General features: G+C 36.8%; 2 protein-coding genes across 2 annotated transcripts; one reads left to right on the top strand and one right to left on the bottom strand.

Annotated features, from left to right (window-relative positions):
* Positions 1-26,162: 26,162 nt before the first annotated feature.
* Positions 26,163-27,770, bottom strand: LOC143602852 (putative UPF0481 protein At3g02645). The gene has a single exon (XM_077079831.1). It carries the CDS (start codon positions 27,768-27,770, stop codon positions 26,184-26,186), a length of 1,587 nt encoding a protein of 528 aa, XP_076935946.1. The 3' UTR covers positions 26,163-26,183.
* A 24,786-nt stretch (positions 27,771-52,556) lies between these two features.
* Positions 52,557-55,173, top strand: LOC143602853 (protein CHLORORESPIRATORY REDUCTION 6, chloroplastic-like). The gene is made up of 4 exons (XM_077079832.1): positions 52,557-52,816; positions 53,621-53,752; positions 53,852-54,060; positions 54,888-55,173. Exons 1-4 carry the CDS (start codon positions 52,615-52,617, stop codon positions 55,092-55,094), a joined length of 750 nt encoding a protein of 249 aa, XP_076935947.1. The 5' UTR covers positions 52,557-52,614; the 3' UTR covers positions 55,095-55,173.
* Positions 55,174-66,301: the final 11,128 nt, after the last annotated feature.

Genomic DNA, 66,301 nt, shown 5'->3' with positions numbered 1-66,301 from the left:
CCGGAATCTGAGAAATGGCAAGATACCATGAACGCCGAGATGCAATCTATGCGTGACAAACAAGTCTGGAACTTGGTTGAGCTACCCCCTAAGTGTCAGGCAGTAGGGAGCAAGTGGATTTCCAAGAAGAAAAACTGACATGCATGGAAATGTGAAGACTTATAAAGCACAGCTAGTCGCGAAAGGTTTTACTCAAACTCAGGGTATTGACTATGATGAAACCTTCTCGCCCGTTGCTATAACTAAGTCGATAAGGATATTACTTGCCATAGTCGCGTAGTATGACTACAAGATATGGCAAATGGATGTCAAAACTGCTTTTCTTAATGGGCATCTTACTAAAGATGTCTATATGGTTCAGCCTGAAGGTTTTGTCTATCCTAAATATCCTAACAGGGTGTGCAAACTGAATAAGTCCATTTATGGACTTAAACAGGCATCTAGCAGCTGGAATCTTCATTTTGATCAGAAAATCAAAGAGTTTGGTTTTATCAAAAATGAAGATGAGCCTTGTGTTTAAAAAACGGCAAGTGGGAGCACTATATCATTCCTCATCTTGTATGTGGATGATATGCTGATCATTGGAAACAACATCCCTATGCTTAAGGAAGTTAATAACTGGTTGGGCTCTTGTTTCGCAATGAAAGATCTTGGTGAAGCTGCTTATATTCTAGGAATTAAGATCTACCGAGATTGGTCTAAGCGGGTTCTAGGGCTGAGTCAAAGTACATAAATAGACAAAGTAATGGCACGACTCTCTATAACTCCAAGAAAGGATCTCTCCTCATGGCTAAAGGAACCGTGTTGAACAAATCGCAATCTCCGGCAACGGACATTGAAACTAAGCACATGCAAGCAATTCCTTATGCTTCAGCGATTGGTTCTATCATGTATGCAATGTTATGTACTAGACCTGACGTCTTGTATGCACCGAGCATAACTAGTCATTTTCAGCAGAACCCTGGCATTGCCCACTGGACTACTGTGAAGAACATTCTGAGGTACCTGAAAAGAACGAAAGACATGTTCTTAGTGTTTGGAGGAGTGGAAGAAGAACTCACTGTAAGGTGTTACACTGATGCTAGCTTCCATACTGACTAAGATTATTCTCGCTCACAATTTGCTTGGATGAAGAAATTCATACCCCCTCGATATGGTTCCATGTTTTCTGAAACCGATCGACGTAATCTGTGATAACAAGGGGAGCCATTGCTCAAGCCAAAGAGCTCAGATCTCATCACAGAGCCAAGCACATTCTAAGTTTCACTATATACAGAATGTACTGGAACAAGGAAACATCATAATAAGCGAAGTAGACACAGATTAAAACCTAGCTGACCCGTTCACTAAACTGATGACTCAGAACAAGCATGATCATCACATAAATGCTTTCGGTCTTAGATTAGCTAGTAGTTTGTTTTGATTTAGTATTTGGATGTGTGAACATTTAAACAGTTATACTTTAAGTTCTCTTTTGATTTAATGGTTAAATGCAAATGTTGAATAATATAACTGTGTTCGATTTTAATACTTTTAATCCATGAATATTGTATTCTTAATTATCCGTAGTCAGTCAGACTCATGGGAACCACTCTGAATTAAGACTATTCTGACTTTGGACTCAAGGAGTTGACTTCCAAACTCACAGACCTCATTATGAATGAAGTTGGATGTAACTCGCATCAAATCATATTCATGGATCTTAGTTATAAGATGTTTTGATACCGGTATACTCATTTAGTATCCTTAGACCTGAGATACATATTGGAACTTTCGTTTACTAAAGATTCTTTGATCAGTGTCGACCGATGTCGCGTAACTGCCAGCTACAAAGGCATTGGTTGGGAATAATCTAAAGTTCAGTGGGAATTGTATGTAATCAAGATGGGATTCTGTACTCTTACATGATATGTAACAGTTAGACATCTTGGGGCCCTCGTTGATTCAAACTGGTAAAGTGTGAGGCCTCACCCAAACTAACTGTGTGTTTGATTGGACCACTTCGATTCTTGATCGAGAACTATAATGATTGAACGCCATATGAGATTGAACCTGATCCATGTCTCATTGTTCAATTGATGTCTTATACAGAAAGGATAGATGACAACGATTACCATAAATTCGTTATCTTGCAATAATGTATTCCAAGATTATTTTGGTTAATGAATTTAAAATGTTATAACCAGTTGGGGGCAGCTATGTGTAGCTAGAGCACCGCTGGCTGTCAGTATTAAGTGACTTAACTAGAAACCATCCAAGTGGGAGACTGTTGGAATTGTGGACCGGTTCGGGTAAGTCAATACGACCAACCGGGTTATGACCCGTGAGAGTTACACCGTGAGATAACGAACCATTAACCCGCTTAAGTTAGTTAACCAGGTTAGATACTTTAACGAGATATAATTACATGGAACGTGCTTTGGAGCAAGAGGTGGACTTATTGGCCCCTTAGGTTTATAACTAATTAGATTAGTTATACCTAATTAAAGGTTATATAAATACATGATGTTGACATAACCTTAACCCTAAGCCAATTAACAAGTTCATCTTCTCTCTTCCTCCATCCTAGTAGTAGGCCACCTGCTTCACCGTCACCATCACCGCCGGCGCCTGACCAGCCACTGTCGCCTGTTCCCCACCGCCTGTCGCTGCCACCCGCCGCCTGCCGCCGCTGACCAGCCGCTGCTGACCGCTCCTACAGTCGCTGCCGTATACCACCACCGCTTCCGTTGCCGTCGTGCACCGCCACCGTTGGTCGTTAATCTTGTTGTGTCACCTAGCTCAATTCGTTAGCCTTCAGTGTCTCAACCGGTTAATTATTAACCGAGGTAAACTTAAATATATCGTTAGTTTAATTATATATTTATTGTTTGACTTGTACTCGTATGTCTATAACCGGATCCTGTCGGGTTTAGTTTTTGTGCTGATTAATTGTATACTTTCCGCTGCATATAACTATAATTAATAAGATTAATTATTATTAACAACGTTTATTGAACCGGTTTTAATAAACAAAATTTTTAATTGATCACCACTAAAACCCAACACTCATATCACTTAAAGTTCTTACATACCTTGAACCGTTAGGATGGGATCGCGGGGAAATTTAAGTAGTACTGCTGGGTTTGACAAGCCCTACCTGCTATAACTCGACAGGAGGTCGGACGGGTGTAAATTATCCTAACATACATCGTCAGTGTTTTGTGATAGACCTGGTAAGAAGGCATACAGACAGTAAGCTTGGGTTCAAACGTCTAGTAGCTTGTGAATGGGTTAGCTACCCCGACATATTTGAAAAGTGCTAAATCCACTTACCCTACTTATGCTACGTATACTATCTATACTATATATACTACTTTTTTTCTACAACTTATGAACTCACCAACCTCATGTTGACCCTTGAGTATTTATACTTGCCTAGGTTGCTAGATGTGCTAAGGAGTGGATTGCGTTGCATGCGTCTGGAGTCACACTTCTCGCATGAACTTTTTATTGCACATTATTTACATTTGATGGGCTGTGAATATTTGAACAGATGGTTTATTGTTTTTAAATCATTTACTTTTACGCTTCCACAAAACTTTAAATTGTTTGGATTGGATTTTTTGTTCTCATGTTTGAATGAGACTTAATTAAATGTTTTGAATATTTTAATTTGGTTGTTTGGTATAACGAATGAGCTAGATCCTGGTATGTCACATGCCTCGCGGTAAAACTCCGTTAGCCGAAATTTGGGGGTGTGACATGTCGCCGGCGATGACCAACTGGCTGATGCCCTCACCAAACCACTGTTACGACCGAGATTCCAACATCTCATAAACAATATTGGACTTGTCTCACGACCGTCCATCTTGCGGGACCATATTAAAGATGATACATAACTTTCTCTTAATCCAAATTAATTTGAATAATTTCCCAATCATCTCATTATAGTATGATTGTGAGCATCTTTTAACTATGGAATGTATAGCTGTATGTAATTATGTTGATTATTATTGTTTGTATATTTAAACCAATGTAAATGCAAATGAAAAACAATTTGCAGTTGATATTTTAATATTCTCATAACTTAAAACTTTAAACAAACAAGATTGAATATTGTCTTCAATTGCCATATGTAGACCTTCCATAGCCAAAATGAAAAGGAGAGGAGGCAATGAATCTGTTTGTCGTAAACCTCTATGGGGGCCAATGTCTTCTGAAGGTCTGCCATTAACTAAGACCGGGGCCCTAACCCAATAAGGACAAGCTGGAATCCAACCTATCCACTGGACTAAAAAACCTAGGATATCCATTATCCTTTTCAAATAATTCCAACTAGGGGTGCGTTTGTTTCACAGAATGGAATAGAATTGGAATTAGAATTTGCATAGGATTGGAATTGGAAGGAATTCGATTTGGAATCTGAACATTAAAATAGGAATTAGAATTTGAAGGAATTGAATCCAATTCCATTCTTGGTGTGTTCGTTTGACAAATAAATTGGAATCAAGTTTTTTTTCTTTAACAAGTATAACGGCGGAAACATAATAGTTTTTTTAGAGTTTTTGTTTTTTTATTTATATTTTGTGTTATAATTTTTTTTATTTTTTTTTTTTTGAATTTTTTAAGGGGTTTTATATTAAGATCAAAAACCCCTCAAAAATACATTTAAAAATAAAAATAAAAAATTTATAACTCAAAATATAGATCGAAAACAAAAAAAAAATATAAAAACCAAAATATTTTATTTGTTGTCTTCGTTAAAAAAAATATACTCGACAAATATTCTAACGAATTCACTTGAAATCCTCCACATATTGAAAGAATTTAGAATCCCTTTATTTAAAGGAATTTGAAGGAATTGGATTCCAATTCCTTGATACCCGAACGCATCAAAAGGAAATTAAGATTCCAATTCCAACGAAACGAACACGCCATGTCACTGAATTTTAATTCCAATTTCCTTTGAATTCCCACAAATTCTATGAAACGAACACGCCCTAAAGAAATTAAAAGCCTTTTAAATAAGTTTTAGTAGCATTAATATTTCTTTTATTTCCGCTTATACCAATCCACAATTTCGTTCAAATAAGAGAGATATGTGCCCCAACAACATTGGCGTGCAGGGAGTTGGATGTTTTAATTATTTTTATCTTTTATTTGTTTTTACTTAATTTAATGTTGTGGGCATGTTAGGTACTAAGTAGTGGGTTCGTTAGTATGGTCATGGCAGTTGTTCTCTTTCGTTTGTAAGCCTTTATAAGACAATTTAGTTCTTTGAATTAGATATGTAGAATTCTGAATTGATCTAAGTTTTCTCCCTAGATTCTATCAAACTTCCATCTATTTTCTTTGGCCAACGAATTAATCAATGGAACCACATCAAAGAGGCCATCCATAATTTGTCAACCTAACCGAACTAACAAGAATTGAACACTCGGGCAAATCTATTTGCAAGAAGTTTTGCAATGATCTTTTAAGGTTGATCAAATTAATGGGTCTATTGTTAGTGACAACCATAGAACTATCGACTTTAGAAATAAGACTAATAAACGAGTATTACATTCTGTCGGAATCTTTCCTTTCGCGAAAATTCCTATACCACATTAAAATGTGTATGACTTACACCTATAAATGTTAAAGAAAAGATTTTGAGCCTTGGTTTAAAAGTTCTACTACTGCTTCATGTAATAAATATACAAAGTTTTATATAAGGTTATGCGGTAAACATCACGTACCACATTCAACACCGCCAACACGAAAACGAATCATGCTCCCTCACCCCTCGCCGCTCACCACTTACCCTTGATGCAATCTTCATCTTCCTATCTAACCTTCACTCGTTATTGAAATTTCCACACATCCCTTTTCGCCCCCACTGTGATTCCGCCGTCGTGATAGACACCTGTTTCATCTTGACGGTGAATCCCATACCACTTAGACTAATGAATGCCATAATCGGACTTGGATCTTATTATTCATACCAACGCTTTTGGTTTAGAGCTTTTTTTCATCGGGATTTGGGTTTTTTCCCTCTAATCACCTTGATCAACCACCAATGTAAGGCCCCGAACCGGGTGCCCTATATGACAATGGATTTACTTATAAACACAGTTCGATAAGTTAACTAAAATTTTTCGCGTAATATTAAAACTTCAACCATCCGTTAAAGAGACATTCAATTCACTACTAGAAAACTGGTCAATTTGCGACAGCAGTTTTTGTAGCAAAATTGTGGTAAATAGCTCATAGCCACATTTTTCCGATAAATCTGATCTAAGAGAAAAAAAGCCATGGCAAATTCTGTTACTAGGAAATTTTCGATAAATTTTGCTTCAAATTTACTACAAATGCTAGTTGTCACTATAATTGTGACAATTTTGTCACAATAGTTTTGTTTACCTTTTCTTACAATTTTACTAGAATTTTGTCAACATATTATTTAAAATATTTTAAATTATTGATAACGTTAGTAAAACTAATTAATCAGTAAAGATATTTAATTAAGTTCTTATGGACTTTGTCACAACTTTGCTACTCTGTAAAAATTTTACTACAAACTTCCTGCAAATTCTTGCTACAAACTTGCCACAAAATTCTAAAAACGTTTACCACAAACTTGCTATAAAAATTTTGTAAAATTTTTCACAAACTTCCTACAAATTCTTGCTACAAACCTACCACAAAATCTTAAAAATTTTTACTACAAACTTTCTACAAAAATTTTATAAAATTTTCCACAAACTTGCTACAAAATCTGGAAAAATATCTAAAACAAATGAAGAAATTTTGCCGCAAAATTTCTGCAATTAATAAAAAATCTTATATTTTTTATGATTTGTAAACCAAAATTTTGCTGTAGGAACATGCATAAATATATAAAAGTTTCCAAAAAAAAGCCATTAAGAATCACGGAATAATAAAAACAAACATTTGACGTGATCACATGTTCTTTAATACAAAACTAACACATAACAAGACAAAAATTTTTTACTTGCCCACAAATTTTTGCAACTGTTCTTCCATCCTTTTTTGCCATTCCTCACGTTCTACACGCTCCTTTTCACGTTCGACACATTCTTTTTCCCGCTCTTGTTCATGTTCGGCCGTTCTTTTTTCCGCTCTTCTTGTTGTTCTAAGAGAACTTGTATTTCTTTTCAGGACTCTAGCACTTTTTCTAGTTCCGCTTGAACCTTTTGGAGCTAGAAATTGCAAAAAGATATATAATTAATACATAATTAACCAAATGTTTTTTACTAACACATGCACATAACAAAATGGACTATCATGATTAAACTTCTAGGAATGTTACTTTTGTTTAACATTCTAACGCATATACATAACAAAATGGCCTCTTATGATTAACTTCAAAGAATGTTAAGAGCTATATTTGTGCATATTAATCCAAACGGTTTAACTAACGGGTTAATCTAACAAAATCATCTCGATGTCTAAAAAATATATAAAAAAAAGCTAACAATGTATAATACTACCTAACATTTTACATGCCCAACCCGTTGACTCCCGGACAAAAATACATGAATAACCCGATATCTCTATTTACATACCCGTTTGACACTTCTAGTAATATATGTGTGTGTGTTTATATGTGTGTGTATGTATGTATGGATGTATGTACTAAAGTCTAATATATGCTACCTAACATATCACTAAAGTCTTTTTTTAATATCCATTAATATATTTTCTAGATATTAACTATTCAATATATATACAAAACTGGTCCGACTAGCCTGGCAACAAAAATGCCAAAAAAAATACTAAGTAATAATTATAACAATAATAACTACAATAACGATATCTCTTGTGATTGCCGAGCATCACCATATGACCCGCAAGCTGTGGAGGATGGTGTCCCCATCAACACAAAAAGTGGATCAGCTGATCCTACCCCGAACAACGGGTGACCCTGACACTCGGGATGCAAACTCTCCCAAGCGTTAAGATCATCACAATCCATGTTCCCGTGCAACTTTTGAAGTTGTTTCATGTACGAGACCTACAAGTATCAAAACCGAATGTATGACCTAAATTTAGCCTTATCACCCGATTCTTTTTCCTACAAAAAAATGAGTATGTACTTCATAAGTTTTAAATGTAAAAATAGTTAGCAAAACTATTAGTTATTATTAGTTTACCATGCGGATACGGTGCTCATCAATTCCTATTGACCCGCGTGTATGAAGACATAAGTCATTCTTACTGTTGGCTCTCCCGACATCGGTCCTTTTTTTCCATTGTTCGGTATTCCATTGCTGTAATTGTCCGGTATTCCATTGCACATAAGAAACGCACATGCTCTATTTGACACATTTTTATCGATCTGAAAGTACTAAAGTATGCTTGGTTTAGCATATATATATATATATATATATATATATATATATAAAAGTGTAATTTCTTTAAAACTAGTGGTACTGTTCTCATTTCTTACCGGCATACAGACAAGAAAACTAGTAAAAAGAGTAATTTGGCTAAAACTTGGTTTGGCATTATGATGAATTTTAATTTTTGTCCATTTCTATGTAAAAAAAGTTTGTTGTATAGTTGAATACATGATTCCGGTTTATTTTCTAGATTATAAGGCATGTATAATTGTAAACTCCTCTAAGTTGTGTTTTGAGGATTTATTATGCGTACAGACAACTTTTTACTATTTTTATACATTATATAGTTTATATAAAGCTTCAACAAATCTCAAACCGTGAAACCAAACCATTAGTAACGTCAAGGGCGGATCTATGGTACAAATGGGTGGTTCCGAGGAACCACCCGAGTTTTGAAATAATAGTGTATTTATGTATAAAAAATATTAAAGGAACCACATTATAAATTGGAAAGGACCCACCTCATTCTTATTTGACGCGCTTGTACAGCTGGTAAGTTGTTGATTTTGCAACCTAGAGGTCACATGTTCGATTCCGTTTTTTCACTTATTTTTTTTAACTCACTCTTATACCAATTAGGGTTTTATAATAATAATACACAAACACCACAAAACACACTGCAGCGTCTCTCCCCTGATCCCTCTTCAAGACTACCAGCCGTCCCCGTCCGTTCTCCGACCACCGCGTTACCGCTGCCGCTTTTCCGGCCGTCCTTCTACACTCCTCCCGCCGCTGCATAACCTTCCACTCTTCCTCGAAGCTCGATTGTTCGAATCCTTCCACTTTGAAGGAAAAGTTACATTCATTGTTAGATGTTAATTGTTCTTTTTCTTCTTCTTCAATGTTAATTGTTCTTAACTGTTATTGTTGGTTTCAATTTGTTAGGTTGTTAGAAAGATAAGCTGCAGAAGGTTATCTTTAAGTTGTTTATTTGTCCCCAGCCCCTGACCCTCTTCAGCCCCTGACTGCCGGCAGCCTCACTCCGTCAGCCACTCGTCCTCGTCACTCCGACCATCGTGGAACGTCGGCAACCTCACTCTGTCAGCCACTCAGCCGTCCCCGTCCTCTTGCCACTGCCTACTCTTACTCGAATCCTCTAATCCTCCCACTTTGAAGGTAAGTTTACATTCACAATCCATTGTTAAATGTTAATTGTTCTTGACTTCTTGTAAAATGTTAATTGCTCTTGATTGTTAAGTTATTTGTTAAATTTAGTTTTAGTTTGTTAGATTGTTGGTTTTAATTTGTTAGTTTTTAATTTCTAATGACGGTGTCTCTTTTATTATTTTATCGTATTTTTATTATGTAATGAACTTTCTCGAACCATCGAACCGACCCGAACCTTAAACCGACCCGGATTTTTTTATACCCGACTCCATGAAATAGAAACGTCTAAAAGTAGTGCACCACCCGGAAAAAAATCCTGGATCCGCCACTGAGTAACGTTTCGGTTTCAAGTTTAAACAGTTCGGTTTCAGTTCAGTTTTAAGATTAAACAGATCAGTTTCGGTTTTCGATAATTAAAAACCGTAAACGGTTTGGCTTACAGTTTGACCGTGAACAATCAAAACCGGACCGTAAACACCCCTAAGGAAAGCATACTTTTACAGAAAAAAAATCATGTATGTTCTTGACATAATTCTAACAGATACACAAACCATAAATTAGGGCAAAACGAAAACACAAACTTACAAATCAAATCGAAGCTTTGAGTAGGGAAAAGTACCACTTCTTGATCAACAAATGACCACTTGTTGTTCAAAGGCTGCACAAATAATCAATTTTCTTTCAAATGTTTCACAAATTACTACTTGTTTTTTCTAACAAACGAAAAAAAGATATATTACCAATTCATTCGGCGCCATTAAACTTCTCCAGCAGCTGCTACCACCAAACGATGTTGTTTTTCTTCGATTGAGGAGTAAATTGGTTGGGTAATTAGATTAATAGTTCAATTAGGGAAGCAGTGCAACAAATAACGATGGTAATGGAATATGATGAGGAGAGGATGAGAGTAGAAGAGAAACGGCTGTGGTGTGGTGGGAGTCCATTAGGGTTTGGCCCCAGGTAGAGAGAAGAGAATGCTTACAGCGGGAACTTGTGGGTTTTAGTTTTAAGTCTTTTTCAATTTTGAAGACTGGCGAAATGGATTTGGAAAGCAAATTTACTCATGTCTTAACACATTTTTAAGATATAATATTTTTTTCAATATACTTATATATATAATTTACTCATGTCTTAATATGTATTTTTTTTCAATATACCTACAAGATATATCATATTTTGAGCTTGAGTAGGGCCGGCTCTGAGAATTGGAAAAAAAAATTAGGCCGAATGCAAAAAAAAATATTTTGGGCCTTAAGTAAAAAGAGTATTTTTTTAGGTTTAAATAATTTAAATTTTAAATTGACTTGCTTGGGTTGTGTAAAAAACTAATGTATAAAGATAGGCTTGAACATGTCTCAAATGATACTATAACCCACAACCTTTTGCTTGTGAGTCATACCCCTTTACCAATAGGCCAAGTTAGTTATTATGTAATTAAGTTTAAACATTAAGTATACATATAGTTTTTCATAAAAATACATATATTTAACATATATATATACACACACACACATTTTCGGGTCTAACGGGTAGTCGGGCCTATGGCCGTCGACCACCCTGCCATAGGCCATGGCCGTTCCTGAGCTTGAGTAGCTCGCAAACACCTTACCTTTGAATATTCTTCCATCTAGAGGTGCATAAATTGGTTTTAAACTCAAAACCAGTTCGGGTTGAAACTGGTTTGGTTTGGTCAACAAAAGTCAAAAACGGTTTATTGGTTTCGATTCGGGTTGAAACCGATTTTTTGACCAGGTTACGATCGGTCCAGTTCGGGTTTTGATCGGTTTCGGTTTAGGTTTTGATCGGTTTTTGCCCGGCGCAGTAGCTGGTAAAACCCGAGTGTTGAAACTCGGGCGTTGGTAAAACCTGGGCACTACGACGGTGAGACAATGTGAATTTAGTTGTTATTGGTTTCGTTCGTTACGATATAGACACCGCTGATAAAAATTGAGCGTTAAAACCAAAAACTATTTTGTCAAAATATCATATAAAAAGATAACATATTAAAAAACAAAATATTTAAAATGATGTTTACTTGATCTGCAAACCTGGGTGGTGGTAAAATTCGAGCGATGTCAATCATGGCATTGAGGCGGTAACACGACACGAATTCGGTTGGTTTCGATTACATTCGTTACGGTACTGGAGCTAAAAAAATGAATATATATATATATATATATATATATATATATATATATATATATATAAATTAAGGGGGACCAATAGCCAATTAAGGTGGACCACCACCGTCCCCCACCCACCACTATCCATCACCACCGCCAGCCACAACCATTGTCACTACCACCACCCACCACCCACCGTCAGCCACCAATACCCACCACCACCACCCACCCATTAGCCACCACCACCACCCACTGTTGGTCATAACCACCGTCCACTACCACCCCCACCCATAGTCCGCCACCACCACCGTCTATCACCACCACCACACACCGTCGGCCACAACCACCGTCCACTACCACCACCACTGTCACACCCCGGCCTAGGGCCTAGGCGTATGACCAATAGTTGGTATTTGTTTTGCAAATATATCAGAGTTACGTTCTTTTAGCGGAAGTCATAAAATATTATTATAATGAAATTTCGGGAATTTAATGCCCGTTTTGATATTTCAAATACCTGCCCTTTTAAAATATGATTCTTCACAATATTTTAATTAAAACATATGAGCCATCAGATCACCTCTAATGACTATGTCCCCAATCTTTTAATCTGGTTTGCTTGTCTGTTCTACCTTTACTGTTTTCCTGAGATGTGGGGGAAAAATACGTCAGCTATATGCTGGAGAATAACGCTAACTCAATAAAAAGATTTTCATAATTCATCATAATATAATCATATACAAAATCACCTTCGTTATGATACAACACCAATAGTGTTCAACAACTCAGTGGGCCTCATCCCATCTCATCGGAACTAAAAAAACCAATAGACCACATAATCGGACTTCACTCGCCCTAGAGACAGTCACTTGCCTTAGTATGTTTGTAGTGGCCCACTACAAATCATATATGAATGGATCCAGACACATGTATTTTAGCCTGAGTGTTTAGTACTACCTTGTATCAAAACGTGTTTTGAGGATTTGAACCAACCTTCATGCAAATACTTTCATAACTCTTTACATATGGATAACAGTCCATAGTTTATAAGAGTAAACATTTCTTAAATATAGAGGATTTGTACCAATCCTCATATAAAATCTTTTCCGACTCTTTATCTATGGATAACCCTCCATAGTAAATAGATATCTTTAAGATAGTACATAGACGTATTCACGTCATAAAACATTCATAAAAAGGTTGGACGTATTCACGTCATAAAACATTCATAAAAGGTTGGATGTATTTACGTCATAAAACATTCATAAAAGGTTGGACGTATTCACCTTTTGATATATCAATGTATCTCACTGACAAATGTCTGCTCTTTATCTCGGACCTATAGTACGAGAATAATATCTCATAAATAACTAGATCTACAAATCTAGCTTTATACCTTTAGTCTATTTACATAACCTTTACCTTGATGTTCTTTTCTTTTAGAAAACCCATATGTATACTACATTTCTTCATCATGAAGAAACGTATATATATATATCTAATTTCTTCTTTCATAAGAAATATATTTACACGATAATAAAGAATAATATTTTATCCGTAATCTTATCTTATGAAATCTTATTACAATTACTTATCTGATCAAGGTATAGACTATATACCCGACTAAGGTCTAATAATAATAAAATAATAGCTTAAGCAGAACCCCTACCTTATGCTGGTATTTTATTTGCCTAAGCTTTGTGTGGGCAGCATTTCTATTTCCTTATCACGTACTGAAGCTTAAATCGTCAGAACCTTGTTTCAAACTTGCTTAACACATCTATGGGTCGTTAAAACTTCAGTTCTTGCACGAATTACGAGAAATTGGAACCACAAAACCTCACACGAGTCGGGCACGTCTCCCAAGGTTGTGTGTGTGTAAGTGAGTGTGAAAATGGGATGGGAATGCTTCAAACCCGTAGCCCCATTTTATAGGCAAAGTTTTGACCACCATTGCGTAGCGCGATGGGGTTTTCCCTGGCCATCGCGTAGCGCGACGCCGCAATACACCAGAGGTTGCCATGTGTTGACACGTGGTTGATCCGGTTACTTAACAGGGTCATCGCGTAGCGCGATACCCCCTTTCTTCTGGACCATCGCGTAGCGCGACGCCCCTTTTTCTAAACTCATGGGAAACTGCATCGCGTAACGCGATGATTTAATCATACCCATCGCGTAGCGCGATGGGTCTAGAAATCAGAATTTTTATTTTTAGTCCTTGTACTTTAGTATTTTGTCACTTCTTGGTCTATCTTCCACAATTCAAAAATACTAAAGCGGCCCTTATGTGGCTCGCGGAGATGCGAGCGTGCAAAGTGTCAAGCGCGCCATCAAAACGCCACATTACGCCCATCGCCCGAGTCCGTGTCCGTGTGCGTCGGGTGCTTCGCACCCTCCGCTAGGACTAGTGAGAGTGGTTAGCCCCATAAGAATATTACCATGGAAAAGTTATTCCTTATAAAGTGCTTTCATTTCTTTTCCACTTTTCATGTGGGATGGAGTTTCCTTACTTATTCCCTTAACCTAATAGGCTTTCTTTTCTTTATCATATTTTTCCCATTACCTTTCTCATTATTATTTTTGGTCCTTTATCTTTATAAACTTGTCAAATTTGGACCTAAAATTTATGGGTGTTACAACCATCATCCACCGTCAGCCACAACCACCGTCCACTACCACCACCACCATCTGCCATCCGTCACCACCACCCACAGTCCGCCACCCACCCAACCGTCCATCACCACCACCCACCGTTCACCGCCTCCTGTGCCTATTGATCGCTTTTTGTCCCCGCTTTGTAAGGCCCCGAACCCGGTAGCCCTACTTTAGCGTCGGATTTACTCATAAACACAGTCCTTCAAATCAGAGTTTATTAAAACTTTTCGCGGAATATAAAACATCAATCATTTGTTACAAAACATTAAATCTTTTCTTTGATACCATAACACAAAACTTTATATTCAAAACATCTTTACTTCTTTCTTCAAATGCCAGCCGTTCAATCCATGCCGTGTGTCATCCTCATGCTAACTCTATAATCAGCTCACCTGCGTGCATACTAAAAGTCAGCTACGCTGAGTGAGTTCTAGTTAATCAGGTATCATACAATTTATTCCCATATATTACTTCCCGTATCCGAAGACACATATTACTACTTTAACCTTGTATAAATATCCATAGGAGGATCGCCACGTGATATTTATTAAAAGAACCATTACCATTACCCTACCATGTATAATTTCCATAGGAGGAACACTATACTATCCATAGAAGGAACTCTTTACTATCCATAAAAGGAACACTATGCCTTCCATAAAAGGAACACTATACCTTCCATAAAAGGAACACTATACCTTCCATAAAAGGAACACTATACTTTATTATTTAATATCCATGTAAGGAGCTAGTCACTTCCCTTGACGATGCGTGCAATATCCGAAGATCGTTCACGTACCGTCAAGCAATCAACCGTATCGATCACATATACCATACACGGCATACACATAAAATTATATCCTTTCATTCATACTTTCTTACTTTCTTTTGTATTATCTTACTTTCATATCTTACGTTATAAAGAGCATTACGCCCTACATTCCTCGAGCATTACTAGGGCTCGGTACCCTCTTCGTAACCATACAACCATACGTTATCATTTATTTCTTCTATTACCTCTATCATGTTCATACACATAGACATACATAACATACTTACCTTATTCTTAGCGCTGCAACCTGACAGTACGTGCAATATCCGAAGATCGTTCACGTACCATCAAGCAATCATTCATATATTTCACATTATCCATATAAGGCATACACTTATCTCTTAGGATAAGTGTATTAACAAACATATTGAGTATGCACACAGCCCCGAAAACGTAACACATAAATGGGGCTAGAAACTCACCTGAACACGGTTACGTTCACCGTTAATCGTAATCCCTTTCTTCAGCTGTGCACGGCTGACTGTATAACAAGTACACGTATCAATACTCGCCTGATCTAATCTGGTGGCCTAGTAGTAGCTTACTTAACTTATCGCTTTTTAATTTATTTTCTAATCAAACTTAGCTCTAGGCGAAGTTAATCTTAGGCGAACTTAGCTATAGGCGAAGTTACCAGCTAGGCGAACTTAGGTTTACAGCGAAGTTGTCATCAGGCGAACTTGGCTTCAGGCGAAGTTGTCATCAGGCGAACTTGGCTTTAGGCGAAGTTACCAGTTAGGCGAACTTAACTTTACAGCGAAGTTGCCATTTGGCGAACTTAGCTTGCAGGCGAAGTTCATCGCGTTGAGGCGAAGTTGCCCAGATGCAGGCGAAGTTACCCAGACAGCCGCTGTTCGGTTTCTTTTCAGCATTTTGAGCGATTTTAACACCCTTGCTATGGCTCAATATCATCCACTACGCTTCCCGACCATTTTTGGTCGCTTATACACTAAAAAGCTTGGATCTTTAAACCTCAAAGATCAAGAATCATACCTTTTTGGGCTTGTTTGGATCTCGTTTACTTGCTTATCACCACTAATCGCTCTCTCTCTCTCACTCGGGTCTGCCGGATCTGCCCGGATCTGCCTTCGGTCCGGCGGCGGTATGTGTGTGGTGTGTGTTAGGGAGTTTGGTGAAAATGAAGATATTTTGGGATTTTGGGGTATTTATATCCCTGAAATCCCATTCTCATTTAACCCATCTCAATTAATCCAAATCCATAACCAACGTCCATTACCCGACACTAGCCCGACCCATACCAACTCCTATTCTTTTATTTATTTCCTGATAACCCGAGTAAACTTTCCCTCCATTATTAAGTAATATAATTAATATTATCTTGAAATTTCGGGATGTTACAAGTCTTCCCTCCTTAAAGGGTTTCGTCCCCGAAACATATCTTATTCCCTATAAAATGAAAACTTCTTATATTTACACGCTTTATTGAATCGCCTTCGTTTTCTGTGTTACCCTTCTTACTTTCGACTTTGCAGTCATCGAATGGTGGTCATGTGTATTAGCTATTTAAGGTAGCTTGTCCATGAGTCCCTCAATGTACCAAGTCTCGTTTCGATCTTCAAGAGGCTTTGTCCTAAATCATATTAATGCTAAAGCCTAAGTCGACACTCTATCACAACACGTCAATTTATCATGACTAACATGCATTCAAACAATTTGTACCATAATTAATAAACACCAGTCTAAATTTCAACATAAAACAACATGCATCGAGCCATCAATAAGTTACACATAGATTTAATACTTATGGCTAGCATCTAGCCTTCTTGAATGGCTTCTCTAAGCATACGGAGGAATCTGTTAAACCTCAAGCACTCTTCTCTCCTTCATGTCCTCCCTTTGGCTTCTTGCAATCCCTTGCTAGGTGCCCACGTCCTCCACAGTTGTGACACCTATGGTAATCATTACATTCCCAAGAGGAATGTCCTGCTCTTCCACACCTGTAGCAAACACCTAATCCCTTTCTGCACTCTCCGGGGTGTCTCTTCCCACATTTTTCACAAGCAGTGAACCCCTCTTGCCTTGCCTTCTTTTTGCGTGGATCCACCTCATTGGCTTCCTCTGGTTCTGGGGTTGGGTTCTTTTTCTTCGGTTCCATCTTCTCCCCTTCACAGTTGGCAAGGTCCTCATAAATCATCTCGGCCAATTCCACGGCCGAGTCAAATGTTGCGGGCTTACTAGACTTAACCAAAGTGCGAACATTCCGTGGAAGTCCCCTTACGTAACACTTGATCCTTTTAGCTTCAGTGTTCACCATGTCAGGTACCAACCTAGACATGCGGTTGAATTCAGTAGTATACTCCCGTTGTGTCATCTCTCCCGCTTTCAAATTCAGAAACTTCATCTCCACTCTTTCAACTTCTGTATCAGCGCAGAACCTCTTCATCACCTGTCCTTTAGGTCATTCCAACTCATCGCCTTGATCTCTTCACGGGTCTTCCTCTGCTCCATACTCTCCCACCAATACATAGCCTCATCTTCAAAAGATTGAGTGGCATAACCGACAGCTTGGTCAGGACGGCACTCGCTAATGCGGATAACCTTATCCATGGCGGTTATCCACTGAAGAGTAGCGATTGCGTCTCCTAAACCAGTCAGCTTAGGCGGGTCACAACCTTTGAAGGACTTATAGTTGCAACCGCCTCGGCCCCTCTTCCTATTATCATCTTTCACAGACTTTACCTCACTCGAGTCACCCCTTTCCCTCTCGTCATCCTTTCTATTATTACCACCTGCCCCTTCAACGGTTCGTTCACGGCTTCCAGCAAATCCTTCTGGATTCAGGTTCTTCACAGCAGCAACTACAGCTTGAACAATGGCTGCTTGAACCGCAGGGCTAAGTTGAACTTCTTCGTTGTTGTTCTGGTCTCCTTCAGCGGCGCTCCCTTCATCTTCGGTGTGGGAAACCTCTTCTACCAAGGGTTGCCGGACAAGACGAGGCCTGCCACGACGTCCAGTGCGACCCCCAGTTCCCACAACTTCTCCAGCTCCAGCCATCAGTATTCTTAAAGGGACAACACAAACATCATCACTCAAGGAACTAGTTAGTACAAGGATAGCAAGGCTAACAGGTAATAACAGTGGCCAGCTGTGACTAGCTGATCACATTGCTTTCCGTGTCCTATACACTTCCCTTTATGAGTCTCTTTGTACTGGTTCTACTTAAGCAGTTAGTCACATCAAACAATCAATTACTTCTATTCTTATCGTTCACGTACCTTTTCTTTCTCATTAACATATATCATTTAATCATACACCTTACCTTTACTGATTTTTGCTTGAGCGACACATGGCATTCTTGAACTGGCATCTTCTTTCTTTTCTTACTTAAATCCCATTCTCTGTTCGAGTCTAAGCATGTAGGATGCTTAAATCTCTCGAACTTATGCTCTGATACCAACTTGTAAGGCCCCGAACCCGGTAGCCCTACTTTAGCGTCGGATTTACTCATAAACACAGTCCTTCAAATCAGAGTTTATTAAAACTTTTCGCGGAATATAAAACATCAATCATTTGTTACAAAACATTAAATCTTTTCTTTGATACCATAACACAAAACTTTATATTCAAAACATCTTTACTTCTTTCTTCAGATGCCAGCCGTTCAATCCATGCCGTGTGTCATCCTCATGCTAACTCTATAATCAGCTCACCTGCGTGCATACTAAAAGTCAGCTACGCTGAGTGAGTTCTAGTTAATCAGGTATCATACAATTTATTCCCATATATTACTTCCCGTATCCGAAGACACATATTACTACTTTAACCTTGTATAAATATCCATAGGAGGATCGCCACGTGATATTTATTAAAAGAACCATTACCATTACCCTACCATGTATAATTTCCATAGGAGGAACACTATACTATCCATAGAAGGAACTCTTTACTATCCATAAAAGGAACACTATGCCTTCCATAAAAGGAACACTATACCTTCCATAAAAGAAACACTATACTTTATTATTTAATATCCATGTAAGGAGCTAGTCACTTCCCTTGACGATGCGTGCAATATCCGAAGATCGTTCACGTACCGTCAAGCAATCAACCGTATCGATCACATATACCATACACGGCATACACATAAAATTATATCCTTTCGTTCATACTTTCTTACTTTTATATCTTACGTTATAAAGAGTATTACGCCCTACATTCCTCGAGCATTACTAGGGCTCGGTACCCTCTTCGTAACCATACAACCATACGTTATCATTTCTTTCTTCTATTACCTCTATCATGTTCATACACATAAACATACATAACATACTTACCTTATTCTTAGCGCTGCAACCTGACAGTACGTGCAATATCCGAAGATCGTTCACGTACCATCAAGCAATCATTCATATATTTCACATTATCCATATAAGGCATACACTTATCTCTTAGGATAAGTGTATTAACAAACATATTGAGTATGCACACAGCCCCGAAAATGTAACACATAAATGGGGCTAGAAACTCACCTGAACACGGTTACGTTCACCATTAATCGTAATCCCTTTCTTCAGCTGTGCACGACTGACTGTATAACAAGTACACGTATCAATACTCGCCTGATCTAATCTGGTGGCCTAGTAGTAGCTTACTTAACTTATCGCTTTTTAATTTATTTTCTAATCAAACTTAGCTCTAGGCGAAGTTAACCTTAGGCGAACTTAGCTGTAGGCGAAGTTAACAGCTAGGCGAACTTAGCTTTACAGCGAAGTTGCCATCAGGCGAACTTGGCTTCAGGCGAAGTTGTCATCAGGCGAACTTGGCTTTAGGCGAAGTTACCAGTTAGGCGAACTTAACTTTACAGCGAAGTTGCCATTAGGCGAACTTAGCTTGCAGGCGAAGTTCATCAGGCGAACTTAGCTTGCAGGCGAAGTTCATCGCGTTGAAGGCGAAGTTGCCCAGATGCAGGCGAAGTTACCCAGACAGCCGTTGTTCGGTTTCTTTTCAGCATTTTGAGCGATTTTAACACCCTTGCTATGGCTCAATATCATCCACTACGCTTCCCGACCATTTTTGGTCGCTTATACACTAAAAAGCTTGGATCTTTAAACCTCAAAGATCAAGAATCATACCTTTTTGGGCTTGTTTGGATCTCGTTTACTTGCTTATCACCACTAATCGCTCTCTCTCTCACTCGGGTCTGCTGGATCTGCCCGGATCTGCCTTCGGTCCAGCGGCGGTATGTGTGTGGTGTGTGTTAGGGAGTTTGGTGAAAATGAAGATATTTTGGGATTTTGGGGGTATTTATATCCCTGAAATCCCATTCTCATTTAACCCATCTCAATTAATCCAAATCCATAACCAACGTCCATTACCCGACACTAGCCCGACCCATACCAACTCCTATTCTTTTATTTATTTCCTGATAACCCGAGTAAACTTTCCCTCCATTATTAAGTAATATAATTAATATTATCTTGAAATTTCGGGATGTTACACGCTTACATGGGCTAAAGTACAATTGCGTCTGTACATATTACTACTTGTTTTTCCGCCTGCAGTACAACTCATGTCTACTAAACTGCCTCTTGTGTATATCGATTGCTTTATGTCACCACATGAAGGGGATTAAGTCATGATCATTAACCGTCTTGTATTGAGTTCAAAAGCCCTTTCTAGCCCATTTGCCCACATCCATGATTTGGTTTGCGTTTGATTACAACACGTGTTGATGATAGATACAATGTACAAAGCAAACATTTACAAACGTATGGATAGTTAGTTTAAAAACACACATTTGCTTGAAACTTGTAGCAAACTTTATATATTTTGCCATAATTTTGCCATAAATTACAAATTTGCAGCAACTTTGTGGAAAAATTTTCCAGTGTTCTGACCGTTTTGCCATAAAAGTATGGTTTCATTATAATTAGTTTTAAGTATTCAATAAATTAATACACATTTGCCTGAAACTTGTAGCAAACTTTGCATATTTTGCCATAATTCTGCCACAAAAGTGTTAAATTACAAATTTGTAGCAACTTTGTGGTAATATTTACCATTGTTCCGGCCGTTTTGCCACAAAAGTATGGTTTCATTATAGTTAGTTTTAAGTAATCAACAAACTAATAAACCTTTGCCTAAAACTTGTAGCAAACTTTGCATATATTGCCACAATTCTGCCACAAAAGTCTTAAATTACAAATTTGTAGTAGCTTTGTGGCAAAATTTACCACTGTTTCGGCCGTTTTGCCACAAAAGTGTGATTTTTTATTGGTAATTTTTAGTAATCAATAAACTAATACACATTTGCCTGAAACTTGTAGTAAACTTTGCATATTTTGCCATAATTCTACTACAAAAATGTTAAATTACAAATTTGTAGCAAATTTGTGGCAAAATTTTCCACTGTTCCGGCCGTTTTGCCACAAAAGTATGGTTTCATTATAATTAGTTTTAAGTATTAAATATATTAATACACATTTGCTTGAAACTTGTAGCAAACTCTTTATATTTTGCCACAATTCTGCCACAAAAGTGTTAAATTACAAATTTGTAGCAAAAGTTGCCACTGTATAGGCCGTTTTGCCATAAAAGTGTGGTTTCATTATAATTAGTATTAAGTATTCAATAATTAATACACATTTGTCTGAAACTTGTAGCAAACTTGGATATTTTGTCACAATTTTGCCACAAAAGTTTTAAATTACAAATTTGTAGCAAATTTGTGGCAAATTTTGGCAGTGTTTCGACCGTTTTGCTACAAAAGTGTGTTAGTTTATTTGTACGCTGATATTTTTATTCTGAAGGTTAATATATACAATAAATTGTCGGTAGTTTGTCGGAAATAGATTTATGTTTTCATCAAAATTGCGACAAGACTTTTTTATGCCTCTATGTTGTAGGAAATTTGTGTAAAATATTTAGACTTTTTTTTGTATTCGATTATTGGTGAAAATGTTGGAAAATTTGAGTTGTGGGAAAATTGTAGAAAATGTTTGTAGCAAAAACTACCATTTTCTAGTAGTGATATTCTTATTTAACAAACATTCAAAATTTGTCTTTAATTATTTAAACATAACACAAAAACATCATAGCTTCATCATTCTTCAAATGCCGAACCTTCTTCCATTGTCATGTGTTACTCTCAAGCCGGCTGTTTTATCCTATTTGCCTACATGCATACTAAAAGTCAACTACGGTGAGTGAGATCAAGCATGATTATTTCTAAGCTCACTCGTTATATATTAGGACAAAGCAAACTCGTATGATATTTCTAAGCAGGCTCGAGCATGTTTAAATCACCTCTTTGACATCACTAAAAATAACCCGATTCTAAAAGGTCTACATCTAGGGCGTGTTCGTGACACAGATTGTAACTTTAATGAATTTAAATAACCTGATCTATCATTATATAGTTTGACTACTCAAGATCCAACATAAAATAGCAATCTTTAATCGAAAACATACTTTTTAAATCTTGGTTTGAACTTGAAAATTAAATGACACTAGATCTTGATCTATTTTCCTCATTATTTGATATCAACGAACGAGTTTGGATCTTGCTTAAATTTTAAATCCGCTTTTTATGTAGGAAGGACATGGAGACTTTGTGTCAGAGGTGTAAAAAAAAACCGGTTTGGGACCGGTTTTAGGCAAACCGAACCAAACCGGTTTGGGTTTAAAACCGGTTTCATCCAAACCGGTTCTCAAACCGACCCAAACCGCCAATTTCATGACCGGTTCCCCTTAAGATCTATCAAACCGGTTTTAAAACCGAACCGGTTTGAGGAAAACCGGTTAAAATCGGCCAAAATCGGTTTAAAACCTGTTAAACCGGTTTATAAACCAAACCGAACCGACATGACCAGGTCGGCCTATCTTGTGTCTAAACCGGTTTATAAACCGAACCAGTTTGAGTCAAATCAGTTTTGGTCAGCCGTTGACCAAACCGGTTCGGTTTGGGTTTAAAACTGGTTTTGTACACCTCTGCCTTGTGTGTGTATTAAGGTGTAAAATATGGATGAGATATGGGGTTTAGACTTTAGAGTTTTTGTATCAGCACATGGCTTTTTATATCACTTATATGTGGGCTCTAACCCATCTTATTTGTTAACTTCATATTCTTGATCCATAAGCCCATATTCTTTTACTAAGCAAAAGTTGGTGGTGGTGGTGGTGGTGGTGGTGGTGGTGGTGGTGGTGTAACTCCTTTATTATTATTTAAACGAAATGGATGTTATAATCAATGGGCGGTACTCGGAACCAAAATTTTTACTTCTACGTGACTAAATATAAGAAAGAACTTGTATTTTTTGGTGTCAATGTACATAATAGTGTTCCTACTAATAAAGTTGGTGATTTGAATCTCATAGTGAAAACTAGATAATGACGGAGCATCCACAACGTTACGTTTGTGGATGCTTGTTTGTGGATGTGGTAGCTGACAAACAGAAGGTGACAAACGAGTGACGTTGTAAAGAAAGTTTGGGAGCTCAAGTTTGTGGCCGTTTTCAGTGGCGAAGCTTAGACTAAGACACCCGGCCGGGGTAAATTTACACCACTATGCGAAAAAAACTTCGACTGAAAACGCCTAAATTTACAATATGCATAAAAAATTTCGGGCGAAAACGGGTAAATTTACACCATTATGCGAAAAAACCGGGGCCGGGGGGGGGGACCCCGGCCCAAGTAAAGATTCGCCAGTTGCCGGTTTGTGTCTTCAATCGAGAGGCGAACGAGAGGTGGTAGGCCTGGTGTTACATCACTCTCACATACACATACGCATTTGTTATATGTATACAAATTTGATATTTTTAATCGGGTTTGTGGAGGTATAGGGTGTGAAAGAAAGTGAGCGTTTTATATAAAATTTTGAAATATGATATGGCACAAGTTTCATATCCTCTTAATAAATTAAAAGTTTTTTATTACATCGAAACAGAAGGCAAGCGAACAAGTTGCGCCGCTACCCCTTTTATATCCTCATATGACACTAATATGAGGTTTTGTATATGCATGGCATTATGAATGCTCTAAGTATAACCTACATATTTTTATACTTAAAAAATTTGATAAAAGAGAGTTTTAAATAAAGTTAAATCTACAAAATACCTCAGGTGACATGCACGATCCACATCGTACGCAGACGAATCGTATGTGTAAAACTGGTGGGTATTCAGTGTAGTCAATTTTTACCAGTAAACTTTTATAGAATCATAAATGTATTAAAAGAGATTTTTTTATGAAAGTATTCAGCTTTAGTGACAACAGATATCTTATATTCAAAATTATTTAAAGAGGGTAATTTTGATGTAAAGAAGCAAATTTCGGCAATTACATTTAAAACTTATTTAATGTTTCAAAAATCATAACGAGGATGTAACATATACTTCATGCTTAAATCAAGATGAGAGATTCTGATAACGAATATTTCAAAGTTACTATATATAAAAAAATTAATTAAAAACTTAGTTAATAATCTACTAGAAAGAAAGAGGCTCTCTTGTTATAAACATTCTGTTGAAAACCTTGTCAACAAACGAACATACATAGATTATCCTATGACAACCTTTATTTTACACAAAAAGTTGCATTAGGTGAGTTGCAGTAGACTTAATGCAACCTTTTTGTTAGATAATGCAACTATTTTTTCAAATGCAACATTTTAAAAAGCTTGCATTTGAAAGAAACAGTTGTATTATCTGATAAAAAAGTTGTACTAGGTATAATGCAATTTCATCTAATGCAGCTTTTTTTGTAAAATAAAGGTTGCCTTAGGCCAATTTTTTTTAGTGAGATCTTATCTTGATTTAAGGGCTAATATCATAAACCATAGACATTTTGTGCAAAATATATATTTTGGTACTAGGGATTTGTTGGAGTTACGTAAATTCCTTAAAGTTTCAAAGAGGTTACATGCTATTATTGTTACAACATTATGGTGTTTGTGAGAGATGCACAACGATTTGGTGTTTGATAACAAATCCTTGTTAACTAAGTTGAAGATAGTAAGGGTGTGTTTGGTATTGCTTATTTAGTCTAAAGGACTTTTGGTTAAAAGGACTTTTATAACTTATGATTTTTGAAAATGAGTTTTTAAAAAAAGTGTTTGGATTAGTTTATGTGAGTACATATGCATTTTTAACTCTAAAGTCATCAAAAGTCACAAATTCATGACTTCTCAAAATCAGTTTTTTTACACTAAATGAAAAGTTAAAACCTAAAGTTCTTTTCACTTATTCAGGCACCTTTTTCTATTCTCTTCTTTTTACAAAAGTTAAAAAGTTAAAAGGAGGGGAAAATAAGCAATCCCAAACACCCCCTAAATCTCCTTGTTTTGTATGGGTTAGAATCGATTGAGGAGCACACTTCTAATCAGTTGGGAGGCCTTGAGGAGTTTGAATTTGTCTATTTAAGATGGTTGATTGTGTTGGCTCCTAACATTGTAGCTTACTTTTTTTATAATTAATATATCTTTGTTGGCCGTTAAAAAAAATAACTGGAATGGAATTTTGTGTTCACATAGCTTTACATTACAAGTCGATGTTGAGTTTTTTATTCACATTATCTCACCATACAAGTCATAAACTCCATATGACAATGTTACAAACAAACAATTAATGATAACCAAACACCATCATAAATCCAAACAACATCTCACTATCCACAATATAAATAACCAAGTTAAAAAGATTAAAAACATTAAGATTTTGTCTATATCCTCTGTTAGAAATGTGAGATAATTGTAATTTCGTATTTCTAAGATAATTTTAGCAAAGTTATGTTGCATGTACATTTACGAGTTCATGATTTTGTAACCTTAATTTTAAGTGCGTTATTATTTCTTAAATATGCACTTAATAAAGAAACTTAAAAGCCTTTTCAATTTGCACTTGAATTTTTTTTACGGCATATTTATTATTAGCAACCCAATAACAACACAAATAACACCCGGTTGAACTTGATTGTTATTTGTTGGTTCCATAAACCCTTACCTACAACGTAACAATCCATTAAACATTTAAAAAAAAACTCACAATCGCTAAATAAAATTTTCCAAAGCTACTTAACTTCTTTTCGTTAATACATTAAACTCTCAAATTGTCACTTAATAACCTAAACAACTTGGTTACCCTGGGTAACATAATCTAAAGCCAACCTAACATGACCAAGCCCAAATGTCCTCTTACAATCATAAACTTGACACACACCCGTAACCACCGCCAAAACTAGACTCACAACCGAAAACAAGATAAGTAATACCTTCCACGATGCAAGAAACACTTTCTTGATAACGTTCCACACTTTAACCCTCGGTATACCACCGTAATACTCATTAACTTTCTCAACTGTCTTTCGCAATTCGGACTTCTTCCCGTCTTTTTTCACACTAGATCTACTAATCCCATTAAACAATTTCACAATATCCTCATCCTTCATATCACCTTCAATAATATTCTTCTCACGAAGAATCTTCACATCCTTAACACCATCAATAATCCCACACATTAACTCCACATACTCACCAAAATAAAGATTCCTAATATTATCATTCTTGAACATCAACTCCTCATAAGCCACCAAGTTTCTTAACACAACTTCGGATACCGGTTTCAAATCAAGAACCGATAGTATCAATAATGGTTTCTCCTCATCAAACTTAATATCACGAATCCCTCCATTAGTTGATAAAAATTCAACCTTTCCGACTTTCGAAAGCTTCGAAACTGACGGGATATCGATTTCAAGCATTGTAGGGTTTTCACCAAACACTTTCTTAATCCAATTCATAATCTTGTCCCATGGCAATTTCAAAACCACCAAAACCGGTTGCAAGAAAACATTTAATCCCGGGAACAATCCCCCCGCCATTTGAACTGCATTTTCGACATCTTCCAAATGCACATCAAGCAATAAACTGGTTCGGAGAAAAGGGTTTTGTGGTGGTAAATTATAGTTTACTATTAACCGATGCATGCAATCTAGTAAATGATAAGTATTGCTTACGTCATCAAGATCTATTTGTGTTTCCGGTGTGGTAAACTTAAGTGGTGAACATGTTTCACAAAACTTAACCAACAAATGTGCAAGATCAAGATCATCAAACTCTTCATTTGAGTGTTGCTTAATAGTGTTTATTAATTGGGATAATATCACAAGTGGGATTTGGTTTTCAACCATAATAATATCTTCCAAATGCTCAAACAAACCACCCATTGAAACTTTTAGTATTACATCTAACAAAAAGATTGCATCCACCACAAACACCCATGACAAACATTCATCACTTGTATTAAAATACAAGTCGTAACAACATCGTACTTGTGGAACAAGTTCGGTTAGTTTGTTGTGTAGGGTTTTGTGGAACTCGGGTGTGACGTTGCAGGGTTCAAGAAATGTTTTTGAGGTGGTGAGTTTGAGTTGTTCTTGTTTGGTGTAAAGATCAGTACGGAAATGTTGGATTGGACCGAGACCGATGTGGTTTGGGATGTAAGAGTCTGGTTTTTCTGATGTTAGGGTTTCGGGTAATTGGAAGATGCATGTTTGAAGGTTGGTGTTTGTGTTAAGATGGTTTATGAAGGTGTTGGTGGAGTTGTTTAGCCAGTATTGTTGTAGGTCGGTAATGGTGGATGGAGGAGATGATAGAAGGGGAGTGGTGGAGGTGGAGGTGGAGGTGGAGGTGGAGGAGGAGGAAGAGGCCATTTGTTGTTGAGAGGATTGGTTGTCTATTTGATTGTTTATGTAGAAAGTTAGTTTACTTTGAAGTGAGATGATTACTTATATTTTTAAATTATATTAAGGATTTTGGATTTTAGTAATTCAAACATTGTTTCATTATGTGCTAACTCAAAATTTAAAAAGTGGTTTATTGATTTTGTTAAAGAAAAAATAGTGGTCCAATTCTTTTAGTTTTGTTATTAAAAGTGGGTTGGTTAGTTTATTTAGACTATCACCAATAGAGGTGATATTTAGGATGAATAATGTATGCAATGTGATATATGGCTCATCATTTCTCTTTCTTTTCTCTCTTCTCTCTTCTCTCTCCTCCCTCTCTCCTCACAATGTCCACAATTCTCTTCACATGGATGTTTTTAGTACATTTTTTACCAAAAATTTTGCTCACCCTCTCTTCTTTAAATTATCATCTCTCTCTTCCAACTCACATTCTCTTTCTTCTAACAATCTCTATAAATTTTCTATTGGAGATGGTCTTATGTTAAAAAATAGTGGTTTGGTTCGTTGGTTTTGTTAATAAAAAGTGGGTTCGTTTGTTTATTTATATTTAAAAAGTTGTTCAATTCGTTTAATTAAAATTTTTTAATTATAAATTAAAAACTATTTTACCATATAGGCCAACTACATCACTATTTTGAGCATATCATTGTACACGTCATCTTTCACATTATAGAAAACTAACTGAACATTAATAAAATGTTTGTTGGCGGCCAATACATTGAAACTTGGGACTATTGTGAAATATTTTTAACGTTTGATTTAGTATCGGCCAACATGACATAGTTTGGATTTTTAAAATCCAGTATCCCTTTTTATTTTACAAAATTAGGTTATCTTAGGTATAAATGAGTCGATTTTATTAGAGCTATTTGAGATTGAATTATTTAAAGTTTGAAATGAATTGTGTTTATGCGAGCTTAAAATTGAGCTTGAACTTATATTGGAACTCTTTAATAAACAAGCTGCAATTCAAGTTTAACTATTGAGTGTAACTATCGCCTCGAGTTTAAACAAGTATGTTATTAACGTAATTCGGAATTATATATTAAACAAATATTTATATAGTAATTATTTTTAAACATAAAGTAAGGATAAAAGTAATTACATAATATATATTATACTTTTAAAATGCACACCCATATTCGTATAATAACAAATTTACAGATAAATAAGTTAAAAAAAATTGTGTAAGTACAGTTTTTTTTTTCAAATAAAGATCAAAACAAGTCGATGTCAAGCTTAATGACTTAAGTTAAAGATTCAAGTTTACACTTGAGTGTGCTAGAGCTTAACTCGACACATCATATCCTTAATAGCATTGATATTCTATTTATTAGAAAATGTTATATTGGTAATTTTGTATACATAGATATACCCTAAAAAACAAACTGCGCTTTGTTTTTTCTATTTTATCATCTCTTTATTAATTTAAAATTTAGTATCTTTAGTTATATAAAAATCTCACGCTATCAGCCATGTGGATCTCTTCTCCACCAGAATCTCCACCAAACTCATCATACACGTGACCCGCAGCAGTACTCAGACTCTTTTCTTTTAAAGTTGTCTTTATGCTTCTAGCTAGTAACTTTTCATGTTTTGAACTATTTCTATGCCGTTGTATTGTATAAATACAGTATGAAGCTAATGAATACTTCAGGTTTTGTGAAAAATGTTATGATTGTCTACTGTACATGTATTGAAAACAATTATTGCTTATAACATAACAAAATGTATAACTTGTTCCATTTACGATAATTTAAGTGTAGGCTTAAGAGAGATGTATTGTAATGTCGCATTTAGAATTAGAACTAATTATGTTCAAAACCCAACAAGATGGATCATGACAATTTATATTTTTGTTAGTGGGTCTTTTAATACATAAAGAATGCCACAAGGCAAACAAAAATGAATATGCTAATTTGTATGTAGTATTCAATAGATGTAATGCGAAGAAAATGAGTGTATTGTACGATTATATAACTATGGTTATATACTTATATGATGTCTTAAGTATCATAGTACATCCATTTGTGCGTGTGTTATATGTTGCTATTCTCACTTCAAATTAGGGCTGTAAACGAACCGAACGAACACGAACAAGGCTTTGTTCATGTCCGTTTGTTAAGTAAATAATGTGTTCACGAACGGTTCACGAACACTTACCGAACGAAATTTTATGTTCGTGTTCGTTCATTAAGGAAATTAATGTGTTCACGAACGGTTCACGAACACAAATAAAATCGGCAAAGCCTAGAGATTGAGACCGACATATTAATTAATGTGAATAACGAAAGCCTGTAAACGAATCGAATGAACACGAACAAGGGCATGTTCGTGTTCATTCATTTAACTTTAAAAGAACACGGACGCTTAATCGAACAAATATTTATGTTCATGTTCGTTTATTTAAAATCAAAACTAACACAACTGAACAAAGATAAACGAATTATGAACAAACGTAAATGAACACAAATATAAACAAACTTAAATGAAAACACTTAAATGAACACAAATTAACAAACATAAAACCTTTAAGCAGATGACCTATCCAGATAATATTTAATTATTTTCTATTAATATTAATACATAAATGAACATAAATAAACGGACATAAATGAACATAAACGAACGTTCATGAACATAACTGAACGAACGGAACATGTGTTCATGTTCGTTCGTTTAATTAAACGAACACAAATTTTTTGTTCATGTTCGTTCGTTTATTAAATAAACGAACGTAAACGAACTTCCCGCCAAAACGATTCACGATAGTTCACCGAACGTTCGGTTCGTTTACAAGCCTGCTTCAAATTCATTATGCACTATACACAACTAATGGTAAACTATTATATTATTTAAATTAAAAAACCATAGCAATATAAGCAGATATCACACAATATCTGGATTCTGGACACTCAATCACAATGACAATGTAAAGTAAATTTCTCGACAGTGCACACACACACAGCACACATAAGTTCGCAAGATAAGTTAGCTTAACATGAAGATTTGGAAAACTTATACTAAAAAAGTGACAAAACAAATTAAATTAAAAAATATATACAATATTAAGATAGGGTCCGTTAAGATATTAAGGATGGTAAAGAATGGCAACTTAAAAGTGAAAATGAATTGATAAAAGCAAAACCCAACAAGATGTAACCTTTAAAACATTAAAAAATTAAGAGGTATTAATATTCGTCCATAAAAAACAAGAAGTAAAATGAAATAAGGGAGTTGGTATGGAAAGAAAGAAAAAAAGAAAGCTAGTCAGTATGTATTGTCCACATCATATGCAGATTAATCGTACGTGTAAGGTCTTACCAACCTGCCAAATTAATATACTACAAAACAAAAATTTTCAGATGGGTTTCAAGCGCTCAACTTAAAAGCAAAGTGGGGGTACAAAGAATCAAAAGCCAGTATGTATTTAGGAATGCATTTTACTTTGTCAAGCAATAATAATCTAAGGGATGTTATATAAAAACTCACCCTTATTTTGTTTGTATAGTCCAATACGATTTGTATAGGAATTGTGTGCATGACACATGTATAGAGAAATCAAAAGTCGTAGCTTTTTGTAGCTTATAGGACTCGTATAGACCTATACGACTTGTATAAGGCCTGATGTTTCGTATAGTTCTTCGTGGTCCTATATGTCTCGTGTAGGACCAATATGCTTCGTATAAGCTATAGTATCTCATTCTTGTTTAATTTCTTTTTCCATATTATTCACCTTATACACGCAATATACGACCAGTGTAGGTTTTTATGAACGTTAACTGACAACATCATGAAACGGCTTGTTATTAACCAAGCTCTTCATCATCAAATGACTTGTTTTGTGCCTATATGACTCATATAAGCCTATATAAGTCCTATAGTTTGTGAATATCTCACACCAAATTTAATAACACACGATAATTCGTAGTAGCATATTTATTTGCTTCGGAGTTTTAACTCCTCAATTAGAGAAGATATTTGACTTTATTCTTCCATATTATGTTTCACATATGTATTCTGCTGTGTTTGTGTTAAAATACATGCTTTCAGTGCGTAATTTATACTTATTATTATTACAAAAACTTATTCTCCTTTCATACATTGTCCATTGTTAGGGATTCGGGTATTGCAAAACACACACAATAATACTGTAAGAGAAAATAATAAACGAAGATGAACACGCGAGATTTACGTGGTTCGGTCGGCTAACCTACGTCCACGGGCTGCAACCCGGATACTTTTATTATTGCCTCTGCCTCACTCGTGATGAGGAATTACAAGTACACAACGAATATAAATAGAGAACTACCTAGGGTTTACAACTTAATCCTCAAGAAATTAATAATGGACCATAATTAAATAATATGGGTCAGGCCTGCCACTAGTCTTCATTTAATTAATCTGTCACAAAATATGTCTTCTAAACCGGGCTCAATTAAGCATCCATAAACCCAACAATCTCCTACTTGGAGGCTTGATAATCTTCAAACTGCCTACCGATGATTATTTGTACCTCTTGTAATCTTCCTGGTTACATCTGCCTTCTCATCAGTTAACCTGAAGACCCGTTGAAGCTCCCCCGAGCTCCAACACATTAGTCATGGCTACCACTGTCACTGACTCGTTCTCTATCCCTACCGGCTCCCACTTACACGAACCGCCAAATCCTGGAATACCTTGAGAACAAACAACACTCTCCATATTAAGTAGGTAATCTTCTGGAGAGACTTTAACCGCTGAAATACCGGTTCTCTTAATCCACTGTCTAGTCCCACTGCCACGAAAAGCCCTGACTGATTTCTCTAAACCTTTTCTAGCACGTTCAACCTGAATCTGACCTGTGGCTCTGGGTTTATCTCCTGCAAAAGAAACCTTCTTCTGCCCACCAGACTCTGTGAACTGGACTTTGGTCTTGTTCTGAATTGGGTCGGTCACTCCCTTAGACGATAAACAGACCATATACAATGAACCCCTCTTTCTTGTAACATCCCGAAATTTCCAAAATGATATTAATTATATTACTTAATAATAGAGGGAAAGTTGACTCGGGTTCGGGAAATAAATAATAGAGTAGGAGTTGGTATGAGTCGGGCTAGTGTTGGATTAATGGAGACGGGTTAAATGAGAATGGGCCTTAGGTCCATGGGATTTCAGGGATATAAATATCCCCTAAACCCAAAAATATCTTCATTTCCTTACTTTCTACACACACACTCCAAAAACACACACACCATCTACACCGCCGCCGGGCCGAGGAGAGGAACAGGCAGATCCGAGAGAGAGAGAGAGAGCGATTAGTTGTGTTAACAAGTTAAACGAGATCCAAACAAGCTCAAAAAGGTATGATTCTTGATCTTTGAAGTTTAAAGATCCAAGCTTTTTAGTGTATAAACGACCGAAAATGGTCGGGAAGCGTAGTGGGTGATATTGAACCATAGCAAGGGTGTTAAAATCGCTCAAAATGCTGGACAGAAACCGAACAGCGGCTGATCTGGGCAACTTCACCTGCAACTGGGCAACTTCGCCTGCAAGCTAAGTTCGCCTGATGAACTTCGCCTGCAAGCTAAGTTCGCCTGATGGCAACTTCGCTGTAAAGTTAAGTTCGCCTAACTGGTAACTTCGCCTGAGGCAAAGTTCGCCTGATGACAACTTCGCCTGAAGCTAAGTTCGCCTGATGACAACTTCGCCTGAAGCTAAGTTCGCCTGATGACAACTTCGCCTAAAGCTAAGTTCGCCTAAGGTTTAACTTCGCCTAAAGTCAAGTTCGATTAGAAAATAAATTAAAAATCTAATGAAAAATGTGTTAAGACAGTTAATGGAAATAAAATTTTTTCAAGCTGACCTGGCAGCTCGACCCCAGCCAGGGGCTCTGCCCCTTGGACCCTGCTAGGGGCTGCCGCCCCTAGACCCCGCTGCCAGGGGCGCTGCCCCCCGGACCCCCGTTCGTTGTGGGTAGTAGTTAAGACTGGAAAGATGATATGAGTAGTGATAGTTAATTGATACGTATACTTGTTATACAGTCAGCCGTGCACAACTGAAGAAAGGGATTACGATTAACGGTGAACGTAACCGTGTTCAGGTGAGTTTCTAGCCCCATTCCTTGTTATGTTTTCGGGGCTGTGTGCATACTCGATGTGTTGTTAATACATTTATCCTAAGTGATAAGTGTATGTCATATGTGATATGTGTGATAGATATGAATGATTGTTTGTCGGTACGCGAACGATCTTCGGATATTGCGCGTACTGTCAGGTTAAAAATAAAGGTACGGGTATTATATATCGAAGATGTATGAATATTTCAAATGAATACTTGTCGGGGAGTGAACGATCTTCGGATATTGCACGTAACGACAAGGGGTATGGTTGTTAAATGAATGAGGTAAAGAATGCCTAGAGTGTTCTTATGTTATAATGTAAGTATGTGTATATAGGTACACGAATGGCATGTGAGTTCTACGTTCGACATAGTAAGTTAGGATGGCAAATCCCTCTAGCTTCTGTCGGACATAGACTCGGCTGGTGATGGCGTAGTTAAGGACTGCGAGCCTTATACGTGAAGTAGATGATATATGTAAACGTAGATAAGGACTGCGAACCTTATACGTAATGTAGATAGGCGTCAGCATAGGAAAGGACTGTGAACCTTATACGTGCTGTATTTGTAGCATAGGGGAGGACTGCGAACCTCGTACGTGCTATGAATTAGGTTGCAACATAGGGAAGGACTGCGAACCTTGTACGTGTTGTGGATGTATTTCAGCATAGGAAAGGACTGTGAATCTTATACGTGCTGATTTTGTAGCATAGGGGAGGACTGCGAACCTCGTACGTGCTATGAATTAGGTTGCAACATAGGGAAGGACTGCGAACCTTGTACGTGTTGTGGATGTATTTCAGCATAGGAAAGGACTGTGAACCTTATACGTTCTGATTTTGTAGCATAGGGGAGGACTGCGAACCTCGTACGTGCTATGAATTAGGTTGCAACATAGGGAAGGACTGCGAACCTTGTACGTGTTGTGGATGTACTATGGTATAGGGAAGGACCGCGATCCTTGTACGTACCATAAATGGTGAACATAGGTAAGGACTGCGAACCTTGTACGTGTTCACGACCTTGAGTACAGGTATAGACGGTGAACTATGAACGTACTCTCGGTAGACTGAGGTTAGTGATTGTAGATATGTATGTATGTATGGTAGCAAGTATGTATGTAGAACATAAGGGTAACTAGTGAAGTATGGATATGTATCTACGTATATGTGTGTATGTGTATGTATTGTATGGCGTTCGATTAACTAGAACTCACTCAGCGTAGCTGACTTTTAGTATGCACGCAGGTGAGCTGATTATAGAGTTAGCATGAGGATGACACACGGCATGGATTGAACGGCTGGCATCTGAAGAAAGAAGTAAAGATATTTTAAATATAAAGTTTTGTGTTATGGTATCAAAGAAAAGATTTAATGTTTTGTAACAAATGATTGATGTTTTATATTCCGCGAAAAGTTTTAATAAACTCTGATTTGAAGAACTGTGTTTATGAGTAAATCCGACGCTAAAGTAGGGTCACCGGGAGAGGGGCCTTACATTTCTTCCTCGAGTTATGACAAGATTTCCCTTAACAACTTTTCACTGCCCGTTCCCAAATTTAACCTCATGCCCCTGTTCATCCAACTGCCCAACAGAAATCAACTTTTTCTTTAAGCTTGGAATCACTCTGACATCCTTCAAGGTCCATGAACTAGCTGAAGTAACTAAATTCATGTCACCCATGCCTGTAACATCAAGAACATCATTGTTCGCCAGTCTAACCTTACAAAAATCACCTTCCTTCAAATTCTGCAATGCTTCACTACTGTGGATAGCATGAAATGAAGCACCAGAATCCATGACCCAGGAATCAACATTATCCTCAACACTAAGAACTAAAGCCTCATCCTTTGAGTATTCTTCTGCTGTGTTGACTTCTTTCTTTTCATTTTTCTTATTCGGACACTGATTACTAAAGTGTCCCGCCTCGTTACAGTTCCAACATACCACATCCTTCTGAGTCAGAGACTGACTCCTTTTCCTGTTCCCGCTCCCACCACCTCTGTTATTTTTTCTTCCTCTGCCAACATGAATTAAATCACCCGATGATTCACCTGAATTTCTTCGTCTGACGTCTTCGCCTAGAATAAGATCCCGAATCCCATCAAAAGTGAACTCGCTGGTAGAACTAGTAATCGCTGTAACAGTTCCTGGCCAACTATTTGGCAATGATGATAACAATAGTAGAGCCTGAACCTCATCCTAAAATTTGATACTAACTGACCCAAGTCTTGACAAAATCAAGTTTAATTTGTTGATGTGTACTGTAACTGAACTTCCTTCTTTCATCTTCGTGTTTACCAGTTCACGAATCAAGAAAACCTTATTAGCTACTAAAGGCTTCTCTTACATATTAGACAATGCATTCATTATCCCACGTGCCGTGGCTTCCTTCAAGATGTTGAACGCAACATCCTTCGATAACGACAATCTAATTACTACCTTGGCTTTCTTATCCAAAGTTTCCCACTCATCTGGTTGTATCTTCTCTGGTCTTTCACCCAATACCACGTCGAAGTCCTTCTGAACTAGCAAATCCTCCATTTGCATTTTCCATCAACCAAAGTCTTTACCATCAAACTTCTCAATCTGAAGTTTTCCGCTCTCAACTATTACTCAAACTAAGAATTTTACCAACTTTGGATCTCGGTAATTATATCAAGCTCGGACAACAAAATAAAACCCCCACGAATCACAACAAAACCACCCAGCTAAACTGCCCGATAAATACGCCAACCAAATAATTTGAACCAGCTCAAACAAACAAACAAACCAAAAAAAGATGCTAGAATATCGATGGCAGCCTTGAACGAACTTGGCAACTAGTCGGCGAAACTGCCATATTGCACCCTGATCTGCGGCTGCACAAATGTTCCTAGCGTCTAAAACAGTGATAGGAAATCACGTTGATTCGCAGCTTGTTAAAAAAAGTGATCGATAATCCAAATAGGATGTTAACAATTATCCATATTAAATTATTCAATGATGGCGGTTGTGTTAAATCTCATGCACAAGACACAATAAAAACTAATTGCAATATATACCTTTTGTCTTTTCTTGGATTTTAACACAAACAGAAAAAACGTGGAGTTGTTATGGACTTTCCAACTTCCGTCGAGCAATCTGGGCTTCAAGTTTTAATGGACGACTGCCTACCAAAAACTTAACCCTAGTTCGATCTAAATAGTTTCTCTCTCGATCGTGTTCTCTTGTGTTTAATCGTAACCTCAACTCTGATACCACTTGTTAGGGATTCGGGTATTGCAAAACAAACACAAACACAATAATACTGCAAGAGAAAATAATAAACGAAGATGAACACGCGAGATTTACTTGGTTCGGTCGGCTGACCTACGTCCACGGGCTGCAACCAGGATACTTTTATTATTGCCTCTGCCTCACTCGTGATGAGGAATTACAAGTACACAACGAATATAAATAGAGAACTATCTAGGGTTTACAACTTAATCCCCAAGAAACTAATAATGGGCCATAATTAAATAATATGGGCCAGGCCTGCCACTAGTATTCATTTAATTAATCTGCTACAAAATATGTCTTCTAAACCGGGCTCAATTAAGCCTCCATAAACCCAACAGTCCATATGTATGTGTGTTTATCTTTAAACCCGCGTTATGGGGACATGACTAATATCGATTCATTGCGGTAACAATGCAATAACTACACTTTCTGTAGCAACCGTAAGAGAAAACACAAAACAACTATAAAGTTATGGTACACCTAAAATGATATAGAAATATGTTCGGTTCATTGTTTCGTTACCATCTAAGTAAAAATTCCAACCCCAATGAAAACCAGTACCACAATATAAAAAAAGTTATTACAATTTAAGGGATCTAATGATATGTATTAAATTTTAAAAAGAAAAGTCACAAACTTTTAATAGAAAAGAGATAAAAAAGAGGGAAAAAAAAAGAATTTTATTACAGTCATTGAAAGCCAAATGGCCCATTAGGCTATTTGTAATAGAGGAGCTGCATTGGAGACGATTTTTGACACGTGGCGCCACGTTAGTAGCGGAACGATTTTAATTTAAGAGTGTAGTAGTTTGTAGCCCAATATTGCCCATCACATCATCTATATATATATATATCATCTCACTATATAATAAAAGAAAACTGGTTCTGACACGTGTCAACATATTAAAAGCCATATACACTTGTCTGCATAAGGTGAGGCTTGTTGCTGTGTCCATCAATTACCCTATCTATGTCTTCTTTTTTCCTTTAGCCCCTTTGCAGTCTTCCTCTGAAAGCTTTGTTTCTTTACTATTAGAAATTCAAATTCAAACACAAACCAAATAACATTTCCCTCTTCTCTCTCATAGATCCAGAAAATGAACGAAAGGAAACGTCCCGCTGTCAACAACTGAAAATCAAATAAACCCTCCTTGACGGTACGACCTTGAACCTTACATCTCGTCAGCCACCATCGACGCTCGCCGCCGATTTCAGATGATCGACACCCGTAACCACCGCCACTGGCCATACAAGTTCAATTCCTTCAGATCTTTTGTATTTTTAGACAACTTGGGCCCATTCGTTTCACATAATGGAATGGAATTGAAATTTGCATAGGATTTGAAATTGGAAGGAATTGGATTTGGAATATGAACATTCCAATAGGAATTATAATTGGAAGGAATTGAAATCCAATTCCATTCTTGATGTGTGTGTTTGACAAATGAATTGTAATCTATCACCACAAATGAATTAGAATCGTTCTTTTTTATAATTTTTATAACCAGGATAACGACGGAAACATTTTAGTTTCTTTTTAGATTTTTTGTTTTTTATTTATATTTTGGGTTATGATTTCATGAACATTCCTAAAGGGTTTGGAAAACGTGACGGCAACAGAGTTTTGCGAACTAAAGAAAATGCAATATAGGCTTAAACAAGTATTGAGAAATTGGTACCAAAATTTACCAACTCCTTGCTCGAAGTCAGTTTAAGAAAATCGGAGCTGACCACTCTTTGTTCCTTCTCTAAACACAAAATTTGTTTATTGCTAAACTAAGTTACGTTGGTGGTGTCATAATAATTGCAACGATCTTGAAAAGATTCAAAAATCAAGACTTTCCTCGACAACAAGTTTAGTATTAAAGACCTGGGACCATTGAAATTTTTTTCTGGCGTACCAAAGAAGGACTAGTGCTAAGCCAACGAAAATACATTTTAGATATCTTACAAGACACTGGAATAACTGTTGTCGACCACGCCAATTTCCAATCGAATAGATGTTGAAGCTGGATAAATGTGATGAAGAGACAAGGGTAAATGCGAATCAGTATAGATGATTACTCGGAAGACTCTTTTATGTACAAGCCACAAGACCTAAGTTGCCTACACAGTAAACATTTTGAGCCAATTTGGCGACCCAAGGGAAAGCCATCTAGAAGCTGCTAACCATGTTCTTTGATATCTTAAGACGAATCTAGGTTAAGGGATGCTACCATCGAAAGAAGGAGGAACCAGTCTCACCACCTATAACTCAGATTGGTTTGGTTGTCTATTTACTAGGAGATCATGAACCAACTATTTACTACTTTTGGGAGGTGCCCCTATATCATGGAAATTAAAGAAACAATATTTTGTTCTTGATATTAGATAGAAGCCGTGTATCGAGCTTTGGCAACTGTGGTTAGCGAGATGTTATGGATGTGATGGCTTCTAAAAGAACTTAATGTTTCCCAAGATGGACCGATACAATTATTTTGTGACAATCAAGCAGCCCGACATATAGCAAATAACCCTGTATTTCAAGAGTGAACCAAACATGTCGAAATAGACTGGTATTTCGTTAGGGGATGCATCGAAGGAAATCCAAACAATGAAAATTGACACAAAGGTACAACTTGCCGATCTACTCACCAAACCCTTGGGCACCGACCACTTCCTCACCTTACTTTACAAGTTAGGTGTTACGAATCTTCACGATCCAACTTGAAGGGGAGTAAAGCGATATGGCATAGCATATCTTCTTCCACTAATATTGGTTGATTTTATTCTATTGTCATATGGGCTCCTAGACTGTTGCCTTGATTTAGGGCTTCTAATTTTGCATCTTTGTTTATATATTGATAGCCATTCATTGTAATTGAAGAACCTTTGACCATCACAAAATTGTTATTTTTTACAAGTTGAGCTTGAAAGCAATCAATCGTGTCTCATTAACCATGATTTGCGACTATATATATTACAATATGTATCTGTTAACTAAGATAACCAAATAATCTAATAACAAGGAAATATCTATTGCCATAATACAATATATTTACTAACAGGCCCCCATAGTTTGAGCCGTAGCTGGACGCAGGCACAAACAGGATCGAAAACGAGTAAATAGCTGCTTTGATAATCCCTTTGTAAAGAAGTCAGCGTATTGGTATTCAGCAGGAACATGTAACACACGAACGTCTCCGATACGAACCTTTTCACGAACAAAATGAATATCTAATTCCACGTGTTTAGTTCGTTGATGTTGAACCAGATTTTGAGATAAATAAACTGCTGAAATATTATCACAATAAACGATTGTAGCAGTACGCGTGACCACCCCAAGTTCAAGTAAGAGATTACGAATCCAGCTTGTTTCAGCGACGGTGTTAGCAACACCTCGATACTCAGCCTCAGCACTAGAGCGAGAGATGGTGGTTTGGCGTTTGGAACTCCACGATATGAGATTGTCACCCATAAAAACACAGAATCCAGATGTAGAACGACGTGAGTCGGGACATCCTCCCCAATCAGCATCAGAATAGGCGGTGAGTTTAGTGGAGGAGGATGGTGAGATCTGAATCCCGAAATCCATCGTTCCCTTGACATACCACAAAATGCGACGAAGAAATTGTAGATGTGGCTCTCGAGGATCATGCATGAAAAGACAAACTTGCTGTACGGCATAACATAGATCGGGACGCGTGAAGGTCAAATATTGTAAGGCACCCGCAAGACTTCGATCTAAACTACCGTCGGCAACTGGTGGTCCTCTATCATCACTTAACTTAGACCCGATATCCACCGGAGTAGAGGAGGGTTTGCAGGCCGACATGTTTGCACAACGTAAAATGTCGGCAGCATTAAAATACTGCGATAAAAATAAGCCACCGTGTTTCTTGTCAACCTGAATCCCAAGAAAATGGTGGAGGTCTCCGAGGTCGGTCATCGCAAATTCTTTTTACAATGTGGAAATAAGCTGCGTAAAAGCCCATGGTCCGAAGCAGTAAGGATGATATCATCCACATATAGTAATAGATATGCCACTTGAGATCCCTTCTTGTAACAAATAGAGAGGTATCGCATACACTACTCTTGAAACCACAAGTAGGAATAAATGTAGCGAAGCGATGATACCATGCACGCGGTGCTTGCTTTAACCCATAGAGAGACTTTATTTGTCACACCCCAACCTAAGGCGGAAATGTCGGGGCGTGATCCGATTGCTCACAGCTCGAAGATACAATCATAAATAAAATGTGACAATATCTAATTAATTATTTTAATTCAAATGTACACACAATAATCAAATACAACAAAACAATTCAATTAAATAAATACAATCAATTAAATTTAAGTTTGTCTTCAATATAACCTATGGTCTTGACTACATATCGATACTTCAAACTAAGCAACCTGCATATGCGTAGAAAATGGAGTTTGTCAACAACACATGTTGAGTGAGATGATCACCAATTTTGAAACATTAAATAATAGCATATATATATATAGTTGATAAATGATAAATGCGCAAACCAACCATGTGATAATAATCAATCGAATCATAACAAACATGCATATAACCAAATCGTGTGTGCCAATGAAATCGTTGCCAAGCGAATCGGGCATTGATTACAATGACTAAGGTTGTCGTTTTACCTTTGCCAAGCGAATCGGGCTCCGGTTATTAAGACGGCCGTATGATCATACTAATGAGAACCCTCTACAAAGGGATATGTTGGACTTCTCTGAAACATTATCAAGTAAACAATTAAACATATAGCAACTAGCAAATAACATTCAACTGATATTCACACAATGATTATATTTGCGATTTTGTGTATATATATAGATAGAAAAAATGAATAAGTACGCATATGTCCCCAAAACGTTTGAAAACAGTAGATAAAAAGGGGAATGATCAAACTCACCTTAGACGGAAGGCAAGTGATTAATAAATTCGACAAACGAACTAATGATTTAAGCGAGTCGTCCAATACACGTCCAACGAGATTAATGATCAAAATCTGAAACTTTGTGATATGAAACTATAAATAAAAATGAACTTAATTCCGCTGGAATCAATCCAAACGGATGAGTAGAACTCTAGTTATGTTGATTTTAATGTTTAAACGAGTCGAGTCTGACCAGAATCCGAACTTCGAGTCGGGAGTTGGGTTTTGGTCAGAACCCTTAAAATTTAATTACGAGAAGAAAAGTCTTCTGGACCGAACATTGAATCCGACCAGAAGTATGAGAAAACGAGAAGTCAAAGTTGTTGACTGTTTTACCCTTTATCGGGTTTTAAAACCATTGACCAGTCAATACCCTTCAATCTTAGAAATTGATTGAAGGTTATTGACTAGGGAATATGTATGAACAATTTTACAGTTTACAACTTACCCAGAAAGTGAAAGGATCAAGAGATATAACGAGTCAAATATCAACGTACAAGCAAAGTCAAAAGTCAAGGCTTGTGTCTTTAACGAATATGCAAAAACCGAAGGGTTTGAAAATGAGCAGAGGTAGGTGACGGCTGGAGGAGATGTATTAGGGTTAGGTTAAGGTTTACAGCAGGGAATTATGATGTGTTTATATAAGAATAGCTAAAACGAACCAAATATGGGCTTTTTGGCCCGTTTAAGCAAGTATATGCGATTTAAAGGAAAGAATCTTCGATTTATTCACAAAGATCTGGTCTTGGACAAGGGAAAACGAATTAGGAATGGTATTTTAGTTGTATGATGTTTACTTGGACCTTAATTCACTCTAACATGCCTAAAATAAACGATTTTATACCTTAAACGAACTAGAAAACGAACTAAGGCTTAAACGATATGTGTAGGTACCCCGTTGCACCGCGCGGCCACCTAGGGTTGTCCCGTCACGCAGCTTCCCGGGCCACAATGGGGAAATTTTTTATTTTTTTTTTGCATTTTTAGTCCCTGTAGTTTGATATTTGGTCCATTATTGAACTTTTTATGTTTTAAATAAGGATTTAGACATTATATAAAGTATGAGGGGTATAAATTGAACATTAGAAACTTAAATATATTATTTTTGTTTAATAATGAAAATCTAAATTATTCCCGGTCGGTTTAAACGTAAACGAAAAATCCGAGATGTTACAGTCTCCCCTACTTTAGGGAATTTAGTCCCGAAATTAAGGAAAACCAAAACATAATCGTTTTGAAAACAAATTAAACTTTTAAGGAAAATATCATAACGTAGAACTTCTTAATAACCGAAGCAACGCTTCAAATGGTAATCCGATAAGGGCACTTATATATAGGATGTACCAGCGACATATCCACCATGTCCTTATAATTTCATCATTCGTACCGTTACCCAAGCTACCTTAGGTTCTAAATCATGACACATAATTATACGTATTATGATTTCCATGCGAGGACTCGGATAATTATTTTCGCGACCATAATTACTCTTATCGTCGGATGGTTCGTATAATTCGTTTCATCATGTGGGTTATAAAACATTTAAAATCATCACTTTGTAAGAAACAAACGTTTTGAAATAAAATTTTTAAGAGAAAACAATTGTCTTGATAATTTTAAATATAATTTCAAATGATAATTAATAAATGTTCTAGTTGAATTAATAAAACCGTGAGATTTCGAAAACCTCTTTTGCTTTTAAAAGTAAAATTTTGAAAATTGAAGAAAATAGATTTGGTGAAACAGATGTTATTGTGATAATCGAGATTAAAGAAATGAGACGGACATATAAGATCCTAATAGATTAACTTCGAGAAAGGAATTTTACTCAGGGAATGAATTACGCAAGGGTTTATTTTATAACAAATAGTTAACGACATGCGGAGTTGTTAAAGATCGTATTTTTTAGGAATGAAGTTCTTAAGATCGAGAATATATAGTTAACGAAAATTTTTGGTGAGTCGAGTTTAGTTAATTTAAGTACTTATGAGTTTAAAGAGAAGTTAATATAAGGTCATAGCTTTTAAAGTTGGTGATTTTTTAGATTTAGATTAATTCTATTAAGATATTCTAAAATATTAAAATTGTTAGTAATTTAAATATTAATGATAATACGAAAATATACTTATTTGAATTAAGTTGTTTAATATATTAAAATGGGAAGCGGATATTCCCGAACCACCGAGATAGTCCTATTCCAATTAAATCTTTAAGATTAGATAAAATATAAAGTAGGTAATTAAAGATATTAAATTAGATTAAATTGGGAATTCGTGGATTTTTCTTTTTTACAAAATCGTTATAAATATTTGGGAGTATGTAAATTGAATTATAGATAATGGAAATTTAAGTAAATAACAAATTTTAAATTAAAGTGAAGCATAAAATAAGATAAATGCGAGACTAGAAATGCATGAACCACCATGACTATTCTAACACTACGAATTTATCATTTAAAACGTTCAAGATTCTCAAAAAAATCAAAGTAGGGAGTTGAAATTTTTACGATGAAGGTTCAATCAAAAGTCAATTTAATAATAAAAGTTAAATTAATTAATGGAAAATTTTTAATTTAAAAATATAAATTAAATTTAGAGAATACATAATTTAGTTTAATAATAATAAAATTTACTATAATTGAATTTTAATAATAAAGATTTATAAAGTGAAAAATAAGTTGTGAAAATCATCATGATATTGAGAAAAGCAAGAGGTAATAAATATTTATAATTTTAAAGTTGAGGATAAGGATTTAAATGTACTTAGAAATTTATAGTTTGAGGATATGGATATAATTAAGAAAATATAATTTAAATAATATTTTAATGGATATGAGTTAGTATAAGATTTCTTGTTCGGTGTATTTAGTTTTGTTGAGATTGGCGGTCGTTTGGTTAACGGAATATAGCAGCAAACTCCTTGTCGATTCTAGTTGCAGCAAACTCCTTGTCGATTCTAGTAGTCGAATGGAAATCCCGAGAAGTAGGCAAACGACGTTGATTACGATGATTTCCTAGGGAAGACGTTCTACGAGGACCAAGGATGAAATTTTTAATGAAATGATGGGTAAGTTGTAGGAATGAGTTGATATGAAATAATGGGGATGCGTATGTATATGTATTAATATTAGTGAAGACTCAATGATGAGTCAATAATTAAAATAATATATATGAGTTTGAAGCATTTAAGTAAATAATGTTTTATAAAATTTTTCAAAAATAAAATAACCAAGCATATCAATCGAGTTGACCTCCGACGAGCTTTCCATGGTAATTTGAATGGCCTAACTAAATAAAACAACATAAGTTTGTGAATTGGCCTCCCATGAGCGTTCCATGGCAATTTGTTGGCCCAATTCAAATAACGAGTAATAAACAATTGAGTTGGTCAGCCCATGAGCGTGTATATGGCATTTAACTGACCCAACTAATTAACGAATTATCAAATCAATGGAGTTGTTCGGACCCTGAGCGTTACATGGCATTTAACCGACTCAACTAAATATCGAATTAACGAATCAAATATAAATAGTTGGTGTATCTCACGAACCACTCCGGACGATACGTTCCAACCCAAAATCAAATCGAAAATGATTTAAGAAATGAATAGTTGGAGTGCCCATGGATTTCCATGGATTTTTCACCCAACTAAGCATTTAAAATAATTTAAAACAAAAAAGTTGGAAGTATAACCGTTTAGCCGGTTATGTTTACCAAGTAACCGTTTAGACGATTACGGGTACCACTTGAAGTTATGTGGTTGTACGAGATTTGTCACACTCCTACGCTTCAAGGTGAAGAAACAAAACAAAACACAACACGGGAATTCTTAAGGAATTTCCCACAATAAAATATAATCTACCAAAAATTAAGAAGATTTAAAAATATTTTGAAAGTTGAGGCATAACCTCGGATAGTAGTGGATTTAACCACCGGGCTTAACGTTTCATCACAATCAACACCCACAGTTTGACTTTACCATTAACCACCAATCGAGCCTTGTATCTTGCCAATGAACCATCGGCAAGAAATTTGTGTTTAAACAACCACATGCTCCTTATAACAGGGGCATCTAATGGTCTCGGTACAAGCTCCCACGTATTATTATCCTATAGAGCTTTGTATTCAATGGCCATGGCATGGTTCCAGTTCAGGTCAGAGAGAGCGGATAAGTTGGACTTAGGAAGAGGTGAAATTGGTTGTTGAGTAACGGTAGAGAGATTGAATGGTAGCTTGGGTTTGGTGATACCGGCCTTGGCTCGAGTGAGCATGGGATGTAATGGGATCGGGGATGGGCTTGAGAGTTGGGATACAGTGGGTGAGACAGGAGGGGTGGGCTGGGGTATAGGTTGAGTAGGTTCTGGGAAGTTGGATTGTGGTGGGGTGGGCGTTATTGGGCTGGTAGGAGAGTTGGGTTGGGTTGAAGATGGGGTATGTGGGCTGGGATATTGGAAGGGAAATGTTGTAGGTGGTGTTAAAGGGGACGGGCTAGGAATAAACGAAGCATATGATTTGGGTTCGGTGAACGACGCGAGTGGAAACCGTAATTCATCAAAGATTACATGTCGGGAAAAAATAACCTTTCCCGTGGAGACTTCAAGGCAACGATACCCACCGTAGTTGGCGGGATAACCAAGAAAAACACAAAGTGTTGATCGTGGTTCAAGCTTGTGCAACCGGGTAGCAGATGTGTTTGGGTAGCACGCACATCCGAAGACACGAAGATGATCATAGCTTGGATGTCGTTTGTAGAGAATTGCAGTGGGTGTGTTGTAATCATGTAATTTAGTAGGAATGATGTTATGTAGATAACATGCTGTATGAATGGCTTCAACCCAAAAATTGGTAGGGAGAGATGCATGGACCAAGAGGGAGAGCATGATGTCGTTTAGACGACGGATCATGCGCTCGGATTTCCCATTTTGTTGGGAAGTGTGTGGGCATGAAAACCAAAATTGCATACCATGTTGAGAGGCAAAGTCAGAAAAGGTGTGGTTATTGAACTCTCCTCCCATATCACATTGGAAAGTTTGAATTTGCAGATTAAACTGTGTTCGAACAAAAACATAAAAATGGGTAAATTTGGTGAAAACTTCAGATTTAAATTTTAAAGAGTTGACCCATGTATATTGGGTATAATCATCAATTAACACCATATAATATTTATAACCCGCTGTACTAAGCACAGGAGACGTCCATAAATCACAATGAACAATAGCAAAAGGTACCATAGTATTCGTAACAGAATAAAAAAAAAGGAAACGTTTATGTTTAATTAATTGACAGGCATGGCAAACTAAAGACCCATGGAGTTTATTACATGGAATAATGTTATTAAAAGAAAGAAAATCCATAACAGGTCAACCCGGGTGTCCAAGCTGATCATGCCAGAACTGGGAAGTAGTCGAGACAAAAGTAGAAGCCAATGAGTCTTTAGTGAAGGGATAGAGATCCCAGAGCTATTGTGACGACTCAGGAGCATGCCATCCTGAAAATCCTTCACAGAAAAACCGAATGGCTCAAATTCAACCGAAACATAATTGTCTATTGAAAACTTACGAACGGATATAAGGTTTTTTATAAAGGTTGGATTATACAATATATCTTTAAGTTGAAACGATTTAGACGAGGTATTAATGGTAGAGTGACCCGAACCGAGGACGGGAATGCGATTGCCATTACCGACTAATACAGACTCTATAGGTGAATACGGAGAAAGTGTAGAGATTATACCTGGGTCTGCAGCAATATGGGATGTGGCCCCTATATCCATATTCCATTGATTGCCAGGGGGTGCCATTGCCATAGCTTGAAAAGCTTGGGCTAAGTGAGTGGGCTGCATCACATCAAACTCAGTTGTGGGCTTGGGCCGAAGGAGCAGCGTGAGATATTGAACCAGCATGAGCAGCTGGTTGAGCCGGAGCTGCATGCTGTGGGTATGTCCATGGGCCAGGCCAGTTACCTTAGGTTGGGAAAGGACATGGTGGAGGATACCAAGCCGGCCCATAATACGGATAAGAGTTATATGGCCCAGGTCCATTACGCCCATGTTGGGTATGAGTGTTACGGCTGCCCCATAATTATTGTTATGATTAAATCTTTGGCCATGACTTCCAGAGCTTTGATTATTACCGAGTCTCGACCCATTACCACGAGAAGCAGGTTTACGATTAGTGTTGTTGCCTACATAGTTATTGGTATTGGGTCGTGGCCCATTACGGCTATCATGATTGTACCTGGGCTGATGGTTACCTTGGACAGGAGCATCAATCGCCTGGAATTTGGCAAGGGTGTCACGAGCTTGGTGGCGAAGGTGTTCAGATTCAAGCATCTCACAAGCCAGTTCCCACGTGGGCATTTCTTTATTCAACTGAGAACCCACATTGTCGTATTCTATCGGTAAACCACGAACCAGTTGAAGTACCAAACGACGTTCATTAACTGGGCATTCAACATCGTTTAGATGGTCGGCTAGAGTCCTAAGACGTTGGCAGTAGGCTTCAACTGATGGCATGGATTTAAGGGTAAGGTTGACAAACTCGGTTTCCAAGGAGGCCGCACGGGGTCCATTGTTATTAAGAAATATGTTCCGAAGGCGAATCCATGCTTCATAAGCAGTGGATTTTGGAGTAAGAACACGACCCAAGATTTTATCTGACATGGTACCGTAGATCCATTGTAGGACTACGGAGTCGATTTCCAACCAGGAAGGGTAATCAGCATCGGTTTTGGGTGGCAGGTCAGTGCCATCGATGTGAGAGAGGACCCGATAAGCTTGTGCGTGCAACTGGAATAGTTGAACCCATGAGGAATACGAGACCTTTTCCCCGTCAAGTTTCCGGACCTTTTGCTGGATGTTGGTGACTGAATAAACAGGGTGGAGTTGCTGCGGTTGTTTGGGTGCTTCTTTGTCTCCCATCGAGATGGTCAAAAACTAAAGGAGGGATGATGAAATAACAGATTGACCGAGGTCGATAGAAGATGACTACGGCTGAGATTGATTAGGGTTTCGAGCGGCTGCGCTCTAATACCATGAAAGCAATCAATTGTGTCTCATTAACCATGATTTGCGACTATATATATTACAATATGTATCTGTTAACTAAGGTAACCAAATAATCTAATAACAAGGAAATATCTATTGTCATAACACAATATATTTACTAGCAGGGCTCATATTTAAATTTCAACGCTCCTTTAGATAAATGAGTCACGCCAGCTAGGTTAAGAGAACTAGTTTAAAGTGCCTATAGTAAGATCGTTTTATTGATAACAAAGATGTTCTTAAACTCTTTTAACTTAATTTTTTTTTTCTTATTCTTCCATATACTATGTCAATTATAGATTTACTAGAAAATATTGATTATGCAAAATCTAGAAACAATTTGTGTCACAAAAATCATACCAAAGAAAAAAAGTTTTTATCTAATTTTATTATAAAATCACTTTAACTCAATGAAAATAAAAGAAATTCATGGGGGAGTCATTGTTTAATTCAATTCTTTAGAAACATAGAATTTACTGACGTTATGATGTATGATATGTCGCATGGTTGCTCAATGAATATAATGTCTATTAACATTTGTGAGTTTGCGTAAATAGAATAAGAATCTAAGTTGTAACCACGGTGTATATTTTATGATTTTGCAAGAGACTCAATATTATTTTTGTTGATATTCTTAAAGTTAGATATGCGGAGGAACTATAACTTTGATTTGACAGTTAGTTCTGCTAGGAGTCGGGTCGTTCAGGTGGTATTCTATCTATTTGGGATAATTCGGTGTTTATTAAACACAATGCCACACGTTTGTTTAACTATGTCATTGTTGAGGTACTTGGGTCGCTTTAATTCGGTATCTAACAATGTCACATGTTCGTTCAGGTTGTTCACTATATTCTCTCAGTCTTCAGCCAGGTTCTTTAATAAATTTATTGCTGAAGCAGTGCATATTGGTATTCCTTTGGGTGCGTTTTATTTTACTCGGGTTGATGCCGGTTGTAAACTATAGAGTAAATTAGACTGCTTCTTTTGTATCTAAGGATTTGTTTAATAGCATTCAAAATATAGACACCGGCATTTTCGAGTTAACCATTGTCGACTATAGAATATTATTCAAACATAAGTTTGTGAATGTTGGTCCAAAACCTTTTACAGTTATAATTCTTGGATGAAGTTGGAGGGTGCTTTAATACGGTGGTTTTGGATGATTGAGATAGGGTTCATAATGTTCATTTTAACTTTGAGTTAAGTGTCATTTTAGTATTTGTGGTTTGTCCAATTACGCAGTTTTAGTACTGTCTTTGAATTTATTGCAAATGGCTACCTTACTTTTCTAAAACTTGCAATTTTAGTATTTTTTTTCTAACTCCGTCTATGTTTTCGGTTAAGTCAAGGGTAAATTAGTAATTTCAATTATTTTATTTATTTTCTCTTTTGAGCTAATTGTCATTTTCATACATGTGGTTTGTTCAACTATGCAACTTTAGCACATTTTTTTAAATTTACCGCAGCTTGATACTTTGATTAGTTTTGGATAGACAGACAAACCAAAAGAGACATTTACATATTACATATTACATATTACAATTAAAAGATAACTAAATACAAGATAGAAGATGAAAAACAACCATGAATTATATAACATATTTTTTTAGCCTTTTGTTCTTGATTGCCAATTTACTTCTCGTAGCTCAAGATCCGAGTTCATCTTAGCCATTTTCTTGCATTTTCTTTATGTGCATTGATTTTTTTTTTCAAAAGTTCGGGTATGATGACAGTAGTTCTTTAACACATCGGAGGATCAGGCCAAATAACAATCACAAAACTTCGCATCCCTTGGTATAACATCAATTGAACTTGTAGATGAATGACGATTGACGAATCACATGGACAAAACAATATATCGTAATTCATTGAACTTGAAGATGAACAATGGTTAGGGTTTGAAAGATCAACGAGTGCGGGGAGGGGGGTTGATCTGTTCATTTAGGGTTAGAGATGATCTTTTAATTGTAATATGTAATGTCTCTTTTGGTTTGTCTGTTTATCCAAAACTAATCAAAGTATCTAGTTGCAATAAATTCAAAAAAGGTACTAAAGTTGCGTAATTGAACAAACCGAAGGTATGACAATGACACTTAGCTAAGAGAAAAAATAAATAAAATAATCAAAATTACTAATTTGCCCCTAACTTAACAAACAAAATAGACGGGGTTAGAAAAAAAGTACTAAAATTGCAAGTTTTAAAAAAGTGAGGTAGCCACTTGCAATAAATTCAAAGACGGTACTAAAGTTGCGCAATTGAACAAACTATAGGTACTACAATGACACTTAACTCTTTTAACTTAATTATGCTTTATTAACATACACAATTTTTTTTATTTTATGTAATTTTTATATTTAGGGATGTATTGTGTTTTTTAAATGTTTTTTTTTTTCTAAAAACCATAGATTTTAGGGAAAATTCTCAAACTAGCCATTTTTAACCATAATTTCCTAGAAATAGCCCAAGACCAAACAAAATACCCAAACTAGATAAAAAATTCCGTCGGATCCTACGGAAACTGATTCTGATCCGACGGAATTTTTTTTACCTTTAAAATCGCGTCACATGTCAACGCATTAATGGATCCGACGGAATTTCTTAAAGTTCCATAGGATCCAATGAAATTTTAGTGGGTCCGACGAAATTCTTCATCTTCTACCTCTCAAACCCTAAACCTCCATAACCAACCATAGTGTAAATCGCTTGGCTTTTCGAAAAGAACACAACCATAGTGTTCAATTTCACTCTAGAACTCAAAATAAAAAAACCCCAAGTTTAAAAATCTAGGGTTCGTCGGATAAATTAAACAGTCGGATTCGACGGAAGCATGAACTGAACCGTCAGATACGGCTATTTATTATTACGTCGGTTTGTTTCATTAATCCGTCCGACAAAACCGTAAGCCGTCGGATCCGATAGAATAGTATGCTACGTGGCGCGTCGGGATAGGGTAAAAATTCCGTCGGGTCAGAAAAGGTTTCCGTCTGATCAGACGGAATATTTTGGCTAGTTTGTGTATTTTGTTTGGTCTTAGGCTTATTTATGGAAAACCATGGTAAAAATGACTAGTTTGAAATTTTCTCTAGATTTTAATATGTGAAATATTCAAATATCTGGTTTTTTATTGAAATTGTTTGCAGCTAGAGACCTCACACTCACAAACTTGCTCCACGTTGATGTCAACTGTTCCTTTCTCGTCCGCTTCTTCCCCATCTTCCGGACGGCTTGTTCAAGCCCGTCGTTGCGGAAGCTCCTGCTGGTCTTTTTTTAAATTATTGATAAAAGAATATATTTATTTATGATAAATATAAAAAAAAGAAAAATATTCAAAACTACATATCAAGTCCATTGAAACGAAGCCCAAACGGATATGACCAGAAACACTAGGCCATCAACGAAAGTGGATAAACCAATCCAAACAAAACAAAACAAATACCAAGATAATCTCTTCAACCTCAGTAACAACCACATCAATGGCTTCCATCAAGCCATTCTCACCACTTTCTTCTCCATTAAATAAGACAATTCATTCACTAAACCCATCATTTTTCTTCAAACCCGTCTCCGATATATCATTTTCTTCGCAGTTAGGTCGAGAAAGAGCACAAGTTGCAGTATCCGTAGCATTCAATCCCAGTGGGAACTTTGACCTCTCATTATATGATGAACAAGAAAGTAGGTTATCCTTTATCATCGTCAGCTAAATTCAATTGCTTTCTATTTTCATTGTGAAATTGTACAAGTATATTTCGTGTTATTTTTGGATTCCTATATGCATGTTACAAACCAATATTAATTAGGGATGTTCGTAAACCATAAAACTGTTTGAAACCAATCAAACCGTCAAGCCAAAGCAAGTTGGTCAGTTAGTTAGTTACTTAGGTTTGAGATTTATATGGTACGCTGCATTTCAATAGAATGCTAAAGTAAAACTATTTAAAAATATAAATAATCGTTTTTGATTATATCGAAACAGAAGGCGAGCGGGTAACAAACTAAATCGCTACTCTTTTTGATTACTTGGAACCGGCCGTATAAATGATTGTGGTTTGTCTTATTTATTTTTTCTAAATATCTAATTAAACTTATGTAGTATATTCATAAACGATCATTATCCTTTTAAATTACAGAAATTAATAATTTTGAAAAAAGCTAAAAAGTTGATTGTTAGTTACTTGCGTTTAACTTTTTCATTTTTTATGTTTTCTTTTATTTTTTTTATCAGTTAAAAGTATTTTGTTGTTAACCATCATTTATTTAATTTTTGATGCCAACTAACGATTTAAAAAAAATCATTTTAAATCGTAAAACAGAACCGCCAAAAACCGGTCAGTTTAGCTTGCCTTTACTTCCTAAAAACTGTAGTTTGGCCTGTAATTTTCATCAAAACCGTCCAAACTAGACAATGCTTCACTGCTTATAACTAGATTTGAGTTAGTTCAACTAAGAAACAATAACTTATTTTAATTATACCAACAGATGTAGAACCAGCACCTCCACCAATGCCTCCAAAAGAAGGTAGATACGAAGTTATCATCAACAATGAGTCGATTCGCCGTCTGGATTTATCTCCATTTTCTGATGATACCGGGATCACAACAACTTCATCCGGTTAGTATCATTGCTTAAAACCCAAGTAACATAAATAGTTGTAACACATTTGTGGTTTATTAATTTAATTGTTATCATGCTATGTACGTATGCTTCTAGTTGATCCAAGGGAATTTCTCGAACGCACGATAGGATTCACGATTAATTATAACCGAGACGATGAACATGATCCTCGAGAGCTATCGGAATTCCCGGACATTAGATTATGGTTTGTTAGACTCGATGCTACATATCCATGGCTTCCTGTTTTATTAGACTGGCGAGCCGGAGAACTTGCACGTTATGCAGCTATGTTAGTCCCTCACCAGGTGTGCTATATGTTCTAAAACTTTGATTAGAGGTGGCAAATATCTAGGATTGGGTTGGGTACAAAAGGCCGAGGTTAGGTCGGGTAACATGTCAAAACTGGTTCTAACCAAAATAGGTTGTGAGCAAATCGGGTTATAATTAAAATGCATCAATTCAAAAAAGTATCGATCAATTTGCTTGGGAGTAGAACACGTTTTGACCAAAATGGGTTTGTCTTGATACGAGCCGTTTTTTTTCAAAGAGAGTATCAGAATGGGTCATCCGCCATATTTGCTTCTATGGCGGCTAATGATGACCAATGACAACTGGGCACCGGTGGTGTTCTTCTGTTTTGTTTGAATTTTTTTTCAACCGAAATTGAAAATTGAAGAAATTTAGGAAGCTCAAATCCGAATCCGAATATGGTTAGATTGCAGTTTTAATATAATAACCTTTTTTATGTATTTGTTATTAGATTGAGTTTGGCTAATACGAGGTAAATAAATGTCGATTACGAGCTATATATATAGCCTTTTATTTTGGTAAAAATTTGTAACATATAAAAAGAATGAAAAAATATAAATTAAAAAAATTGGTGTTCAAAAGTGGTTTAGTGAGTTTTCAAGTATCTTAGTGGTTTTTATTTGAACCAACCCTTATTCTGATTAAACAAACTTAGATTTATAATACTGAAAACCGAATTTGTATATCAATTCAGTTTGGTTCCCGTTTATTCAATTTCAAACCGTATAATGAGCATCCTAGTGTGGGGGTATACTATATGTAATTACATGGCTAAGGTATGCAATTAATTAAAGAATTACCTAATGTGTTATTGATTTTGCAGATGAGTATGAGAATGGGAGTGGTGTTCAATCCTGAGGCATTAGAATTGTTCATAATGAAGAAAGTGTTTATAACATACTCTTGGTTAAAAGAAAATGGAACCCCAAAGCCTAGAGTGAAGGTTAAAGATATGGCAAGGATGCTCGGGTTTGGTATTGGAGACGAATTGTTTGACATGATCGATCAATATCCTAGTTCGTCTCCATAAGTTCTGATTGACATCCGTTTTCAATTTTTCATCTCTATACTCAAAACTTCAGCATGATTCATTGGCAACTTGTTTCATCTTTAGAAGGATATCAAACGAATTTATATAAAAGTACTTTATAATCAAGTAAATGGTGCCTATAACCACAAACTTGATCATTTGGTATTATACAAACACAGTTACACAATGGATGGCCAAATAAAAGGATTACAACATACGGGTGAGTAATTATCTCGTCTTTGACTGTTCATATCGTCAAGTGACTGCATCAAATCCGAATGCGAACCGTGGATGTCCGAGAAGGAAGGTGCGGTCGATGGCTTGGGTTGATACCATCAACACCGATCACAATCTTTTTGTTTAAGCGTTAGTAAAAATTTTCATACCCGTATAGGTTGAAAAAGTAAAGTTCTGATGACTAGCTATCGGCCAAATGGCGGGAGGGGGGGGGGGGGTTGGTTAAGTGTCTTTTAACGTTTAAAATTAGAGGTTAGTTGTTATTATATGTAAAAAGTGGCTTAAAAGTTAGAGATAATAAACAAAACAAAAGGACGGTTTGCCTTTAATTTAATCATAAAATATAGACAGTGTTGACGATTTGGATGGTAATGACACAGTAAAATCTCTTAAGGTTCCAGTTACAAAAGAAAAAACTTTTGAATAAAATGAGAGTTGTGACCAAACTTCATAAATCACATATGCTAAACCCGCATTTGAAATTTTAAGAGAAATGAGAATTGAAATATAGTGAAAAAAAAAAAAACAAAACGTAAGTGGTGGAAGTCCAAAAAGTAAGCCCAACTTTCTTAGAGCATTCCCAATATATCTCTAAAAACTATATAAAGGGAATTTGCTAATTATTTGGTGGGGTTGTGAATGGCTTGAGTATAAATTACATGATGACGAGAGAAATATGGTAAACTTTTTTTATAAATTTGAGGAAACTTTGTTTGCCTATATTTATTTTTTAAAATTTGTTGAATTTGTTGTCAATAGAAAAGAGAAAAAACTGTAATGATAAATATATAAAAAATTATTATTTAATTGAACGGTATTATAAAAATATATTATTTTGCAGTGTAATTATAGTGATAATGATGAAGGACAGACTGAGAATGCTCTTAGAGGTTAGCCCAAGTGTTTGACCCAAGATAGCCCAATTACTATTTCCATTTTCCCTATTCTCATATGGTAGTTACGGTGTAAAAACATTGGGCCCATACCAATACCCAACCTAGAAACCCAAAACTGGTTTTTATACTCGATTATAACCTACATAGTTTCATATCTAATCCTACACGTGGGGTATTAATCGATTCTGTATCCTATTATTTAAACCTGGTCCCAACCTCAAATCTAAAGAAAAGAGATTATCTAGAACCGGAAAACACGTTCACCTTTTCTTTGAAACCCAGTTTCATACCTGAATCGGTTATTGCAATACACAGTTTTGACTGTCTTTACCAAATTCGAAATCGGTTATGAAAAAAACCCGTTTGTGCACCTCTAATGGTAGTTAGCGAAATTAAGTACTTAGCGTTAGCGAAATTCGATATCTTAAACCTTTCTAAAACTGGATCGGGTGACAATTGTATGTAATCTTTAACTTAATGTAATTTTAACTAAATAAACTAAATGATCAACGAAAAATAAATGATCTTTTATTGGTCAAAGCCGGAACTGGTTTGTGTATAGTTGAAAATTCTAATGTGATAGTATACATTTACGCTCTTTAACTCCATATAGGCACCACAGCACCTACTTTATCCTATTTCACTCCACATCACCCTAAGGCCCAGAGGTATACTATAACGCCCAGAGCGTTAAACTGAGTTGGCAATGGTTAACAAGTGGCATACCACTCCTTTCATGGGTTAAGGGGCGTTAAAATCCTCTATACACACACACACACACAAAAAAAAAATTTAAGAATCAATTTTACATTAAATAAAGAGAGGTAAAGGTGGGTTAAACAATTTTCTTTGGTTGAGGTGGAGTGAAATATTAAAGTGGTGATATGGTATCTACGTTGAGTTAATGAGCTTGAATGTATACCCCATGATATAAGGAAATTATTTAACCGCCCTTCACCTCTATTTATTTAGTGTAAATTGATTCTTAAATTATTGTATATGTGTATAGGATTATAAAGTCTACTAAAATTTTAACCGTCTTGCATTTAACGTCCTTAACACATGAAAGAAGTGATATACCACTCGTTAACACTTGCCAAATCAGTTTTAACACCCTGGGTGTTAAGGTATACCCATAGGCCTAACCTATACAATTATGTTGGGACTGGTTAGAAATCATTTTGAATTATAAATATAAGCATTTTTAATAAATCACAGATTTTTAATGTTACAAAATATAAACTAAACATTGATTTTATATGTAAATTCTATTTCTTATAAAAAATTTCTCAAGTAAACATAATAAATGAATAAAATCTTCAAACATAATAAACTATCATAACCTAAACCAAGGACAGACAAATAGTTAGGATTTAGACAACTTAACCAGCCAAACGAAAATATATTATAAAACTAGTTTTTATTTCCCGTATTGCGGGGTTGTTTTACATTATTCGTTTCTAATATTTATATATTTTTTGGGATTTTAGTTTTATTAATTGTAAGGAAGTTAATAATATACTTGGGGTTTGATAATAAAATAGTTTCACAAATACATGAGATGTTATAACCTGGTTTAAATCTATCTCGGTTTGATAAGACCCAAGACCCGCTTATTTTTTTTACAATAAAATTGTTTCTTAATTATAACTAATTTTTTTTTAAAAAAAAATAGATATTAATTTTTAGTATATCCTTATTTTATAGGATTTTTACATCAAACATTTGGTGAGGTTAATATTTAATTTAATGAGATGTTATAACCCGTTTAAGGGTTATCTGGGTTCGGTGAGAAGTCTCCATTTACAAATAAAACAATCTGGTGGCTTAAGAAATAAAAGAAAGCAACCAGAGAGCTTTTAAAAGTTTCGTTTATATATATTCAAGATCTAGTACAACGGTAAGAAAATCAAAGACTTGCTCTTATAAGTAGCAATGGGACAAAAATTTATTATCATTTCAATGCAAAATTTCTAACCGATTATGATTTAAAGCTTTATTTTTCAAAAAAACTGGTTTTATCATCCCAAAAGAAAATTACATAGAATCAGTGATGTTCTTTTAGATTATACGGTTGCGATGATGTGACTTTGCAGGGAGGAAGAAGGGGAAGTTAGTGGAGGATCTTTGTGTTGTAGTGAAGGAAACAAGAGGAAGAAGCCACAATGCGGTGAAGAAAATGGCTTAATATAGCTCATCGAAGGCTGTTGTGGAGGTAACGCTGGATAGTGGCTTCTACCATGATACTCTTGGGATCTCTATGTGGTGTTGAAGGAGGACGCTGACCAAAGAGTGAGTGGGTTTGATAACACCAAGTCTTATGTTATTTTTCGTAAATGTTTAACTGTTTTAAGTTAAATTTTCAAATCATTTCCTATCAAGAAAAATTTTAAGATGATTAGTCCTACCGTCACAAACATATATCATGTATGACACGATATTTCAAGGCCAAATAAAACATGGCATGATTGACAATACCGAACCTGCTATGCAATTTACACCCTATCAAGTTTCAATGATTTTTTTTACAGTCTTATTCAATTGTCATAGAGATGGACAAACTACTATTAAAAAAATGAACTTATGGTAACATGATCCATGCAATTTGTAGATTGGTCATGTGAATCATTAGACTTCATGTACTATGGTCTAGTAAGTAAAGGGCAAACTACCCACCCTTGGACCATGAGTAAGGAGTAGGGAATAGGGATGGACCCATGATGTTAAATGGCTAAAGGGCACCAACCCATGTGAATAGAACCACAATTGAATGATTGGGTTGTCAAAGGTTAAGGGCTTATCCTCAAGATCAATATTTGTTGAGACATCATAATGGGTGGTTTTATTTCTTGTTTATTTTTTTCTTTTGAGTTGATAATAAAGTAGATGATGGTCATAGGATAACTATAACCTAGAATGAAGAAAAAAAAAAGGTTACTAAAGATTAAATTTGATCAAATGAACCTAAAGAGAAACGAAAATTAAGTAGAAGCAACAAGCGAATCACTTAACCAATAAATCAAGCTTGAGTAAAGTTCATTAAAACTTAATTAGTGCAAGTGCACCTGAAAATTCGGCATAGGCCGAAAAGAAGATTAAAGAACTGGAAAAGGCTATCAGATTGTATAACTAAGGGTGTAAGCGAGTAGAGTCGAGCCTGAGCTTAAGGTGTAAACGAGACAAAAAGTTACCAAATTTTATGCAAAATCCAGGATTTCTTGGTGTTGAATAGTTGATCTTCTATTAAAATAGGCAAAAAGTTATAACCCATTTAGACTAGCAACACAAATACCCTTCTGGCCCATTATCTGATTTGAATACCTACAACCAATACATATTGTAGGTTAATTGATAACCCTAAGTTACCAGGGAGCATAATCCAGTTACAAATGTTGGCTTGACGGATGACTGCTATGTTCTCATGCAAAACTTTTTCTCAACCATGTCACCAGCTAAATGAATGCAACCAAAAACAAAAACGTTTGCAGAAACAACTTTTGCAGACTTATCAGTAACTCAACGATATATATGTTGGGCCGAAATAATGTAAAATGCTACTTTTAACAATGTAAACTATTCACCTAATGGAACTTTATCTTTAGTAATTGACAAATGAACTGCAACTAACTTATGTGCATATGCGTGTACATGCTGCAAGTTTTATAAATATATTCGAATTGTTATGGAGTAACGCGAAGGATAAAGCATTAGTTAGTTGTAAAAGAAAAAGCACATAAGGAATAAGTAATGATGGGAAGGATATTTTATCAAATAAAAGGGATATTTTAAAAGATTATTTTCTAATTGAATGAAGTTCATTTACAAGTAGTGATGGGAAGGGGCATGTTTTATATTCCTTAAATAAAAGGAATTTAATTATTAAAGATTTATAGTTTTAATTGTTTGAATGCTTCTTTCAACAAACATCGATCTTCTTTGGAACATGAAGTATTCATATGCCCTAATAGAAAATAATATTGGTTATTATAGTTAATATATTGTATTATGTATAATCTCAATATTAATATTTTTTATATTTTAAATAAGATTTTAACTATTAACTACTGGGTTGATTAGATCGTAAAGCATGTCTACAACCTGTGGTTTTGTAAAATATATAGCGTAAGGTTATACATTTTAAAGGGTTTTGCACTTTTGCTGAGTGATTTTTAAAATTTTATACTTTTTTCACTAGAACTCTTTCTATTCATAACCTGATTATCCTAGACTTTCTTTGACCTACAAAAATTACATTTCAAGTTTTAGACATAGAAGATTTTACCTCGGATAAAAACATAATTTATAATGTAAAGGGTGAGCTTTAACACAGACATTACTTATAGAGTGGAGTTATGCAGTGTCATGTATGAGATTGATCTTCCAATGCAAACAAAGTTACCCGTAGGTAGAGGAATTGCAATGATGACAACTTTGAAGAGCCTACCCATGAGATGGGCCTCACAGGTAGGCTCTAACCCATCAAAACAGAGAAAGCCCAATAAGGAAGGCCCAACAAAGAAGATATTCTAGAAGACTACTTGGAGGGAAATGGATTTGGAGGAAAATGGTCTCCTGTTCAGCTGATTCGGTTGGTGGCCCAAGAATATTGTCTCAAGATAAGAAGCGTGATCCAAGGGATAAAGATCCAGGAGACAGTCGGACCAAAGGAAGAAGAGAGGAACTAAAGGAAATAGATAATGTCAGTTAAACCATTGTATAAATTGTATAACCCCTTCCCTTTATATAAAGGAAGGGAAGATCATACATAAAGGACAACAACAATAAATATTACTCACACTTCACAATTATACTCTCGACCACCATTCTCTTTAGTATTGTTGAAACGTTACCTCCTGAGGGAATAGGTTTCAACATTGGCGCCATCCATAGGACCTCTTGATCACGGGTCTCATTTAAGCCTTTGAAAAAGAATGGCTGATCAAAACCAAGATGAAACTTCGTTGTTATTCCCTACAAGTTCGGAAAAGAGCAACGCAATCACCAACCAGGAGAGACGAGCACGGCACGTCAACATGTGGGGAATCAGTAGGACAACGACGGCCCAGTACTGATTGAAGATGAAACTGAACGAGACAAGGCCGAAAAGAACAACCCTGAAGACGAAGAGAATGAAAAAGAGGGGTGGAAGGTCACCCCCGAGTTCATAAAAGTTCACAAAGATGCCTTGAAAGTATTCCTTGAAGAGCAAGAGAAAAAAAAAGACTGGAAACCCTTCGGGCTCGGCTCTCGTTTGAAACTCCGGGACCGGATAAGAATGAAGATGGCCGAGATGCTGCAGACAAAGATCCTAACTCGTTGCTAGAATCCTTGGTGGCCCTCCTCTGTGCAGCCAAGGAAAGGAGAAGGCTCCTAGGATCTCCTGGAAGCCCCCTACAGACCCAAGGACACTTCTGACGTTTCCAACTTCACCAAGCGTATAGCTGAAGCCAAGCTGCCCCCAAAGTTGCGATATCCATCCACGGTAGATAAATACAATGGTACGCAAGATCCGGAGGACCACTTACACACTTTTAGAGGGCATGGCTTGTAAGTGGCTGGTCCATGCCTGCATGGTGGCTTATGTGCCCTCAGACCCTGATACAGGGAGTCAGGGTTTGGTTGACAGTCTGGAGCCAGGAAGAATCGAAGGCTACGAAGAGCTGCTGGAGAAGTTCTTATGGAATTTCAGTCAACAACGAAAGGCTATGAAGAACCCCAACGAGATCTTGCACATTTGAAGAAGGGATGACGAGAAGGTGGAACAGTTTATGAAAAGGTACGTAGCCGAAAGTATGAACATCAAGGGGGTACCCGAGGTGATGAAAATAAGTGGATTCATTAACGGGGTAAGGTTCTACTAGCTCACGGAAAAACCAAGGGAAGATTTCCCTACCATATTTGACCAACTCATGGACCAAGTCCGATCTTTTGTTAGAGGGAAGGATACATGTTCCAAACTAAGAGAACGGGAAGGAAAGAATGGAATCCTTAAGACAGGGAATGGAGGGAAGCATGGTGCGGGAGCCCCGACCACTCGGGGGAGATCTTCTTTGGAGGGGGCACGGTTTGCTCCCTATAGACCACCCCCACACCCTTCGTCCCATACTCCTCCGTACTATCCCCACGCTTCCCCATGCACTCCTGGCAAGAGACCCCCCTATACAGACCCCTTTTGGGCGAAAGGCAAGCTCCGGGGTTGGGGGATGTGACGGTAGCAGACAAGACTAAGTATCCCCCAAGGTCTTCTGGCCCTTCCAAGCAACCTTACAAAACCAACCCCCAAGGATACTGCAAGTATCACAAAGCCAGGGGCATGTCACTGAATACTGTGTTCAACTAAAGAGGTTATGGGAAGCTGGGTTAAAAGCAGGGCAATTGCCATTGCCCTCCAAGGAGTCCTCCTCGAAAGTCAAAGAGGAAGACGAGGAAACACTTTGTAGACATGATTAGGGGCGTGAGGATGACATGGAAGACATGGAGAAGGCGTCCAAGGTGGTTAAAATAGAGGTGTTCCCGTCATACCCCTCATGGATGAACGTGCCTCTTTCATTTTCCGGGCTGACTAATGAAGACGCTCGTTAGATGCCTTTGAACATATCGGCTAGTGTGGCAGGGCATCGAGTAGCACGTGTACACGTTGACGGGGGAAGTGGTGTGGAAGTCATGTATGAGCATTGTTTCGCTAGGCTCCAAAGGGAAGCAAGGAACCGGTTAGAGGAAGATATGTGCCCATTGATAGGGTTATCTAGAGAGGTTGTGAAACCTCTGGGCTCCCTGACTCTCCCTTTTAGCCTTAGAGACGGGGAGAAGATTAGGACGGTACGCCTACGATTCTCGGACCTCGGACCCGTAGTGGTTTGATCCTGTCTTTTCTGCTCAAAGCATCTGCCACTATATTAGCCTTGCCCGGGTGGTATCGAATCTCACAGTCATAATCGTTCAATAGTTCTATCCATCTCCTTTGCCTCATGTTTAATTCTTTCTAGTCAAAAATATGTTGTAGGCTTTTGTGGTCGGTGTATACTGTACACTTGGTGCCATACAAATAGTGCTTCCAGATCTTGAGTGCAAAAATAACCGCGCCTAGTTCCAAATCATGGGTGGTATAATTCTTCTCGTGCACCTTTAATTCTCGAGAAGCGTATGCTATGACTTTGTTTCTTTGCATAAGTACGCACCCTAAACCTTTCCGGGACGCATCACAATAAACTACCAGATCATCAGTTCCCTCTGGAAGACTCAGTATCGGGGCTTGGCATAGTTTATGTTTCAGCAATTGAAAAGCCGCTTCTTGTTCTTCTCCCCAAACGTAAGCACGATCTTTTTGAGTCAAAAGAGTTAAAGGTTGGGCTATGCTGGAAAAGTTAGTAATAAAACGCCGATAATACCCAGCTAAACCCAAAAATTGGCGTATCTCTTTCGGTGACTTTGGGGCCTGCCAATTTTTGATGGCTTCAATCTTACTCGGGTCTACATGGATACCGTGTCGATTAACAACGTGTCCTAGAAATTGTACTTCTTGTAGCCAAGATTCATATTTTGACAGCTTGGCATACAACCTATCATGTTTCAACAGCTCCAAGATAGTTCGTAAATGCTGCTCGTGTTCCTCCTTGGTTTTCGAATATATCAAAATGTCATCAATAAACACGATAAAACGAATTTGTCGAGGTACGGTTTACAAACTCGATTCATAAGGTCCATGAAAACTGCGGGAGCATTAGTCAGTCTGAACGGCATAACTAAAAATTCGTAGTAGCCATAACGAGTTCGGAACGCCGTTTTAGACACGTCTTCCTCTTGGATTTTAACTTGGTGGTAACCGGATCGAAGGTCAATTTTCGAAAAATAGTTTGTCCCTTGGATTTGGTCAAACAAATCATCTATTCATGGAAGAGGGTATCGGTTCTTGATGGTAACTTTGTTTAATTCCCGGTAATCGATGCACATTCTAAAACTTCCATCTTTCTTCTTTACGAACAATACCAATGCTCCCCAAGGAGAATAACTAGGACGAATGAAACCCTTATCTAACAATTCCTGTAACTGGTTGGATAGTTCTTGCGTTTCAGAGGGTGCCAATCGATAAGGTGCCTTAGCAATAGGGGCTGATCCTGGAATTAAGTCTATGCGGAATTCAACCTGTCGGTTCGGTGGTAATCCGGGTAAATCGTCAGGAAAGACATCGGGGTATTCACGTACAACGGGAATCTCTTCTATGCGTTTCTCATCAGGGTTCTTTGTAGTCAAGTTTGTCAAGAATGCCATACAACCTTGGCGTAAACATTTCAACACTTTGAGATGAGACACGAGAGGTAACATCGAACCAGACTTCTCTCCTTGTACTACAATCAGCTCACCATTCGAAAAGGGAATTTTAACTGTCTTGTCATTACACACAATCTCCGCCTTATACTTGGTTAACCAGTCCATGCCGACAATAACATCAAAACTTCCTAACTCTACCGGGAGTAGGTCAATAAGGAATGGGTGTTCATTAAGAATGATGGAACAGCTTTGGATTATTTGGTTGACAGTTATAGAGTTACCGTTAGCGAGCTCTATAGTATAGGGATTTGTTAGTTCACTAACTGGCATGTAACCCAGGACATAAAACTAGTGGAAACAAAGCTTTTATCGGCACCAGTATCAAATAACACATAAGCATATTGATCAGAAACAGTAAATGTACCTGTTACTACGTTCGGGTCTTGTCGTGCTTCTCCAGACCCAATAACAAATGCGCGTCCCCGAGACGCACTTGAAGTCGATGCTTGGTTTGGTCTAGTAACTGCTCTTGGATTCAACTTGGGGCAGTTTCTTCTAATATGATCTGTACTGCCACATTCATAACAGGCACGGTAGGTTGCTGCGGTTGAAGTTTGTTGGATAGGTTGTTGGCGGATTGGCTAAGGTCTCGGTGGCGGTGGACGACGAGGTTGAGTTGGTCGGCTCACAATTTCTGCACCTGCTCTGCAATTAGGGGCATAATGCCCAGTTCGACCACATTTCTGGCATACCGGCAACCTGCACTCTCCCACATGATGGTAATTACATTTGTCACACTTTGGCAAGGGTCCCTTATACTTGTCTTGCTTCGTATCGGAACCAGTTATAGCATAATTTCTGATTGTCGGACGTGCACGTTTGCTTGACTGTCCTCCTTGTGCTCTCATCCCATAGTCAGTTCGTTTCATACCTGATGATTCCCCGGCCATTCTCAACACTCCGCTTCTTACCAAGTTGAAAGTTACGATGCCGGCCTGACTCACGGCATTCTCGAACGAAGTGTGACCCACAGAGTTCACCAAACTCCTCACTTCTGGGGCTAAACCCCAAATATAACGTTCAACTCGTTTATCTTCAGGAGTTACTAACCATGGTACTAAGCGGGCCAATTCATTGAAGCGGTTCGTGTATCCCAAATGATCCGCTCCTCTCATCTCCAAACTCCAGAGTTCGTGTTCTAATCTTTGAATTTCGTTCCTTGGGCAGAAATGTTCCAGCATCAGTTTTGAGTTCAGCCCATGTCATGCGATTCACCGTATCTTGACCTTTTATCTATACCATAGTGTTCCACCACATCAAAGCATGATCCGTAAAAGTAGAAGCAACATACTTGATAATGTTTTCGGGTGGACAATTGCTGATATTGAGGATAGATTCAGTCTTTTCGATCCATTTAATCAGCCCGTTTGGCCCTTCAGTGCCCTTGAAATCAATCGGTTTACAGGCCATAAAGTTTTTGATCGAATATTCCCTTCGAGGGGGATTAGGGTTGTTATTGTCATTGCTTGGGTTCGGTGGGGGATTATTTGCATTGGTAGGGGTATTTGTATTAGGTGGGAGATTGTTATTTGTAACTGTTTCATTGTTGGTTGGGGGAGCATTATTGTTTTGTTGTTGGTTTGTTTGCATATTTGCGTTTACACCGGCAGTTACTTGTGTTACAATAAGCGGAATTACTGCCTGCATTTGCCGAGCAATCATCTCGGCTATTTCTGCCTCAGTCATAGGGTTTGCTTTCTTTGGGGCCATTCTATAATGATAAACAAATATAAGCCAATTAGTACT

Source organism: Bidens hawaiensis, unplaced genomic scaffold, assembly GCF_021521415.1.
Source record: "Bidens hawaiensis isolate Kalapana, Puna unplaced genomic scaffold, B.hawaiensis_p1.1 tig00059927_1, whole genome shotgun sequence".
In the NCBI taxonomy this organism is placed as follows: Eukaryota; Viridiplantae; Streptophyta; class Magnoliopsida; order Asterales; family Asteraceae; genus Bidens; species Bidens hawaiensis.
The sequence above is the reverse complement of the archived record's forward strand: the minus strand, read 5'-3'. Positions and strand labels throughout refer to the sequence as shown.

Excerpts from the sequence above, each read along its gene's own strand:
- LOC143602853 (XM_077079832.1), top strand. The coding sequence starts at position 52,615 with ATGGCTTCCATCAAGCCATTCTCACCACTTTCTTCTCCATTAAATAAG. Across the intron at positions 53,753-53,851 it reads GATCACAACAACTTCATCCG|TTGATCCAAGGGAATTTCTC; the intron begins GTTAGTATCATT and ends GTATGCTTCTAG. Across the intron at positions 54,061-54,887 it reads CTATGTTAGTCCCTCACCAG|ATGAGTATGAGAATGGGAGT; the intron begins GTGTGCTATATG and ends TTGATTTTGCAG.
- LOC143602852 (XM_077079831.1), bottom strand. The coding sequence starts at position 27,770 with ATGGCCTCTTCCTCCTCCTCCACCTCCACCTCCACCTCCACCTCCACC.